The sequence below is a fragment of the Protopterus annectens genome, chromosome 4.part0 (genome assembly GCF_019279795.1).
Source record: "Protopterus annectens isolate FY-2018-M chromosome 4.part0, PAN1.0, whole genome shotgun sequence".
Lineage (NCBI taxonomy): Eukaryota > Metazoa > Chordata > Ceratodontiformes > Protopteridae > Protopterus > Protopterus annectens.
The window spans coordinates 358,249,539-358,321,627 of record NC_056733.1 but is presented as its reverse complement, the minus strand read 5'-3'; positions in this window follow the sequence as shown (position 1 = coordinate 358,321,627).

Sequence of the window (72,089 nt, the reverse complement as noted above, 5' to 3'; positions counted from 1 at the left end):
GGCTCCTGTGTTTGAATATCTAATGCACTATAGATGGATTGAGATCCCACTTGTAAGGCATCTGGATAGACCTGCTTAGCCTGTCAGCAAGGCAAATGACCTTGCCATGGATGTGCATTGTTATTAGAAAGCACTCTAAAGTAAATACCCATTGCCACACTCATGGCTTCCCAGCACAAATTATATGATCTATTTCATCAATGCTTACTGATGTACCAAACTACTGTCATGCTTTCGATTTGAATATCAATCACCACTGGAGGAAGGATATCTTGTAGTTCCTCAATGCAAGAACTGCTCATATTTCCAAAATATTAATGTGAAGGCTGATCTCTTGTGAACTCCATAATACTTGGAACATCTGCCCCCTTTAATGCACCCACTTCAAAGAGGAGGTATACATGGTTACTACTGTCATAGATGATGGTAGAATAAAGAGTCTTTTTGAGAGAATGCATGAGGAAGTTAACCATCACTATATCTGTTCCTTGCAATGGTCGGTTATAGTAATGGTGTTTGAAAGAAGCAACTGTGGTATCCTCGTATGAAATGAGAGCACTGCACCATCAGAACTGAGAAAGCCATCAGCCCCAAAGCTCAGAGGACTAGACCTTCTGGAGGATGATCGGAAAGGAGGAGAATTTGGATGGAGTCTCTTAGTGTTTGAATTCTGTCTTAAGGGAGGGACACTAGACAGTTTATTGTATCTAGATGGCATCCAATGAACTGATTGGCCTAAGTTGGTTGAAGGATAGATTTCTTGTTGTGTATGGACATGCCCAATCTTGTTTGATTTGACAGGTACAAATGTATCAGGCTACTGCCATGACCTCATGGCCATATCAATTATATGGTCCACAGCATGGACCACCCAAGACACAGAGGAGCTGAGTTTTAGGACTCAAAAAGAACCTCTTCATCTTGAGAGGGTGAATCAGTGGGCCAAGATCCCTTTGCTGCTTTTGAGAATTTCACTGAAAATGGCAACTTCTGGAGGGAACTTGGGGGACTCTCTCAATCTTCAAGTTGGTGTTTGAAGTAAACAACTCCAGTGGGGAGTTGGTGAGCATTCTCATCCATTTCCCCTTTACTGGAATGTCAAGGAGGTGGGATATAACTCCTCAGAGTACACATCCTGCAACTGAGCAGGGCTCTTGAATCCAGTCTCTTGGCTCAATCCGAAAGATGCATGATGAGACAAAGAAGAGAGGGAGTCTAGGGGTGGAGCCAACACTGTAGAACATTATGCATTCATTCTCACTAGAGAAGCAAAGATCCTCTCCATGACCTGAAAGGCTGTACCCACTTCAGCCAGATCCAAGGAGTCTGCCTTGATGTTTGGGTCCATATTTCCCAAGGGAAAAGAGGATGGCACCGAGGGGAACGTGCTTGAAATCAAGAATGCGGGAAACCTTAAAGAGAGAATTGATGCCATCTTCTGGAAGGCCAATGTATCCAACATTGACAAATGAGCTATATAAAACAGCTATAAAGAAGACACCAAACACACAGCATCAATACAGCAATCCAAAGACAAACTTATCTCTGAGACTTTCAGGGTTGAAAGCATCAGATCAAACCCCACTGGGTCCAGGCTGGAAACACCAATCACTACTGAGGGAACAGACTTCATAGACAGTGTCCCCTCTGAAAATGCTGGTGCCAAGACATATACTGTGGAAGGAGCTAAGATGGGAGATGCAGAACCAGCCCTATCCACCCTTGAAACAGAGAGGAATAGGAGGATGCCCAATTTTATCTGAATCTTCAAAACTGCCTGCATTATGTGATCCACATCAGCTTCTGAAGTACTGCTGTAGAACCTGAAGGACATAAAAGAAGAAGTAGATGGAGGCCAGGAGGGTATGCGAGACAGCTCCCTCTCTGGATACGTCCTAGTCTGCAGTCTCTTAGAAAATTTGTCAGGAATGATATGACAGAGCCAAAATCAGAGAAGATATCAGCAGTGAAGTCATCTCTGACTCAGTTTCTATGATTGTTTTTAGCCAAAGATGGCTCTGAATCTTCAGCCTTTTGTTTAAGGAGCTCAGTTTTTTTGACTGTGTTTTTCACTGTGCCCCTTTTTTCAGCAGCCTTCATGGACTTGTTGCCCTCAGGATTAGGAGATAATAGCTATCTGATGATTAGCTTATTTCTTCTGTGAAAAAGGTCACAAATCCCAGAGCCTTTACAAATGGTACATTCCACAGAAAGATGTTCCACTGCCAAGCACACCACATACAACTACTGGGTGTCTTAGAGAGAATTTCTTAGCCCTTCCTGAATTTTTCTCTTTGTCCATATCTAAGAAGAAATAACATTTACCAAGCACTAGTAGGAAAAATTCTTAAGATTACCTCTAAATATCCAACAATGAAAGTACAATGCACACAATAGCCATTATTTAACACTAAGTATTGAAAATAAAACATTTGCCTATATAATATATACCACTATTTAAAGCTCTAAGAATAACTATTAAATCCTAAGTTCAAATAACTGTAATTGTCTCTTTTTATCCTCTAGGAAAAAGACCAAGGCCTGTGCAATGCAGATAAAACAGAAGTGGAAGGAGTTGGCAAGGACCAAAAAATTAAAATTCACAAATTATCAAAGCAGGATGGAAAAATTGAGATATGCAGAGAAAAAATTCTGAGGAGACAATCCACGTCTAAATGCTATAGCATCAAATGAGATCTTAGCACGCTACATCATTATCGAAAAACAAGATTTAAGTGGACTCAAGACTGGAACACTAGTTTTGCTGGCTTGGATATGACAAGCAGCTTGAGAACCCATCAGCTGGAGTGCACAGACAGGATAAATAGTATGTAAGGCTGTGTAATAGGTTACACAAAACTGGTACCAAATAATGAACCAAGAAGGAGCGTAATGAAACAGTAGTAGTACAAAAGCTGCAATATTAAGCTAGTCATGTTCACTTTAAATTCCAATATGTTGCCATCACTTCTCATAGCAAGTGCAGGATAATGGTATGTTGTCATTGCTGTAGGCATTAATTGCACCATGTTGCATGGGTTATGCAGTATTCACCCATGGCAGCTAAAATCAGACCATAAGAGTAAAGCCTGAGTGATATCCTGAAAGCACAAGTGGGTAAGTACTGCTTATCCCACACATTCCACCATTGATCATCACTATTATACATTGTCCAGCATTTTGTTCCATTTTTTTTTTTTATTTAGAATATGTGTCATGTCTCTTATTTAGTTTGCAGAGGAATACATCTTTAAAAATAGTTTCCAGCACCAGAAAAAATCCTTAATGACTGCAAGCTGGTTGTCATCATCTGTTTCCCCACTGATATAGAAATGTTTCAGCAAGAACTAGTCTTTACAAACCAGTAGTGTACAAAAAAAGGGGCTCAGAATAAATGCAAAATAGGTGCAGTATATTCGCCTTTGAGAAACACTCATCATCTTCTCAACTTACTGCATAGCCAGTGTCCAACTTCACTAAGATATGGTAGTCAGGGATCCTGCCTGGCACTTGTGTCAACAATTCTTTCACCTTTGAACATCATGTTGCAACCATAGCTAGGAAATCCTTCTGTCTAGTGGAACAGATTTCCAGTGGTATTTTAACTGTATCAAAGGATGCTATTGTCCCTCTGTACTCTGCCCTAATTAGATCAATTACTAAGTATAGTTCCCCATTCAGCCTGTACCCCACCAGCCATATCATTGATTCATAAATTCATAGATTGTTACTAAGCTAAAGACCCGTGTGGGAGCTTTCTAAGCCTAGCCAAGTTTTACTGAAAGAATAATGTTGTCCTGCATCCAAACAGGATAGTGAGGCTCAGGAATATATACGCTACTTCTGTCCATAAGGGACATGGGTGCCAGGCCCAGTGTAAATTTTATATTCCCCATCCACTCCTCTAGGTTGCACTTAAATTGGAAAATAAACAAACTGAGCTTCACATGGATGGGAAGCCTGTTCCATAGGAAGAGCAGTCTATGGGACACATATCTGTCTCTCCAGCATGTTCTGTTTAAGTCACAAAGTTCAGATCCTTAGACCTTGTACTTCTGGTGCTGTTTGACTTATGAATATACAGGAGATTCACAACTGTAGGGTTTGCGGATACCTTTTAAGCAAAAAATACATCAGCCCTCAGCAATCTATAGAAGACTGAGTCGAGGGAAAGGGCTTTAAGGCACTCTGCATAAAGGTAGGTTTGTTACACCTTGTATTATTTTTATAAGGAACCTTGGTTGCTCTAGTTGCTGCATATGTCTGGTCAGGTACATACCAAGGGGAGCATTGTACTCTAAGATTGGGCTGAGAAGGGCAGAGTATAGTAGGATAATACCCACATACCAAGGGGAGCATTGTAGTCTATGATTGGTCTGATAAGGGCAGAGTATAGTAGGATAATACCCTCTTTGTACCCATATACTATGTACTTACTTATAAGTCACACAAACTAAAAGGATTTCATTACCACTATGGCCACATGGTGGTCAAAGGGTAAGGCTACTGTGTATGTGTGCACCTGGATTCCAGACCACTGAGTCGAATATTAGGGGTGTATGATCTATATAATAATTTGCCAGGATGGTTGACTTCCCCAAAGGGTACAATTATGCAATTCTTAGCAGTGAGTTTAAGACCATGGCTTTACAATCATTTGTTAGCCAGAGATAGGCCTTCTTGAAGAATGTTAGTATCTGCAGGGGAGCCAATGATAACACCTAGCTTGTAATCATCTGCAAACTTAATCAGTCATAACCCTTCAGTATTTGCTTTCACTTCAGAGAAATAGATGCCAAAAAGCAAAGGACACAGTACAGAGCCCTGGGGGGGATCCTCTAGTGACTATCCTCTTGGTGGAGGTGGCTCTCATCTATTGCTTCAGTGACCAATTTAATAGGCATGAGATTCCTTTAACAAAGCTGAACTGTGATGGGTCCAGCATTTGCAGGTTAGCTATGTCCTCATTTATCATGTCCATGATGATTCTTTCCATGGCCTTACATATGAGACTGGCCAGGCTTATGGGCCTGTAAGTTACCCAAATCAATGGTTGGACCTCCTTTGTGCAGGGAAATGATGGTAGCCATTTTCCATTCCTTTGTTTCAAAACTTGACTGCAAGGTCCAGTTGAATGATTCAAGTGGACCAGAGGTCATGTTTCATTCTCCTTAGTAAGCATCCTATCATGTCATCTGGGCCCATAGGTGCAGTGTTTTTGGCCTTCAAAAGTGCATTTAAAACCTGTTCCCTAGTAATGGTTGGGGGGATTGTAGTATGGGTATTTCCTTTGGACTACTAAGAGAGAGTTGGGAGAGAAATTTAAGCTGAACCTGTCAACCAAAAAGTTGGCAATGGCCTCTGGTTCAGTGTGGGTGATGCCATTTACAATAAGTTCTTTGCATTGTTGGGTATTTCCATTGAGATTATGGGCATAGTTGTAGAAAGCTTTGTGGTTGTTCTTTCCCTGAGAATCTAGTTTTTCTTCAATCTTAGCCATTAAAGTATTAAATAACTCACTTATCTGCCTATTTAGATTGGTTAGAGGGTTTTTAGCGTGTTGGGCTTTGTTCCTTCTATGTTTGGACAAGATTTTTTTTTCATTTATTGTATAGTCAGTTGATATTGTGATTCCACTAAGGTGGCTTGTTTTTTGAGTTTGTTTTATTCTTAATACAAGTGGGCACAACTCACTCTATAGAACTATCAATTTGGCTGTTATATAAATAGCCCAGCACAAGCTATGGTGTTTATTGGGTTTAGGGCTGCTTGGAATTTAGCCAAGGTGTTGCTTATTAGATAGTGATTAATTCTGGAAGAGTTCTAAAGGTTTTTGATTTTGCTGCATCCTGGATTTAATTTTTATTTCACGCAATACTGCCTTATGGTCAGATGTAATGAGCGAGGACATTGCATTGGGTGAGGGACATTGCTTCCCTGTGTTTGTGAATACAAGCTCAAGGATGTTTGTACCCCTGCTAGGAGAATTGATCAACTGTTCCAAGACGTTACATTAGAAGTGGTGTAGGATTCCCAATCTGTAGAGGGGTAGTTGAGATCTCCCATGAAGATCATAGTAGGTTGAATGATGAGGACTCTAGTACATTGAGAAAGGTAGTATGGGTTTCTTGAGACAAGGAGTCAGATCTGTAGGTTGCAAGGATATGGTACAAGACCCTGTTTATGGTGAGTTGCACATGTATGAGTTCCAGTGGGTCATACGCTTTAACTAGTCTGGATGTGGGGCTGTTTTTAATATAGACTGAGACTCTTCCACCTTTTGTTCCCTCTTGTGAAGTAGCTGGTCTAAAGGTGTGGAAGGCATTATAAGCTTATACTGCTGGGGTACTGTCAGTGACTTTAAACTACGTCTCTGTTGCCTACATAGATGTCTATACTCTCTAGAGAGAGGAAAGCTTGCAGGGAGTGGAGTTTCTTGTTAAGATGTCTAGCCTTGAGCAGTTCAATCTTCAGATAGTCCTTTTTAGGTTCAGTTAAGTTGAGAGGTCTGCTGGTTTGGCATTGCCTAAAAAAGGCAGTATGGGAGTATAAAATGTCTTTGCCAATATCCAAAAGCCGAGAGTAGATAGGTACAGACCATCCTGGCAAAGCAGTGTTGTCTGTCAAACATGTCCTCCTAGGCCATCAAATATTGTCACACCTTGGACTGACACCAGAAACTAACTTAATTGTTAAAATCAATCATTATCTGCTGGTAATGTGTCATCATCACTGGAGAAGGTAGTATGCTGCTCAGTGCTAAGATCATACATGCCAGAGACACAAATTCAGTGAGCTTAATCAAGTCTCTCTTCATACAGTCAAGAAAAGTACATTCTAGGTCATTAATACCCACATGGACTATGGCAGAATCATACTGGTACCTGTGGTTCAATGTCCTGAGTGCCTGTGTAACTTGATGGATCCTAGCCCCAGAATGGCAGCGAGCCATGACTTTTTCCTTACTTAGTCTGGTGAGGAGGGGCATCAATGTGCCTTATTAAAGAATCAGCAGTCACCAAGAAAATTGATTATGCATTGGTTTGCCTTAAGGGCTTAACAGTAGAGGTAATGGATACAGTGTTACTATATGTAGCTGTGGGTGGTGTTTTAATGGAGCATTTACATGATGGCTGAGGACCCTTTTATGCAATGTGCTGTGTAGGAGGTCTTAGTGTTTTAGGAAGGTCACCTCTAAGTGCCTCAGCATAAATAGTTTCATGTGTAGGGTCTTTACACTGCATGGTAGGCATGGTGTAACTGTCACTGACATCCTCTTTAAAATTAGTTTTCATTGTAAAAGAAAGTTTTGCCTTTAGAATTGAAGTGTATTTACATCTCTCACATAATTTATCTGTTTTATTAAGACAATGTGGGTTGTCAGTGTACATGATGCAATTGCTTCAATGCTTCAGAATGCCCATCTCAACCAGATTGGCCAAAGATAGAATCAAGAAGTGTATATACATGGCTGTTCATCTACTAGGGAGGAGTGAGGGGAAATTTAAATATTGAATAGGTCAGTAACACAAAGAACTTGATAAGCAATGCGAAGCTATGGGCAAACTAGATGCTCTAGTAGATAAAAAGTGTCTAAACAGTAAGGGTATTTTAAGAGAAACGTATACTGTGAGAGATCAGCATCTACACAGATTACAAGGTTAAATTATATTGCGAGATACTGGTGTCTAAACAGATCACTGCTAGATAATGTTACGTAAAGAGCAGCAGTTCTAACAAAAGACTGTAAGGAAGGTCAAAAAGTTCAGATTTTCAACAGAGAAACAGGTAATGAATGCAGATGTGACAAAAATAATATGAAAAACAAGTGTCATAAGAGTGGCTATGGTAATGTAAGTCTTAGCTTGCTCATAGGTTATGAGCCAAGCGTTGTGCAACTGCAACAGTTAAATAGCAAAGGAGCTTCTATAAAGAACATAAACAATGCCCTGTGGCCAATCAAAAACACTGCACTCTTCTTTCCTTCACACAATCCAAGGCCAGAAATGATTTAGGTCTGTTCTGCTCTCACTAAAGTGGAACCAAGGCAAAAGGTCAGAAAGTGCAGATATTCAACACAGAGGCACTCAATTAATGCAGCAAAAAAAAAAAAACAAGTGCTGAAACAGTGGATATGGTAATGTAAGTCTTAGCTTTTGTAGAGTTTAGCAGAAAACAACAAAACTCTTCTTCTCGGGTAGCATGGTTCCCAAACATCACCAAATGCCTCAGGCATAGAGATTAAAAATTTAAACAGGTTAGCCCTCAAGCCAATCAAATAAATGCACAATAAGACTTAAACCAGCAATTCCCACCTAAGAAGGGTGAAGGCTATCATCTCCTGCCACAAGAGTGTAGACAACAAACCTTCCTAATGTAAAACAACTGGTTTTGATCCCAAGTACTTAAACAAGGACAAAGATACTTCTAGAATAACAGACACAATAAGCATTTAACCATCAATTCTCAACTCAGAAGTAAGTAAGCTACCGCTCCTGTCATCAGAGTGTAGACCACAAACCTTCTTAATGTAAGATAACTAGTTTGGAGCCCAAGTGCTTAAATCAAAACTAAGGGGCTTAAAAGAACAGTTAAAATGTAATCAGGCTACTAACAAGTAGTAATAAATGAAGATGATTAAATGCAACTGAACACTTTAAAAATGTGCTGCAAAAAAGCTAAAGAAAGTAGTACATTAAATACAAAGTGAACTGGCACAACATCTGTGTGCCCTGTTCAATCACAGCCTTACCTCAGGCTTTGTCCCTACTGAATGCCGCACTGCTACAGTCATCCCTCTCCATAAAGGGGAATGAATACAGACCCTGGGAATTATCGCCCCATTAGCCTAATGAGTCTGACATGTAAGGCTATGGACCACATCACCGTGGACCTAATTATCAAGAATATAGGGCATCTCCAAACTCTAGATCCCATGCAATTTGGTTTTGTGAAAGGTAGATCATGCCTGCCCAACCTGGTTGACTTCTTTGAGTCAGACACCAGAGCTGTGGATGAGGTCAAGGCTGTTCATACAGCCTACCTTGATCTGGCCAAGTCCTTTGATACCATTCTCCACTCAGGAATTATTGATAAACTCATCACAGTAGGCATCAACCCCTACATCACTAGGTAGGTTGCAAATTGGCTCACAGATAGAACCCACAGTGTGAAAGTAGCAGACTCCAAGGCAGACTGCCAACCAGTCACGAGTAGAGTTCCACAGCTATTAGTCCTGGGTCCTCTCTTGTTTGGTATCTACTTCTCAGAAGTCCAGGCCAATAAGGAAGGACTCTGGCTGACCAAGTTCACAGACAACTGCAAGCTGGGAGTCATTTTTAACTTCCCAAGTGATATAGACATCTTACAGAAAGGCCTCACAGAGACCAATGACTAGTGTCGAAACCATGGCCTTAAGCTTAATGCCAAAAAAATGCATTGTCATCCCCTTTAGGAAAAACTCAGTCCCCACTAATTATCACATTGATGGGAGCCCACTGAACACTGAAAGGTTTATAAGAGATCTGGGGACACAGGTTGACAGCAACATCTCCTTCGACCACCACATTGCCACTGTGGTCAGAAAGTCCTTCTGTGTGGCACATCTCATTGCCAAGGGTTTTGTATCCAAGAAGAAAGAGGTCATCATCTCTCTCTACTCTTCCTCATTAGGCCAATCATCGAGTATAATGCCCCATTTGGCATGTACCTCACTAGACACATGCAACAGCTGGAAAGGTCACAAAAGTACCTCACAAAGTGGATCCTAGGCCATAAACACATGTCTTACATGGGCAGTCTCAAAAAACTCCAGCTATTCTCTGCCTCATATCATCTACTAAGAGGCTATCTCTACTTGACTTACAAAGCCATGTCTGACCCAGCTCTGTTAGAAATGCTACATCTAAAGAAATCCAAATCTCTCCACACCACATGCTCCAGAGACCTCACCCTCATTACCACAATCAACAGAACATGCTAGAGGGACAGGTTCATAACCCAGAGACTGCCCTTGCTCTGGAATAGACTTCCCATATATGTCAAGCAGAGCACCTCACTGGTCCTCTTTAAGAGAAATCTTGATGAGTGGATGGGAAATAGAAAGTTCACCCCAGGGATCACTCCAGTGGCTCTATTTGATAGAGGGACTGAGAACTAATGTTGGTTGGCATGATGCCAGGGCACTTCTATGGTCTAGGCTTGTAAAGGCTCCATGGCCATTAGCCTAGTACACACCTATGAACCTATGAAATACAGTAAATGCATCTGAATAAAATGCAATTATTATTATTATTATTATTATTATTATTATCAGCAGTAGTAGTAGTAAGTGGAAAGATAGAAAACAAAAGATAATTCAAGTTTAAGAGACTTAGAGGAGGTTCAACGTTGATCTCTCAGTGCTTAGTTGAATGAGCAGATTAGATAAAATTGGGAGGAGATTCCAAAGTTAGATTTATAGTAGGGGTGGGCAACTCAAAAGCCACCAAATTTAAAAGCACAACAGGATTAGGGCTAGTGAATGCGATAATCAAATGCATTAGGCAGAGAACAGCAAGTCACACAGCACTACAGCTAGAGATGCTACTAAATACTTTTAGTTAAATGAGGAATGCTATTCCTCAGCTCCTCCTACTAATTAACTGGATTTTATTACTGTCTGCAAAATAATTATTTTCTAATCATATAGCTAGAAAGACCCCACGGTTCCAGGAAAAAAATGATTGGCCTGAAAACACTTAGCTACCAAGGCAGACTAGAAGCCCTATCCTTACACTCTGTCTTTTATAGACTCCTATGTGAAGATCTATGTCTGGCATACCATGCCATCAAAACCTTAGTCGATCTCTTATACCATCATGGAATGAATAGCTAATTAAACACCTGAAGCAAAAATCTATACTTCCACTAACATAGAAATCAACACAGTGGAGTGATAGATTCATTACTCAATGGTTACCTCATCTTTGGAGCAAATTCCACCTTCATGTAAAACAAGACTAACATTGATGAAGGTATTTTTCAAGCTCATACCCTGTCTGATATGTTTGCCTTCCTGGAAGGTAGACTCTGAATGGAGAGATGAAATCTTGAAGAAAAGGAGAGTAGTATCATCATATTGCTGGAACTAATTTCATCCTCAGTACTTGGTGAGTACCTTCACATACCGGGCCCCTTTTTCACAAAAATCTCACCAAGACAACACTGATATATAGACTGTATATTATATAGCATATTTCATTGAGTGTAGTAGGCTAAAAAATAAAAAAGACAGCTAAGTGCACAGATCCCAGGATAAAAAATTATCCAATCCCAGTGTACACACTAGTACCAGGACTGGAAAAATGGCAGTGTAGAATCCTCATGATACAAAAACATTCCTACAACAAGGTTAGGCCAGGGTCATGGGGAGGATGTCCACCTTGTTGTAGAAGGAGGAAGCAGTCCACAAAGAACACCAAAACTGACAGGGTGTAAAGATCCATAAATATGACAAAGTGGACTATTGTGGACAAGGATGAAATTATGTATTACTATTATTACACAAGAAGCTCAGCATTTCCAGATAGAAGATATGCAGAAAGATTAAAAGAGAAATTAGAGAAACAATACTTGCACAAGAAAAAATATCAAATGCTTCAAATAAAAATGTATATTCATTAATACAACATATTTTTGAATAACATTACGTAAACAAGGGAACATTGAGCCATCTGAAAAAAGAAGTGACAGAGGAAGTATAAAAATATAAAGAACAAAGCCTAGGCATTTTTGAAAGGTATAAAAAAGAAACCTGGACATGGAAAAGAAAATATATTTGGTGTGGTGTAATATGTATGCAAAATAGAAAACCAAACTCATCAAGACAAAAAAGAAACTCCAAAGATATTTGAAGAGAAATACAGGCAAAGGCACCTGATATGGGACATTCCAGAATACAATAAATAAATAAATAAGAAAAACTGAGAAGTGGGGTGTAGAAAAAAGGATTAGTAAAGTAGATGTTAAACAAACAGAAACTGAAGTTGTAGATTATCTACACAGTGAAGGAGTTAGTGTGGAGAATCCAACACAGGCAGTGTTGCAGTATGACAGATTTATGGGTCCCCACATTGATGAGCAACAGATGAAGCAGGAGGAATCTGAAGAAAATTTGCAACATGATAATGGACTGGAATCTCCATAGGAGACTGATGTGAAATTTCAGTTGAAGTTGCATAGCAAGGGAAGGAACCACAAAAAGTGGCAACTCTGAAAGTGCTAATGTTATACAGTGATGGGTCAAAGGGCTCCCAGTTGAAGAAGGCAGCATCTAAAGGGATATATCACAAAAAGATTTTTAAAAAAAATTCTGTAGATTACTTGCAGAGAGCAAAGAAGAACATCAAATTCCAAAAGAAAATGAACTGACATAAATGACTGAAATAATTTACAGAAAATAAATAAGACCCAACATGTAAGAAGATGAACACAGTAATCAGGACTATTACGATATGTTCATGTGATATAGCATAAATAAATAGAATATATTATTGTGTAGCTAAACTAAAAATGTATAAAGTACTATCACAAAAATATACAGTAACACAGGAAAGGAAGGAAATAAACTCCTACCATGGGAGCACTGAACACAGAATATTATAAAGCAATTAAAACAAGCAGTATCACAGTTAGAAGAATATAGAAAATTGCTTAGAAAGATAGATGTGGTAAAAGCAATTCATGGTATCAAAACAGACCAAGATTTTTGATATACTATTGCCAATAATAAACCAAAAATATTAGCACAGGTAGAAAAACTTAGAAAGTATGCAGATAAATATAAAGGAAAATAATAAATTAAATAATGAATTGATGACTCAATAAGAAACACCACCAAAAAAATAAAATAGGCACATTTTGGAGAAGTATTCATGAAGACCCCATTGCACATAACAAAGATGGATCGAATAATTAAAAGAAACAGTAATGAACCATAATGTAGAGGATATGATATGGGATGAAGTAACATCCAGAGAAAAACTGCAACAAAATTAAGAAAAACTCCTAATTGGAAGACCCAAAGCCTAGGTGCAGTACATAATTTCTGGCTAAAACATAAACATCTTTCCACAAAGATTTAATCCTCAGTATGAATTACTTATATGCACATCCTGAACAGCCCCCTCTCTGGTTTACAACAGGAAAAATGATAGTCCTCCTTAAGAGTAAACCCACAAGCCATGCTAAGAACTATAGAGCAATAACTTGCCTTCTGACAATATACAAGCTATATACTATAATAAATTCAGACAGAGTTTATAGTCATTGGGGAAAACTCAATACTGACAATAGACCAAAAGGGTAACAAAAGAAAGTCAGATGGAGCTAATCACCATTTGTTGCTAAATAAAGCCATAACAGAGAATTGTAAGAAGGGGAAGAATTTTAGGATGGCAACAGATCACACACAAAAAAAATTGTTGGTGGCATCCCATGTTCACGGATAAAAGAATGCTTAATTATGTATAACATAAACATCCTACCTTGATCAATTACATTACACTGAACATGAAACAGTGTTCAACTACTTTGCAGTTAAGCCTTGGAAAAAGGCAAATTATTATCCCAGAGATAAAAATTCCAAAGGGGATATTCTAGGGTGATTCTTTGTCACCACTGTAGTTTTTGCCCTGCCATTAACCTGTTAAGCCATTTACTTAACAGTTTATGCTATGGTTACAATTGGCTCCCAGAAAATAATCCATGTTTAAAGATTTCACATCTACTTTTTGTGGATGACATAAAGCTGTACAGTTCATCAGATGGCGAGTTGAAAACACAACCATAAATTGGTTAAAACATTCTCAGATGATATATGAATGATAATTGGTCTTGATAAATGTGCCAAAGAAACATTTAAAACACTAAAGCTTCAACAGCAAGCAAATATCAGTCATGAACAGGATTGCGATATAAAGGAGTGTATACATATTTGTCAGTAGCTGAAGGATCAATAATAAAATATCGACATATGCAAATAAATCTCAGTACGGAATATTTCAGAAGACTAAAGCTGATATTGAAAACTGCCTTGACATCTAGAAATAAAGTCTAAAGTATAAATCAATTTTGTCTTCTTGTTTTAATTTACAACTTTCAGGTGATCACCTGGCCCCAAAAAGTATTGGATTGATTGTACTCGAAAACAAGAAAAATGTTTCATGCTTATCAGTTTATATATAAAATGTAATGTATGCCAAGATTATATATTTCACATTCAGAAAGAGGTATGGGCCTCCTCAAAACTGAATATATGTATTGATCTACAGTTGTGGCACTGCATACATATCTACTGAGCTCATCATTTACAAACATAGTGAGGAGAAGATGTGTAAGATCTAAGTTTATCAGAAGCAGTTTGGTGTCAAGTGGAATGGAAGTCAGACTAGAAAGAGACAAAAATCAGATAGCAACTGAATGTGCTAAAAAGAATATGATGAGAAGGATCATACGAGAAGAAAACAAATGCAGAAAAGCCATAAATATAATGGCAAGTACAGAGATCAGGCCAAAATGTGGTGCAGGAATAGTTAAGGAGTTTTAAACTGAAACCAAAAGATGAAAGGTTAATAATGGTGGCCCAGGATAGTGGACTGCACATTGGTTTATAAAATCCATTGAACATGTGGGAGAAGCAGACAAATATGGATTCTGTAAAAAGGGACTGCAAACACTTGCACATCTTGTTGCTGGGTGTGATGCAATCATGGTAGAGGACATGTATACTGAAAGGCACAATAATGAATCAAGACTGTTGCGATGGGGATTGCGCAAGCGCAACAATATAGATGTACCTGAGAAGCATTGGAAACATGAGCCACAAAGCATTATCCAAAATAATGAAGCTTATATCACATGGGATGACTCGTTATCAACAGTTCAAAAAATAGATGTGAGAAAACCATGTAAAAAAGACAAAAGTAGCATTAGTCATTGCAATTGCTGCACACAGCAATTACACTGGTTTATGTAGAGAGAGACACAGTCATAAAATATCAGTATTTTCAAGCAGAAATGAGAACAATCTGGAAGAAAGATACCCTTTCCAACAGTAGTAGGAGCAAAAGGTGTAATGAAAACTAATTTACAAGAGTACTTATGTACCAATACATGCAACTCCTTAAGAATTACAGAAGGAGGCAATTCTGAGAGCATTGTGGGTGCTGAAAAGATCACTTTTGCCTAACATAAAAGACAGAATCAATATGATTTCATGAATTGTAATCATACTCTAACTTAAAAATGGAGTCCGTTCCCATCATGGTATCGGAAATCAAAAAGACTTGCAGAAATTAAACTGAGATGGTTGCCCTATCTTTGAAACAATTTGCTAATTTTGGTTAAGCAGAGTAATATCCTTACCTCCTTCAAGATATACCATTTTCTGGTCCATTCTCAGTCTGCCATGTTTAGCCTTCATGGGTGTAGAAGGTACATTTTGACAGCAGTATTTGACAAGGTACATGTAATCTTCAGATTTACTTACCTTGTAGTGCCTATGATGCTTTGATCATATAATATCCGTTCAGAACAATAGATTAGCTGATTACATTGAAAAACAAAGAAAATGTAATATTTCAGTTTTCTTATTATGCCATTCTTTACCTTTTGTCAAATTTTCTAAACATGTTTACATGTATGATATTTACATGTATTACTGCCTCCCCATATAAAACACATCACTGCCAGAACCTCCGCTACCTAGGATGGCTAGAACTACCCCACCTAATTCAATACTATCAGCTTTCCATAGCCCACAAAGCCCACCACCCTGAAAAAAAATACACCTATGCTCTCCCACCCTCCTACAAACACAAAAAAAACCTACCTCTCATCTAACAAAACACTGATTCAAACTTCTCTATCAAATCAAAACAACAGGTGATTTTATTTTACTTTTTCTTTTCAGTTTATCAACTTGGAATCAACCCTCTCCCTGAAGCCCAAACAAAACTTCTAACTTCTAACTAAAACTTTAAAACTAAACTAAAACAACTATCACTGCTCAATAACAACTGCTGATCACAACAAAACTTTACTCTCCTCACACCTACCTGCTTTCTTTTTTCACTTTTTTTTTTTTTTTTTTTTTTTTTTTTTTCATTTTTTTCTTTCTACTATGCTCTCTCTCTCTTCTCTCTCAACTATACTCTCTATCTATTGCTCTATTTCTATTTTTTCTACCTACTCTACTGTTTACTACTCTATACTCTACTCTACTCTATTGCTAATTTTTAAAACTTAAAAATTCTCATTTTGTCATACTACATATACTACATTCCAATCATCATTATTATCTCCTAGTATCTATCTGTACTTCCCTCATATTGTGGTTTGTGTGCCTTTATGTATTTATGCTTTGTGTGTGTAATGTGTGCTGTATATGTTGTGTGCTTTGTGTTGATGATTTGTGTTTATTGTGTTGTATTTGTTTTTTTTTTTGTATTAGATTCTCCTTTTTCTTTTTTCTCCTCTGACATGTATGGAATAAATCTGTATCCATAATACTGAAATAAATAAATAAAAAAAATAAAAATAAATGATTCCTACATAACAACTAAAAATGCCATTGCATGGAATAAATGAAGCTTTGCATTCAGGACATATTCATCTTGCATATGAAGTTTCATACTTGTAATTCCTGATATTGTCTTTTTCTGCCAGGTTTAAGTTCCTGTTTCAGAAAATACATTATACACTAGTGTATACCCTGCAAGACAAACAAGTAATGCAATTCAGAAAACATTAAGAATTAAGAAACAGCACTTTCTGTGCTTACAGATTTAACATATAAGCAGTATTTAATCTGGATGTCACATTAGTCCTAAAGATAAGCACTAGTGGTCACATACCAGATTATTCTTTCATTTTGTATTTACTTTTTTTCTTGTCTTGGGTTTTTTATTTTTTTCAGTGGCCTGGTCTTCTTCCATAAGGGAGTATAAGAAATTTTATGAAGGTGATATTCAACCTGTAATTCGATGATTGACATGGTTTATGTTATAATGTAATATTAAAAATAGGCAAGTCTGAGATTTTAGCCTGCTACAAATCTGTGGACTATAACAGCAAATCAGATGGTGCAGAATAAGGCCAACATGGCATTATTACAGAGTATTTCCCCTACTCTGAGATGCACCAATTCAGTGTTAGTATACAAGAGTAATGGGAATATGGGGGGGGGGGGGCATGGTGCTCAAATGAGGTTATGTAAGGGGGATAGAAAAATGTTTGAAGGGTGCTACACCAAGTTTTATAATTCACTGCTTCTATGCTTGAATCACAGTTAAGTTTTTGAACTGTCAGTTCTTACAGTACTGGTTGTAATACATTACTGACAGTCAGACATTTGTCATACTTTCTAGACTAATCCCACTTTTCATGATCAAATGGATGACCTTCTATGCAGAGACTATCATGAGAATGTGCCAGTGGAACTCAAATCCACACCAGACTTACTCACTCTAAATAATTAATATCTTTAAGGTAAGATGCTGGTCGTGCAGTTCTTCCCCATGGGGACTACCTTGATAGTAAGGCTGCCATTTAAGCATGGCTCACTATCAAACATTTGGCTTTCTATCTTAGCTATGCACAAATGGGGCTGTACTGAGTAAATGATAATTTGTCAGCTGCAAATGAAATGACTGAATAACTTTGAAGAGCAGTGTGAAGCTTTTAAGGAAGAATTCATCAGTGGTATGCCTGCATCAGCTATATTATAATCCGCGGTGGTGCAGCGGTAGCGTTGTTGCCTCCCAGCAAGAGGTTCTCCCGTTCGATTCTCAGCTAGTGTGCAGGGAGTGCCTTCTGTGTGGAGCCTGCATGCCCTCCCCGTGGGTCGAGTGGAGTTCCGAAAGACATGCGTGAATGGGCATGCCTTCATTGAAGGTTAGGCGTCGAGCTGGCAACTCGGCACCGTGAAAAAAAAATCTACTGCCAATCATTAGCGGACCGGAGTTCCGCTGTGACGATCCCTAACTGGGAAAAGCCAAAAGAGAACAACAACATGCCTGCATCAGCTATATTAAACTAAGAGGCAAAACACTGTCATAAATATCAGGGAATAAATCACAAAGACCTTACAAGAAGAGCTATTTTATAATGAGAAGGCTTATGTGACAATGCAGACTCATGGCAGAAAAAGATAGGAATTCATGGCAGTGCTCTTTAATATATTAAATTAAGATTTGTTTCAGAAGACACGGTTTTAAGTGTCATGCTCAGTATTCCTTTTTAAATAGTATTTCCTCAGCATTTCAGCAAGAAAATATTAGAAACAAACACAATTATAAAAGGGTTGCCACTGCATATCTTTAGATGACATTTACAGAGCATTCAAGACATCCAGTTTAGCTGCTGCTTATCTATTAACACTAATGAAAACATCCTGCATTCTGACAAGCATATTTTGTTTCCTCAGATTAGATTAAACCTAGCCCTGAAGTGAAAACTCTGAAAAAATAATCAAAGGAATCAACATCAGAGACCTGAAAAAAGTTCATAATTCTAAGTGGCTGGTGGTTGCCATTCACTATTCATGTCAAGCCTGTTTTAGAGAATTGTTATTTGCACCCATTCACCCTGGCTTTACCCTGATTATAGGAGGCTTTGTTGGGAGTGGTTTCTAATCAGAACAGCCCCCTCTTTATATTCATCCTGCTAAAGACTGCAACTTATGATGAATGTGAAATGTTTCTGCATTAAAAATACAAAAAGCAATGACATATGCTTTAACACTTGTTGGATCACAGTATTGTTTTATTATAATGAATCCAGAAAAAAATGAATGTAGGTTTATAGGTGAATATTAAGGTAAGTGCCCCAAAGGGTCATTTTAAGCTTAACTGATAGCCTGATGTTAGACACAAGCCCTGTACTTTTTGTCTGTGAGACAAGAACCTTAACCATTATGCCAAACCCACCCACCCCCAAGCTTTCAAACCTTGCACCTTTGACACAGGAAGTAGCTCTTTAACAAGATAGAGATTTTGTCCTCTGCAATAACTCATAGATATATGCATGATTCATTAGAACTTTATTAGTTCATTAGTTATCAAAGACATCTAGAAGAATAATCATAGGTTCATAGGTTCATAGGTAAGTACTAGGCTATCTGCCCATGGGCATTTATAAGCCTAGCCACAGAGTGATGGCTTTCGCCTCCTCATTAGATTAGTAACCTGGGCCTCTGTCAACAGGGCTCCTGAAGTGATCCCAGGGTAGAACTTATGATTACCCATCCACTCATCAAGATTTCTCTTGAAGAGGGTCAGAGAGGAGCTCTGTCAAATATGGATTGGGATTCTATTCCAGAGTGAGGGGAGTCGCTGGGACAGGAATCTATCCCTCCAGCATGTCCTGTTTATTGTTGTACATAGGTTCAAGTCGCTAGAACGAGTGGTTCTGAGGGATCTTGTTTTTTTGAGGTGAAGCATGTCCATTAGTTCAGGGTTTGACATGGCCCTATAGGTCAGGCATAGGTCACCTCTGAGCAGACGGTAAGCAACTGAGAAGAGCTGGAGCTTTTTTAGTCATGCTTCATAGGGTAATTGTTTAAGGCCCTTAATCCTCTTAGTGAGGTACTTCTGTGGTCTTTCTAGTTGTTGCAGGTGTCTAGTGAGGTACATCCCAAATGGGGCATTGTACTCTATTATGGGTCTAGTGAGTGAGGAGTAAAGGGCCACAATCACCTCCTTGGATCTGGATGAGAAACACTTTGTGATCAGGTGTGACACATAGAAGGATTTTCTGCCCATTTTGGCTATGTGGTTATCAAAGGCTATCTACTTGGGTACCCAGGTCCCTAATTACTTCTTCTGTACTTAGTGAATTCCCATCTATGTGGTAGTTTGTAGGTACTTTGTTTTGCCCAAATGGGATTACTATGCATTTTTTGGCATTTAGCTTGAGGCCGTGATTTTGACACCAGGTGTTTGTCTCTGTGAGACCCTTTTGCAGGATGTCTGTGTCAGCTGGAGAGTCAATTATTGCACCCAATTTACAGTCCCTCTGCCTTTGCCTGTACTTCGGAGAAATATATACCGAACAGGAGGGGTCCCAGGACTGAGCCCTGTGGGGCTCTGCTTGTGACTGGTTTAGAGTCAGACATGGCACCTGCCACTCTTACCGTGTGGGTTTTGTCTGAGACCCAATTGGCAACCCATCTCGTGACATAGGGGTTATTTAAGCTGGTGAGTTTGCCTATGATTCCTGAGTGTGGGATGGTGTCGAACACCTTAGCGAGGTCCAGATATGCTGTGTGGACCACCTTCCCTTCATCTATGGCCTTGGTGACTGTTTCGAAGAAGTTGACCAAGTTCAGGAGGCAAGATCTGCCTTTAACAAAGCCGAACTGGGTGGGGTCCAGTGTCTGGAGGTTCCCAATGTCCCTGTTAATGAGCTCCATGATAATGCGTTCCATGGCTTTGTAGACCAAGCTAGACAAGCTTATAGGGCGATAGTTCCCAGGGTCAGTTGTGGAACCACCTTTGTGGAGTGGTACGACTGTTGCTGTACGCCATTCTTTGGGTACATAGCCTGTAGAGAGGCTGAGTTTGAATAGTGATTTCAAATGGGGGTTTAGTTCATTTTGAAGCTCATGTAAGACACAACCTGGGATAGCATCTGGTCCCATTGATGCTGTGTTTTTGGCCTTTGCAAGGGCTGTCTTTACTTGTGTGTCTGAGATATCTGGAGTGCCACATTCTTCTGGGATGGGTGCTAGCCCCTTTGGTGGAGAGGGGAGGGTGAAATTTGCACTGAACTTGTCAGCCAGGATGTTGGCAATGTCGGCTGGTTCAGTGTATTTATGGCCATTATGCACTAGCTCGGAGCATATCTGAGAGTTTGCCCCTAGACTCTTGACATAGTTAAAGAAGGCCTTGTGGTTATCCTTAGAGTCACTGGCTATTTTTCTTTCGAAGTTGGCCTTGGATGATTTAATGAGGGAGTGCAGTTTTTTACTGATGTTAATCAGAGATGCCTTCTTATTTTGGGATTTTGTTCTATCTTGCAGGAGTTTCCTCCTTCTGTTGTAAAGTTTTTTATGGCCGTGGTCCACCAGACTGGCTTCCTCTTTTTTGAGGAGTTGGTCTTGATTTTACTTGGGATGGCTCGGTCCATCCATTCTTGAAGGTGTTCTTCAAATGCACTTGCAAAAGATTCTGCCGATGGGTCATCATTTTCCATTTGATTAGGAGCTTTGAAACTTCCCACCTCGGTCTTGAGGAGTGTGAAGTTGACTTTAGAGAAGTTTTTTACCTTGATTTCCTTGACTGGGGGGGGTGGGGATTCGGGATGTGGATGTCCAGTGTGATTAGTTTGTGATCTGATCTTACCAATGACGAGTTTACCTCAGGTGTGAAACATAGGTTCCCCATGTTAGTGATGACCAGGTCCAGTATGTTGTCACCTCTTGTGGGAGTGGTGACCAGCTGTTCAAGGGTGTTTGAGTTTATAAACTCAAGGAAGTATTGGGCTAGGGCGTTTGAGCTTGAGTAGTTTTCCCAGTCAATGTTTGGATAGTTGAAGTCACCCAGTAGCATGGTGTTGGGTAGAATCTTCATACTTTCTAATGTTCTCAGGAATGCTGCGTGAGGGTCCTGAGATAAGGTGGGAGATCTGTAGCAAGCTATAAATTGAACAGTCAATTTACCCGCTGTCAATTGCACTTGGATGGTCTCAGATTCCATGTGCTGTGCTACTAACCTGGAGGTGTGGGTGTTCTTGATGAATATGGACACACCCCCTCCTTTTGTGTTCTGGTACTGGTTTTGGGACCTAAAGGTATGGTAGGAGTTATAGCCTGGTAGTGCTGGGGTGCTCCCTGGAGCCTTGAACCAGGTTTCTGTCACTGCACATATGTCGATTTCTTCCATACTAAGGAGAGTCTTGAGTGCGTGCATTTTTAGATTTAGACTTCTGGCATTGAGCAGCATTACCCTCAGTTTTTGTTTATTATTGTTGTTTATGGAGGTGGGTTTGTCTTCTGAGCCTTGCCTAAAAAAGGCAGTATTGGGGTGGCAAGAGTCTTGACCAGTATTCGAAAGCCCAGGGGCGACAGGTGCAAGCTGTCTCTGGCAAAGCAACATGGCTTGTCAAACATGTCGTCCCAGGCTGACAAGTACTGGATCCCCTTTGAATGACACCAGTAGTTTAACCAATTGTTGAAACTGATCATTTTTTCTTCATATGCTGGCATCATTTTGGGTGAGGGCAGGATGCTACTCAGAGTCAGAGTCATACCAGCCTGGGCTACATGGTCAGAGAGCTCCTCCATATCTCTTTTCATGTAGTCCAGGGAGGTACGTCTTAGGTCATTTACGCCAACATGTACAATGACAGAGTCATATTTTACTTGTTGTGGAGTGACTTGAGTGCATGTGTTATGTGGCGGATTCTGGCACCTGACAGGCAGCTTATGGTAACCTTCTCCTTGTTCAGTCTAGTGAGTGGGATGTCTGTGTGCCTGATGATAGAATCACAGATTACTAGTGTGTTAGGTGTGTTATTTAGCCTTAGGGGATGTTTTTGCTTGGCACACTGACATTGTGACATATGTGTTACCTGGTTTCTGTTGTGGGGTGGGGGTTGCTTGGGAGTATGCTTAGGAGTTCTCTGTTGTTTAGGCAGGTTCTTATTTAGAGCCTCCGAGTATGTTTTTGCGTGTTTCTGAGAGTTGTTTTCTGGTGCAGCTATGGCTGGTCTATGTGAGTCTGGTAATGTGGTGCTAGTGTTGCCCTTCTCCTTGTGATTGGTTGATCCAGTCGTGGGTTGAGAGAGCTTAGCCCCCAGTTTGGCTGTGTAGCTGCATCTCTCACATATATTTGTGTTGGTTGGGAGGAGGAGGGGGTTGTCTGTGTACATGAGGCAATTGTAACATTGCTTCAGGATGCCCAGCTTCACCAGCTGAACCAGAGAGCACACCTGAAGCTGTCCCTTGAACATGCCTGAATAGATGGTTGGGACTGTATTGCTGATTAGATGAGTAAAGAGCCTTATACTTCCTGAGTATAGGGCTGAAGTGCAAGCTGTAAGCTAGTGCTAGTTTTAGTGAGTTTTAGTAAGTGCCGGTCTTAAATTGCCTTATTTCTAGTGCTGGGTTGTAGTGTTTCACATTTCAAGGTTAAAACTGAAGTACAGACTTCGTGGAGCCTGGAATAGTTTAACCACAGCTAAACAGTGCTGTGCAGTGCGCAAATCTGCGCAAAACCGTGCTAAGCAGTTTTTATACCAGGGAGTCTGCGACTGTGTTACAGGTAACTAAAATGCAAAAACTACAAACAGCAACTTTTTTCAAGTGCAACAAAGAAATAAGTACAGTAAGCAATGCAGATATCACTAGGGATCCACAGAAGCTCTGAAATGCCGCGTTTTAGGTGGAATTAGAGCTTCAGAGAAACAACAAGCAAAAACAATACTTAATCAAGTCCAAAGTCTCTCTTTTGTCTCTCAGCCACTTGTAGAACTTTGCAGGGCACCACAAGGAGCTTGCTGAGCTGTATACAAGTGCAAAATTGCACTAAGCAGTTTTTATACCAGGGAGATCAAAAAGGATAGAAATTAGCCCAAAATGGCCAATGAGCTACAAGTTGATGGGCTGGGACCACTCTTACAGGGACAGATAGGCTGCTCAGAGTTCCCTCTCTCACAGTAAACAAGGAAGCCACCTAACTATCCAAGTATGATATGGGCAACACAGGAACCTTTACCACAGTCCCGGATTCAGCAAAGCCTGAAAACTGGACTAGACTAGTTCAGAAAGGTGGGAAACAAGGAATTTTTTTTGTGTTTTTTTTTTCAGAAACAACAGAAATGCAGAGCTTAAATTACTTTAAATACACAGAGGAGGCTAGTGCTTTTGAGTGTGTAGCCTGCGACTTTGTTACCGGTAACTTAAATGCAAAAACAACAAACAGTAACTTTTTTCAAGTGCAACAAAGAAATAAGTACAGTAAGCAATGCAGATATCACTAGGGATCCACAGAAGCACTGAAAAGCTGTGTTTTAGGTGGAATTAGCGTTTCAGGGAAACAACAAGCAAAAACAATACTTAATCAAGTCCAAAGTCTCTCTTTTGTCTCTTGGCCGCTTGTAGGACCCTTCAGGGCACCAGGAGGAGCTTGCTGAGCTGTATACAAGCGCAAAACTGCACTAAGCGGTTTTTATACCAGGGAGATCAAAAAGGATAGAAATTAGCCAAAAATGGCCAATGAGCTACAAGTTGCTGGGCTGGGACCACTCCTACAGGGACAGATAAGCTGCTCAGAGTTCCCTCTCTGACAGTGAACAAGGAAGCCACCTAACTATCCAAGTATGATATGGGCAACACAGGAACCTTTACCTCAGTCCTGGATTCAGCAAAGCCTGAAAACTGGACTAGACTAGTTCAGAAAGACGGGAAAACAAGGATTTTTTTGTGTTTTTAATTAATTTATTTATTTATTTTTATTTTTATTTTTTTATATAAAAGGAAATGCAGAGCTTAAATTACTTTAAATACACAGAGGAGGCTAGCGCACTTGAGTGTGTAGCCTGCGACTGTGTTACAGGTAACTTAAATGCAAAAATGACAAACAGTAACTCAAGTGAAACAAGGAAATAAGTACAATAAGCAATGCAGATATCACTAGGGATCCACAGAAGCGCTGAAAAGCCGCATTTTAGGTGGAATTAGCATTTCAGGGAAAAAACAAGCAAACAAGCAACAAGCATACAAACAAAGCTAGATTTAGCAGGCCTGGATCTAGTCTATGCTACAGCAAACAAGGTGTACCAATTCAGTAAGAAACAGTTGAAATATGCAGGCACTATAAGCCTTTAACCAGAAATTCCCAGCTCAGAAGGGCAGAGTCCAGCCTCTCCTCCCACAAGAGTGCAGAACACGAACCTTCTTAATGTAAAATAACTGGCCTGAAGCCCAAGTGCTTAAACCAGAACTAATACACTTTTATGTTCAAAGATGCACCCTTAATGTTTAAAATGCCGCCATATTCCATCAGAAATGGTCATATGTAGTGTCTGCCCCATATCTTACATCTTACCAACACTACAGTACCTTCTCTATTAATTTCCTCTAACCTAAAAATGGCATAGCACTATGCTTGATCCTTTATTTTTTTGCTCTTCTATTACTGGCAGTCTCTAAGCTACAAGCTCTGATCTTGCTGGTCCTGTAATACTTTTTTTCCAAAATTGTGTTTTTTGTATTTTTCACTCACTTTGCAATGAAATTGAGGTTATATTTTCATACTTAGCTGTACATTGTATACATTTTCATTATATTTGTAAGTATACTGTAAAGTTAATTGTGTTTTTATATCTCATGATTCCTGTGCAAAAGTGTGTCATATTTGCCTGGTTAATAAAACCAAATAAATACATACCTTCTTCAACATCCCATCCTAGGTACCCAAACACAAAGTCTTCTTCAAACTCAACTTATTATGCTGTTGTATTTTGAAGCAATATTCATGGAGCTGTATATGCTCACAAGGATTATATGCCTATTTTTTCATCAACAGTTCAGGAACAGAAATTACCACAAGCGATCAGGTGACATATGCTAAGTCATACAGCACATCACTACAACTAGTCTTATTTAATTCATTTGTTAATTTTCCAGTTACATGCTTAATTCAGTGCAGTGTCACAGGAAAGTCTGAAGCACATTTAGCACAAGGTATAGAAGCTAATTCTGAACAGAGTGCAGATATTACAATACAAACACACCCTCTCATATGCATGCATATCCATGGGCAATTTAGAGGATCACCAATTCACTTATAGCACACTTATGTAAAGTGGAAAGAAACAGAACCACCCAGCAAAAGCCCAAACAGACACAAGGAGAGTGTGCAGACTCCATGAGGAAGGTACCCCACTGGAAAATGAATTGCCAAACCAAGCAATGTGCAACAACACTGCTAACTCCCTTACATAACTCTCAATCTCTTGATCAAAGAAATCTGGACAAAGCCTAACATACTGGGGGGACAAAAGCCCACAAAAAGGGACAGATTTTAAATATTTCTCTTATAAATTTAGAAGTTGCTAAAATAACAGAATTTGTGTTAGCATATATTTTCTGAAGGAAATGAAGTCTGAAACTCAAATATATGTCATTATTTAGTGACTACACTGCTCATTATTTTGCCAGAAAACCATACATTTTTATGAAGTACAGACACAATAATGAGGTAAAAATCTGGACAGTTGAGAAGTATGCTCCCTTATCAGTCATATTTAAAAACTTTTACCATGCCATCAGTTTCTGCAAAGTCAAAACATTAGTATATGCCATATTATCCATACCCAGAGCTATTTGGGTTATATCCTGAATATCTCTCATACAGATTTGAATGTACTTCAGTCATGCATCCTCACAGCACAACAACTTTGCAACACTCACTTCTGCCCTATTAGTTGCTTAGATATCATTTACTTAAATGTATACCATGATTTTTTCAATGTGTTTTCTTGTGTGCGATTGAATCACAGTAACTTAAGATGTAAAAATTAAAAGTGTATCCTCTTCAGGTGGTATACCATTATTTTATATGGTAGCCCATTTTGGACTCTGTCTCTTTGTACTCTGTTCAAGGAGTTATTCAGGGCACTAGCACCTCAAGAAGAAGAAGAAAGAGGTGGAGTTGAAGAAGAATGGCAGTGCCTCAAAACAGTATGTGTGAGGACTATAGAACAGATATGTGGCCAAGCCAAGTATGGAAATAAGGTACATATGGAAATCTGGTGGTGGAATGCAGAAGTCCAGGAAATCATCAAAAGAAAGGAGGAGTGCAGGAAAAAGTGGAAGATAGAAAAGGTGGACCAAGCTATGAAGTAATACTGGTGGGCTACCAAAGCGGCTAAGAAAGGAGTTACAATAGCAAAGAACAAGGCATCAGAGGTACTCTACCACCTTCTGGAAAGTAAGTCAGTAGATCACACAAAGAAACTATATCAGGTTGCAAAGCAAAGGCAGAAAGATAAAGAAGAGAGTCAGACACCCTTCATAAGGGATGACAGCAACAACCTGCTCACCATTCCACAGGACATCAAAGGCAGATGGAAGGAGTACTTCTAGCAGCTTCTGAATAAAGAAAACCCACAGAACCTGTACTGCCCCAGATACAGCCTATGATAAGAGAAGAAGTGGAGCTCACTCTAGAAAAAGTAAGAACAGCACTAAGGAAAATGAAGTCAGGGAAGGCAACAGGTTCAGATGATGTTACTACAGATATGATATAGATGCTGAGTGAGACAGGGGAGAAATGGCTCCTGAGGGTACCAATAGCAGTGTGGAAAGAAAGGTGTATCCCAGATAATGGGAGAATAAGCATACTCATCCCAGTGCACAAGAATAAAGGGGACATACACAACTGTGGGCAGTACAGAGGTATCAAACTCCTGTCACACTGCATGAACATTCTGTAGAGATTGATATGGATATGCAGACTAGTGGAAAGTAAGATAAGAGACAAGCAGTCTGGATTCAGATCAGGATGCAGCGCAACTGATCCAATGTTTGCAGTGAAACAAATAGTTGAGACAAAGCTAGAGATGAGGAAAGAATCCAACTAAGCATTCACAGAGTTAGAGAAAGCATATGAGAAAGTCCCAAGAAATCTGATTTGTGCAGTCTTGTGGTGGTTCAAAGTCTCAGAAACATTGGTAGAATTAGTGGAAACAATGTACAAAGACCCAATGACTCAAGTACGAACAGTGTTTGGTCTCACAGAGGGGTTCCCAGTGGAAGTGGGTGTGTATCATTATTCAGCTCTGGACCTACTACTGTTTATACTGGTGATGGACTGCATTAGCAAACAGGTCAGAGTGGAGAGAGCAACAAAGCTGATATATGCAGATGTTGTGGCATTACAGGCAGACTGTGAGCAAGAACTTCAATAAAGGGTAGGGGAATGGAAAGCAAAACTGAAGGTGCATATGATGAAACTGAGTACAGACAAGGTAGTTATAATGGCAGCAAATGGGAAAAATCAGAAGAAATTAAGATTTGAAATAGAAGGGAAAATAGTGGAAAAGGTTAAAAGCTTCAAGTATCTGGTAGGGGTGGCTGAGGAGAAGGGAAGTCTGAATGAGAAGGTCAAATCTAGAATCAGAGGTGCTGCAGCCAACTGACATAGAGTGCCAGGTGTAGTATATGATAGAAGAATGCCAAAAAGCTGAAAAGTAAGATGCACAAAATACTGGTGCGACCAGTACTATTGTATGGTACAGACCTGGGCAGTAAAGGCAGAGCAGTTGAAGAAGCTAGAGATGATGAAGATTAAGTGCCTGAGACAGGTGGCAGAATGCACACTTTTGGACAGATGAAGAAATAAGGACAAAAGAATAGAAGCCAAAGTAGTTCCAGTTGCAGAATAGGTCAAAGAAAGAAGATTACGGTGGTTTGGAAACATGTGCAGAAAAGCAGAATAAAATCTGATAAAGAATATTTGGGACAGACAGGAAAAGGTAAGAGGAAATGAGGGCATCCAGCAAAGAGGTTGATTGATTGTTTGAGAGAAGACCTGCAACAGTCAGGAATTGGTGTCAAAGCAGGAGAGTGGCACTGAATAGAGAGAGACACTGAATCCACCAAGAAAATAGGAAAAAGGGGGTTGATGATGATGATGATGATAATTTGTACTCTGACCAATTTTTCTGTTGAAAAGTCAGTTCTGCACTTGTTAGTTATATAAAGGCTCGCATAGTCAGAAGGACAGCATTCAGTAGGGCATCATTTTAAAACGGACAGCCACACTGGTCTACCTGATATATGCATAGCAGATTTAAGGTTACTACATTTTTTTTTCTAATCTGTTAAATCAGCCGCACTGGGTCAACAGCACCAAATCTCTCAGCCCTTAAATAACAATCTACTCATAAGTCCCTCTAAATTGAACATTGAAACTTGCTTTCTGAATTTTTAAAAGCAGTACTTAGACAAAATTTGCAAAGCAAGGCAAAGGCAAGAAAAAGTCTCTTACTTTTTTCACAGCCTCTGGGGAATCCTGTGGTGTGGTTACTTTACACCCTAACTCTACTAATCACCCTTTACTCTGTCACCATCTATGAAAACCAATGCAATATAGGATTTAACTATCCCAAATGCCTTGCCACCATGCCTATCTTCTCAAACTTCCCTGTCTAGTCTTCTATGTCCATTAACGTCGCCTCTTATAGCCCCTCAAATATTCACCCTGTCATACAAAGATATGTCAACACAAAAACTAAATTCTACCAAAAACTGATAAATACATTTTTAAAGCTCATAGCTTGTTTTCCCAAGACCCTCACTATTGATGAGGATATCCATCCTAGCAATGGCCCACTATCCCTAAACAACACTTACTCTAATGTTAACAGCACAAACATAAAACAAAGCCTAAATAGACCCCCCCAACTCACTACTGGTCTCCCACTTGAACATTAGAAGCATTAACAAGGTCCACGATCTCCATGCCCTCCTTACAGCCTATTCTCCCAATATACTTTGTCTCACCGATACTTGGCTAAAACCAACTACGCCAGATAATGAAATTTTACCACCAGGATATAATATACTGAGACTAGGCCCTACTACCAGGAAAGGGGGAGGGGTAGCTGTTCCCTACGGAAACACCCTAAATTTTACTCTAGACAACCAACAACCACACATGTTCAACAAAGCAGAAATTTTGATCTCCAAATTACTAATAAATAAAAACAAGTGTATAAACATAGTATCTGTTTATATTCCCCCAGGCAATAACTCAGGAACCCTTGAAGACATACTCCACTGGCTAACTAATACCTATCCCCAAGGAACGATTGTTCTTGGGGACCTCAATATAGACTGGAACAACTGTAAAACAGAGGCCCCAACCACCCACGTAAACTGACATGGGTTTACACAAACTATATCCACTCCTACTAGCATCACTAAGCCCAGTAATAAACAAAGTATCCTAGACTGGTTACTAATTAACAGCCCCCACCACAATACAAATCAGGTACTCTCCCTGAAGATCTAAGTGATTATTTCTTAACATACATTATTAGGCATAAAGGAGAATGTCCACATCTACCCACCTACAAAACAATAAGAAATAACAAAACTTTCAACCTTAATAAATTTTAGAATAAGCTGCGGTGGTACAGCAGAAGCATTGTTGCCTCATAGCAAGAGGTTCTCCTGTTTGATTCTCAGGTGCAGTGCCTTCTGTGTGGAGTCTGCATGTCCTCCCCGTGGTCGAGTGACCTCCGAAAGACATGCCTGAATGGGCATGCCTTTGCTGAAGGTTGGGTGTCGGGATGACAACTCGGCACCATAAAAATCTACTGCCAATCATTACCAGACCGGAATTTCACTGTGGCGACCCCTAACTGGGAAAAGCCAAAAAGACAAACAATAAATTCTTAGAAAAACTAAAATTATGCAATTGGTCAATCCTAAAGCAACTACTGCTAGATGAAGCAGTTACACACTTTAATAATACATTCCTAGCCATACTTGACAACCATGCACCTGCACGCACTATCAGAATTAAAACAAAAGTAGACCCCTGGGTCACCAAGGATACCAAAGTAAAGATTATCCAAAGAAATAATGCCTGGAACACCTGGTGCACCTCTAAAACCTCACAAGATCAACTCAAATTTCGACAGTATCGGAATGATACAAAAAAAAATCCATATTACTAGACAAAAAAAATATTTCTGCCAGTTACAGCAGAAACACCATAACAAGCCTCAGATGTTCTGGCCAGATATTAACAAACTCCTCCACCCAGGACAATCCACAACCCCAACCCCCTCAGCCCAAACCCAAAAAACAGCAGAGTCCATTGCCAAGACATTCAACACTTTTTTTACAGAAACCATCCAAGCCCTTGCTAGCAAACTTAAATCCAATTGTCCTAATGCTGATACGCCTAAAACCAATGATAAACTCTCCTTTAGCTTCCAAAATGTTCCTACCTCACTCATTAAAGCCCTCGTTAAAAAACTTAAACCAACCACCCTATCTGCTGACCTCCTCCCCACAGACTATCTGCAAAACGCTTCTGACGTCATAGCTTACCCTGTCTCTATTTTGATAAATAGAACCATATCTGAAGCCTCTGTTCCCATTATCTGGAAAATATCACATGTCATTCCACTCCACAAAGGAGGCAGCTCCATTGAGCTGTCATATTATAGACCGGTAGTTATCCTCTCCCCTCTAGCAAAAATTATGGAAAAGTGTATCCATAAACAACTCTTACATTACCTTATTCAGCATAATCTCCTTTCCAACACCCAGCATGGATTTAGACCCATCACAGCACCGCCACAGCTCCCCTCTCCTTTTCTAATGTCATAAATTCTAACCGTAACAACAACAAACTATCCTCTGGCCTATTTCTTGACCTTTCCAAGGCCTTTGACATGGTCAACCAGAACTTACTCTTACTCACCCTAAATAAAATATCCCTAGGCAATCATGCAATAGAATGGTTTCAATCTTATAACAGTGGAAGACAGCAGGCTGTCTTATGGCAAAACAAATTCCCCACCCTTCTCCCCGTTGCCCTTGCTGTCCCTCAAGGCTCCATATTAGGTCATCTTCTTTTCTCCCTCTTTATCAATGACCTCCACTCTGTAATCCCAGAAGCAACTTGTATACAATATGCTGACAGTTCCACCCTGTTCAGCCACTAACCCCTCAGACCTCCTCAAGTTAACCCAGAAAACCTTTAACACAGTGGAAAATTGGCTCACTAATCAACAGCTGATATTAAACCCCAATAAAACAAAGCTATTACTCTTCTCCCTTCTCACAAATCTCTGCTGTTCTCCTTTACTATAACTTCTAACAATGGGACTAAAATCTCACCAGATAGGTTTACCAAACTCCTAGGTGTTATAATTGATAACAACCTTAAATATGACATGCATATCAACCAAACTATTAAAACCATTAATAAAAAACTATGTTCCCTCTACAAAAATAAACCTTTCCTCACCCCTCTAGCCTGTACCCATCTGCTCTATGCCTCACCTATTCTTACCAATTTGAATAAATCTGAGCTCAGTAAACTCTCTAGCTGCTACAACCAAATTACCAGGTTTGCCACAGGAACCCCCTACAGGATACAAATCTAAACATTTTAGGATGGCTACAACTCCCCAGGCTAATTCAATATAATCAACTCACTATAGCATTTAAGGTTATTAACCACTGAGAAAAAAATGCCCTCCCTGAAAAGCATTATCCATCTCTTCAAAAATGCAAGGCCACTTCGTTCCACCACAAAACTTTTAGTTCAGTCTGTTAAAGCTAACAACCTATCTGGAGAATCTCTGTTTGCAAATCTGGTAAAATCTGGAATTCCCTCCCATCTGACCTTACTCTGAACCCCTCAATTAATCATTTCAAAAAAAAACCTGACCCAGTATTTCAAAAATCACTGGTTATATCCCTGCTCTAACCCTGACTAAAACGTCATCTACCATCCTATCCCTGCAATTATTAAACACAGCTACGTACCTCTTCATTAAAGCTTTGAAAAAGAAACTGTATCTTGTGTGTAGATACTTTGTAGATAGCTGCACATTTAGGTCTGACAAAAGACACTGTAACATGTATGTATATATTTTTGCTTTTAAACTGTATTCTTCATCGTCTTGAAATACTAGACTGTAACTTGTATCTTGATACTATATGCTTAGACATATACTGGAACTTGTTTGTCTTTATCTGTTTGTAAGTCTGGAGCTTTTCACCCCGGGCCTCCACTGAAAATGGACATGTATCCAGTTGGACTATCCCGGTCAGCAAATGTAAAATAAATAAATAAAATAAGCTAAGTGAAACAATGGATATGCTGTCTGTGACACTAATTACTCTTGTAAAACAAACAATAATATTACAAATACTTTTATTTCTTGGGTTTAATATTACTAAGGGGTAATTACATTTCAAATTTTCATGTTTCCAGTTAGCTATGCTAGGAGTTAATAGGATTAGATGGTGGCTGGGTGAGGCTAGTTGTCCTTTGTTCAGTTTTCACACTGCTGTAAGGAGATACTTCTTACTACCATCCAGGAGTTTTATTAGTTTACTCTTTAACTGGTACTGGAGTCATGTTGTACTGCTGTTATGCTGTTTATTCTCCATGTAAATAGGAAGTCAGTTCGGCAGGTAGGAAAATATCATTCTGTTTATGTATGAATGTATGCATGTGAGATGAGTGAATAAAAGATTACCTCTTGCGATCAAAAGATTACCTCCTGTAATGTGCATGCCATACAACTGTTAGCTAAAGGGAAACTTTTTGGGCAGGTGTTCAACAGTATAAATTAAAATGTTTTATACAAGAAATCCATATGCAGGAACCCCAGTCTGAGGAATATAAGAAGTGGATAGCACATATATTGCCCTCAGGTAATTCAAACAATGGTTGAAGAGTTGCAATTCTGGTTAAAAGGGGCTTCCAATTTAACATGTTACAAGTTAAGAATGGCATTCAGGAGAGACTGTTAAAAAGGAAGATGTCAGATCATTCTGTCATGGCACAGCCATCTTCTTTCATCTTTATTAGGTCTTATCTGACTCTAACAAGCATGGTTTTGCTCTGGACAGGGATGTAACTTTAGGTTCTCAGAAAGACAGATGGATTGTTTTTACCTCATAGCAATAGAGTTGTACAACTGTGATCAGATTTTACTGCTGCATATGTCCTCTTGGATCCTCATCATGTTTTACACCCAATGGGGAAATAGTTTAATTTTGCCAATTTTTGCACCAGCTGTGATCAAGAACTGACATTTTTGTCATCAAGGAGTTTCTGAAGATGTAACTTAGATCATTCTCAGATCATCTGATAACTCACTTAAAAATTATTACATAGCCTAATAGCAGAACTCGAGACAGCTGATGGTTAAATGTGATATTACTGAAGAATGCTGAGGTCAAAGACCATATCAAAGTATTAATTAATTCAGCATTTGCATTGCACCAAGGTAAAGACACCTTGCTGGATAATAGATAGACTGCCATGAAATCCAGAGCCAGTGGCTTCTTTATAATTAAAGCAACATATATAAACAATGTCGAATAGTTCAAAACTCTACTCTCCAAAATCACAACTTGCAATTAGACAATGAACTCCAATAGAATATTAACTCAGCTAAATTCATAGCATTGGCTGGTGTAAAGCATGAACATAAATCACTGTACATTTCTAGTCTCTCACTTTTTGAGTTGAAAATTCATTCAGGATATGCTGAATGAATAACTACTTTCTCAAATCTTTTAGCCAGTTTACTATCAGCTAAAAAGAAACCACAGTTCAGGAAATACATCATCAGTAATAAATGACATTTACCTTTCTAAACAACTAGAATATATTTTCAACATACAGTAACCTTTCCAGACAACCAGAATATATTCTCAATGTACTTTGCATAGCATAAAATGTGATATTTGCTTCTAAAAAACTCATATATAGAAAAATATGATATTGCTGAATTATTAAGTGGTTCTCCCAAATGTATTTCCACTAAACTGCTTTTTGAAAATTAGACTTGGTTGTAATATTGGAAAATGCTGCATCAGCTATCTCATATGCTAAAGTAAGCAAAATTCCAGTACCTAATGTTATTGAGTAATCATTTTAACGTTCGGATGACAGGCACTTCCAATTTTGTTCAGTGTATATAAGTGTATCAAAATGGCATAAAACATAAATACGTACATGAGTCAGTCAAGAACCCCTTTTATTCTTAAATCAAATACAGATTTATTATCATGTATAACTAATTAATCTAGATATTAAGAGTTATTAAACTATGTTCAGCAGAAGGTTTCATCTTATGGCTAACTAGATCATCTCAAAATTCCAGTCAGGTTTAATGGAACTGTGGGAGACCCAGAAAATCAACATTATGTTACAACTAATTCTATAGAATAATAAGAATTGCAGCATCTATCATGGAGTGATGCATTTAATTCATGTAAAACAATCACCTATGTGCATTTTCCTTTTCTGTTTGAAAGCTTATTCCCTTTCCCATATAGTGATATCCACAAGCATGGAGATTTTATGAGATGGTTTCCACTTGTTCAACAATTAAGAAGTATTCCACAAGGATTTTTATGGAAACTAGAAAAGGGTGTTTTCTGTCACCCTGTCTTTCCATATTATATCTGGAACCCTTGTTCTTCTCAGTCAGAGCCCAAAATGATTAAGAATCAACTTTTTCAGTACAAGCATCTTCAGTACAAACACCAGCATTACCAGGAGGTAGGAATGCCTAGAGCTGTTCAGACTGGAATAGGGGGTACTAAATCTTAGTATAAAGGTCTTTAATTCTGCTATGAAATAGAAACTCAGCTTTATCTAATAGCGGCATTGTTATACTCAGTTGGTAGCTGAAGAACTAATTTTATTCATGTGTCCATAAACCTTTTCTGGTTGATGGGGACAGTCCATGCATAAGCTTGTTGTGGTTGAAGAAAGTCTAACCTTAGTTGCAGTTTAAATCAAGTTGAGTATTTCTCTACAGTGCGGCTGTCAGTAGAGTTGCTAGTGTAACATGGTCATCAGGAGTTAGCCTGTGTGCATTGTAATTCTTATTTTCTTGATTTAGATTTAAAGGAAAGGGAAGCTTGCATATGTTTTGTAAATCTGATCTCTTGCATGCATTGGTAGAGAAATTTGTCTACACTTGCATGAAATGTAGACTTAAGTGTCTTGTGCTTATTTATGGTATGTGAATTAATGTTACAATTAGTGGTTATAGTTTAGTGTTTTACATTATCCCAAATCAAGGGGGTGGCAACACAACTGATGTATGGAAAGCAATCCTTAGTGTATGTAATACATCTAAGTGGCCTTTTTGCAGTGTTTTTTAGCCTTGCAATATAGAGAATTATTGATTTGCTGTGCATGGGGAATTGTGCTTTAGATGAAGTTTTAGCATGATAGTGTAATACATCAAAGTGTAGCAATATAACTTCAGAAGTGGGGAATGTGGTGTTTGAAGATGTTTTCTGTACAAAGACAAACAGAGAGAGGAGTCAGTCAGACAGAGAAAAGAAGGAGCTCCAATATGTCCTAACTTTAGTTTGTGATGTAGACGGACACAGTCATTCTTTTTTTAACACTTCTTAAACTGAGGTAGGTATCCGACTCCTAATACCTGTGAAGTAATCCTTTAAGCAATTTATCTTGAGCATGTTTCTTGTTTGCTGTTCATTTTTTTTACTTTGATCATGTTTTCCCCATAAAACAACTAGATAGTTGTTGTCAGGCAGTAGGTCTTGTTTGGATACGAAACATTTTTACAAGTGGGGTTTTGTATGACCGTGCCCTGGCCCAGCAATCAAGGAGCCTCAATCCTCACCACTAACACCAGGGAGGTTGTCTCCTAGAAGAGAGGAAAGGATAAACAATACACACAGTAAAGTACAATTACCCTTAAGTGCACACAGAGATCACAGTTAGTCTGGGGCTGGTTGCTCCCTTGCTCACCAGGTCCCCAATAAGACTCCCCACTGGCACAGCTATAGGGTCCAGGTCTCAGCCTAGCTGGGCAAGCTAAAACCTCCAGTACCCTCTCTGTCCAACCAGTGCTTCGTGTCCCTGCCCAAGTAGCTGACACAGCACACACACACTTTGAGATAAGTACTTGTACAACTTCACAGGCACTCCTGGGAAAGGCCGACACAGATTTTCCAGCTGTGCCCCTTTACCCAGACCATATGGTAGTAATCTCTACCACCACCCAGCTAATAATATCAGCTACTAAAAGACCCTTAAAAGGGTGTCCAATTATTACTGTGCAATATTAATATCCAATGGTAATGTGACTATTGAGTCTAGGCTTATTGGAAGGACTTAGACAGTAAACTCTATAAATATATAATGTACTCTAAAGCATAATTTATCTCTACATAAACCAGCCACAGGTAGAAAGTTTTAAAAATATTAAATAATAAATAATTAAAACACAAGACAATACTACTACACCACAGAGATATCTAAGAGTTCAGAGATCACACAGAAAGTTAAAATAACACAGTAGGACAGGTCTGATTTCAAAGAAAAATATCTAATTAATCTTTACTAGCTTTAACTATTCCTACAAGAAATCACAGTGCTAAAACGTACATGTGAGCATAAGGCAGAGTGCTGAGTTAGATGTCCAAAGTCAAAATGCTTCTAGTCTCTTATGAGAAATAGTATTTAAACATTACTAACAAACATGTCTAAGGCCCTCCCAAATTACATAATTTTTGACACTTAGGTTTTCCCAGGCAAACAAACTGCATTATTTAGCAATCTAACACCTGCCCAGAAACTTACAACAATAGAAGACATTTCACATGCATATTCTAACAGAAACCAGAGCAATAAAGCACATTCCACATCTACATTCTGGCCATAAACTTTAGCCTTAAAACAATGGGCATGAAACCTTCATCCAGATGCACTGGAGTCGAATTCTAACATGAAAGGGTCACAACATGCTTCATACATACAAATGCCAGAATTATACATCAAATTCTATTTGACTAGGCTGGCAAACTTTGCCCATCTCTCCCCAATCGCCGCAGGGGTATCACAGAGATTACTACTTACAGCATGTTACCTGGTACTTTTATAAAGCTGAATATTAATAATAATTAGAAATGCAGGACAAGGAGAAGTGGTTTGAGTTGAGTGCTGCTTGTTTTTTTATACTTGATTTTGACTGGCATTCCAGTAATGTATTTAAAAAGTAATTTAATTTTTCATGCATCACAACCTTTTTATTTCCATCTAAATATTAAGTAAGGTGTCATGTAGTCAATGCATCGAAATATTTTTTTTTCTTCTACAATTCATTTTGCTTGATTGGACTCTCATAATTATGGTTTGGTACCCAAGGTAGCGTATTTAATTAAAGTCCCAGTTTTTGCATTTTGTAGCATAGCCCCACCCTCTTCTAGTTGACCACACCCCTTCCAATTGGCCCCACCCATTTAGCTGCCTCCTGTAGCCCCCCTTTGATTTGAAGTCACCAGCTGCCACTGTCTCATAGTCAGAAGCTTTCTTTCTTATTATAGTAACAAATATAAACAAAGTTGACTAAGACAAATCTGTGCTCTCCAAAATCATAATTTACAATCAGACAATGAACTCCAGCAGGATATTAACTAATCCAAAATGCAATATTTGCTGAGGTAATTCTATTATAGGTTCATAGGTTCATATGTTGATACTAGGCTATCTGCCCTAGGGCATTTACAAGCCTAGCCAGAGTGTGTTTGGCTTTCACCACCCTTCTTAGATTAGTTGACTGTGCCTCTGTGTAGTAGGTCACAGAAGATAGCCCATTTAAGGTTAGTTTACAGTGCCTCTGTCTAGCAGTGACACAGAAGAAATCCCAGGGGTAAATTTACGATCTCCCATCCAAACGTCAAGATTCTTCTTGAAGAGGGTCATTGAGGAGCTCTGTCTGACATGGATTGGGATTTTGTTCCAGAGTGAGGGGAGCCTCTGGGATATGAATTTGCCCCTCCAGCATGTTCTATTTATTTCTGTGCTGAGGTTTAAGTCACTGGAGCATGTAGTTCTGATGGATTTGGATTTCTTGAGGTGGAGCATGTCCATTAATTCTGGGTTGGACATGGCTTTATATGTCAGGCACAGATCGCCTCTGAGTAGGCAGTAAGCAACTGAGTAGAGCTGGAGTTTCTTTAGCCTAACTGCGTAGGGCATCTGTTTGAGTCCCTTGATCCTCTTGGTGAGGTACTTTTGGGGTCTTTCTAGTTGTAGCAGGTGTCGGGTAGGGTACATCCCAAATGGGGCATTGTATTCAATTATGGGCCTGATGAGTGATGAGTAGAGGGGCACAATGACCTCTCTTGATCTAGATGTGAACCCCTTCGTGATAAGGTGGGCTGTATAGAATGTCTTTCTAACCACTTTGGCAATATGATTGTCAAAGGAGAGATTGCAATCTACTTGGGTCCCCAAATCCCTAATTACTTCTTCTGTACTTAATGGATTACCACCTATGTAGTAATTTGTGGGCACTTTGTTTTTCCCAAAGGGGATGACTATGCACTTTTTGGCATTTAGCTTTAGTCCATGACTCTGGCACCAGTTATCCATCTCTGTGAGACCTTTTTGGAGGATGCTTGAGTCAGCTGGTGAGTCGATTATGGCCCCCAGTTTGCAGTCATCTGCAAACTTTGTCAGCCATAGTCCTCCTGTGTTAGCCTGTACCTCAGAGAAATATATACCGAACAAGAGAGGTCACAGAACTGAGCCTTGTGGGATGCCACTTGTAACTGGTTTAGAGTCTGACATGGCACCTGCAGTTCTGACCATGTGGGTTCTATCCCTAAGCCAGTTTGCAACCCATCTTGTGACATTGGGGTTGATATTTAAGCTGGTGAGCTTATTTATGATAACTGAGTGGGGTATTGTGTCAAAGGCTTTTGCAAGGTCAAGGTAGGCTGTGTGAACTGCCTTCCCTTCGTCTATGGCCTTGGTGACTGTTTCAAAGAAATTGACCAGGTTCAAGAGGCAAGATCTGCCCTTAACAATGCTGAATTGGGTAGGATCCAGTGTTTGGAGGTTCCCAATGTCTTTGTTTATGAGTTCCATGATGATACGCTCCATAGCTTTGCAGACCAAGCTAGTTAGGCTTATAGGGTGATAGTTTCTGGGGTCCGTTGTGGCACCACCTTTATGGAGTGGGACCACTGTTGCTGTACACCATTCTTTGGGTACATATCCTGTTGTAAGGCTGAGACTGAACAGTGATTTTAAGTAAGGGTTTAGTTCTTCTTGGAGCTCATGTAAAATGCAGCCCGGGACACCATCCGGTCCCATTGATGCTGTGTTTTTTGCTTTGGAGAGGGCAGCTCTCACCTGTGCATCTGTGATGTCAGGGAGGCTACACTCTGTTGGGATAGTCATTTGCTCATTTGGGGGGGAGAAGTTTGCACTGAACCTGTCTGCCAGGATGTTGGCAATGTCTGTGGGTTCAGTGTATTTTTTGTCATTTTGGACTAACTCAGAGCATATCTGGGAGTTTCCACCCAGGTTTCTGAAATAACTAAAGAAATCCTTGTAATTATCTTTAGCGTCTTGTGCAATTTTTCTTTTGAAGCTAGCCTTAGATGATTTTATGAGGGATTGTAGTTTCTTGCTAGTACTGATCAGAGTTGCCTTCGCTTTCAGGGATTTTGCTCTATCATGTAGTAGCTTCCTCCTTCTGTTGTACAGCTTATTTATGGCTGGGGTCCACCAGACAGGTCTCTTGCCTTTGTAGGAGTGTGTCTTGGTTTTATTTGGGATAGCACGATCCATGTATTCCTGTAGGTATCCATAGAATGCGTTTGTAAAGGATTCTGCGGTTTGGGCCGTATTTTCCACTGGCCCTGGGGTTTTGATGGATTCCACCTTGGTTTTGAGAAGTGGTAAGTTTGCTTTTGAGAAGTTCTTGACCGTGGTTTCCTTTGCTGGGGGTGGGGATGGGATATGAATGTCCATAATGATTAATTTATGGTCAGATCTTACCAATGAGGGGTATACCTCTGGTTTGGAACATAGAGTCCCCATGTTGGTGATTATCAGGTCCAATATGTTTTCCCCTCTTGTGGGAGTGGTGACCAGTTGTTCCATAGCATTTGAGTTTATAAATTCTAGGAACCATTGGGCTAGGGTGTTGGGGCTTGAGTAGTGCTCCCAGTCTATGTTTGGGTAGTTAAAGTCACCCAATATAATGGTGTTTGGAGTGACCTTCATATTCTCCAGTGTCTTCAGGAAAGCCAAGAGGGGTTCCTGAGTTTGGGACGGTGGCCTGTAGCAGGCTACAAACTGGAAGGCAGTTTTGCCCACTGTTAGTTGCAAATGGATGGTCTCAGATGCTTCGTGCAGTGCCACTAGCCTGGAGGTATGGGTATCTTTGATGAATATGGATATTCCCCCTCCTCTTGTGGTTCAGTCCGAGTTTTGGGGCCGAAAAGCATGGTATGAGGTATAGCCTGGTAGTTCTGGGGTGCTCTCGGGAGCCTTGAACCAGGTTTCTGTTACTGCATAGATATCGATATTCTCCATACTGAGGAGAGCCTCGAATGTGTGCATATTGAGGTTTAGACTTCTGGCGTTGAGCAGCATTACCCTTAGTTTTTTTTTCCTTGTGTTGTCTAAGGAGGTGGGTTTGTCTTTTGAGCCTTGCCTAAAAAAGGCACTATGGGGGTGGCAAGAGCCTTGACCAGTATTCGAAAATCCAGCAGTGACAGGTGCAAGCCGTCCCTAGCGAAGCAACGTGGCTTGTCAAGCATGTCATCCCAGGCTGACAGACACTGGATCCCCTTTGAGCGACACCAATACTTTAGCCAGTTGTTGAAATTGATCATTTTGTCTTTATACTGTGGTATCATTCTTGGTGAGGGTAAGATGCTACTCAAGGTCAGGGTCATACCGGCCTGGGCCACATGATCAGAGAGCTCCTCTATGTCTCTTTTCATGTAATCCAGGGAGGTACGTCTCTGGTCATTCACACCAGCATGGACAATGACGGAGTCATATTTGTACTTGCTTTGGAGTGACCTGAGTGCTTGTGTTATGTGGCAGATCCTGGCACCCGAGAGGCAACTTACAGTGACTTTCTCCTTGTTCAGCCTGGTGAGAGGGACGTCAGTGTGTCTGACAATAGAGTCACCTATTACAAGTGTATTAGGTGTGTTGTTTAGCCTTAAGAGCTGTGACTGTGTGGCACACTGACTTTGTGAACTATGTGATACGTGGGTATTGTTGTGGAGTAGCAGTTGCTTGGATGTCTGCTTTGGAGGTCTCTGTTGCTTGGGCAGATTTTTATTTAGAGCCTCCGAGTATGTTTTTGTGTGTTTATGTGTTTGGTTTGCTGTTGCGATAGGTCTATGTGAGACTGGATTTGTGGTGTGTGTGATTACCTTCTCCTCCAGACTGACCATGCCAGTACTATGTTGAGGGAGCTCAGCCTCCAGTTTGGCTATATAGTTGCATCTCTCACATATATTTGAGCTTGTTGGGAAGAGGAGAGGGTGGTCTGTGTACATAAGGCAGTTGTAAAATTGCCTCAAGATTCCCATATTCACCAGCTGGACTGGAGAGTAAACCTGAAACTGACTTTTGGACATGCCAGAATAGTATAAGGAATTACTTTTTGACTTGATCAAAAAGGACCACGTCGATATATTTTAATCTATATGGTTCTGTCACTTAATAGAAGAGGGAATTCATAAACTCCTAGGATTCATAAACTCAAATGCAATGGAACAATTAGTCACCATTCCCACAAGAGGAGACAATATACTAGACCTGATCATCACAAACATGGGGACAAAATGCTCCACACTGGAAGTACATCCCTCTTTGGTAAGATCAGACCACAAATTAATCTCACTGGAAATCCATATCCCGCCCCCACCCCCTGCACAAAAGACCACAGTGAAGAACTTCTCAAAAGCAAACTTCACACTTCTTAAGACTGAAGTGGTATCTTTCAAGGCCCCTGGGCCAGTGGAAACCACAACCCACACTGCTAAATCTTTTGCAAATGCCTTCTATGGGCACCTTCAAGAATGCATGGATCATGCAATCCCAAATAAAACCAAGACCCATTCCCCCAAAGGCAGGCACCTGGTCTGGTGGACCCCAGCCATAAACAAACTTTACAACAGGAGGAGGAAGCTACTACATGACAGAGCAAAATCCCTAAAAGGGAAGGCATCTTTGATCAGTACTAGCAAAAAACTACGGTCACTCATAAAATCATCCAAGGCCAACTTTGAGAGAAAAATCGCAAAAGACACAAAAGACAATCACAAGGCCTTCTTTAGTTATGTTAGAAACCTGGGTGGAAACTCCCAGATATGCTCAGAGTTAGTCCAAAATGACACAAAATACACTGAACCCACTGACATTGCCAACATTCTGGCAGACAGGTTCAGTGCAAATTTCTCCTCCTCCCCAAAGGAGAAATAACTATCCCAGCAGAGTGTAGCCTCCTAACATCTCAGATGCCCAGGTGAGAGCCACCTCTCTAAAGCTAAAACACAGCATCAATGGGACCGGATGGTGTCCCGGGCTGTGTGCTACATGAACTCCAAGAGGAACTAAACCCACACATAAGGCTGCTGTTTAATCTTAGCCTTACTACAGGATCGTGCCAAAGAGTGGCGACGGCAACAGTGGTCCCACTTCACAAAGGCGGTGCTTCTACGGACCCTGGAAATTACCGCCCCATAAGCTTGATGAGCCTGGTCTGCAAAGCTATGGAGAAGATCATTATGGAACTCATAAACAAAGACATTGGGGACCTACAGACATTGGGGACCTACAGACATTGGATCCTACCCAATTTGTCTTTGTCAAGGGCAGATCCTGCCTTTTGAACTTGGTTTTGAAACAGTCACTAAGGCCATTGATGAGGGCAAGGCAGTTCACACAGCCTACCTTGACCTTGCAAAAGCCTTTGACACAATACCCCACTCGGGCATCATAGACAAACTCACCAGCTTAAATATAAACCCATATGTCACAAGATGGGTTGCAAACTGGCTCAAGGACGGAACTCACAAGGTCAGAGTTGCTGGAGCTATGTCAGACTCTAAGCCATTCACAAGCGGTGTCCCACAGGGCTCAGTCCTGGGACCCCTCTTGTTCGGCATTTATTTTTCCGAGGTACAGGCAAACATAGGAGGATTGTGGCTGACAAAGTTCGCAGATGACTGCAAACTGGGCACCATAATTGATACTCCAGCAGACACAAACATCCTTCAGAGAGGCCTCATAGAAACGGATAATTGGTGCCAGAGCCATGGCCTTAAGCTGAACGCCAAAAAATGTATAGTCATACCCTTTGGGAAAAACAAGGTACCGACAAATTACCACATAGGTGGTAATCCATTAAGAGGAAATCAGGGACCTAGGGACCCAGGTTGACAGTAACCTCTCATTTGACACTCACATTGCCAAAGTGGTTAGGAAGACCTTCTATATTGCCCACCTTATCATGAAGGGTTTCACATCTAGATCAAGAGAGGTCATTGTGCCCCTGTACTCTTCTCTTATCAGGCCAATGATTCAGTACAATGCCCCATTTGGGATGTATCTAACCCGACACCTGCAGCAGTTGGAAAGACCCCAAAAGTTCCTCACCAAGAGGATAAAGGGTCTTAAACATATGTCATATGCTGCCCGACTGAAAAAACTCCAGCTCTATTCAGTCGCATACCGCCTACTCAGAGGTGATCTGTGCCTGACGTACAAGGCCATGTCCAATCCTGAATTAATGGATATGCTCCACCTCAGAAAATCCAAATCCATCAGAGCCACGAGATCAAGTGACCTAAACCTCAACACAGAAATAAATAGAACATGCTGGAGGGACAGAGTCATAACCCAGAGGCTCCCTACACTCTGGAACAGAATCCCAGTCCATGTTAGGCAGAGCTCCTCACTGACTCTATTCAAGAGAAATCTCGACGAGTGGATGGGAGTTCGTAGGTCTACCCCGGGGGTCATCTCTGTGTCACTACTAGACAGAGGCATAGTAAACTAAACCCTAAAAGGGCGTAGTATTCTCATCCTAAGGGGTGGTGTAAGCCACATACACTCTGGCTAGGCTTATAAATGCCCTAGGGCAGATAGCCTAGTACGAACCTATGAACCTATGAATACAATTTTGCTTTGTATACCCAATTGTTATCATGTAATAGAAAATCATTACATAGTCTGTACAACATCAGCCTGGGCTATTTTTTAAATAAGTTTTCTCTTTGTGGAAGTACACATGTAAGTTTCTTCAAGCATCTATCAGTTTCCCTGGTGTACTGGGCAACTTGAACACAATCTGAAAGTTGTGCTACCTTTTGTTAGAGAATGGGCAAACTGTGCATTAAACCCTGATTGGAGAACAAATTTTCTTCACCAGAGTGTTAATGTACAGGTAATCCCTCACTGAAAAATGAGTCCACAGATTTACAGCAGCATATAGACATTTGAATTGCACTCACTAAGCAGTACTTTGCTGTTTACCAACCATAAAATTAAAATAAAAGCTAAGTAAAAAACAAAAAAGAAACACCTGTGTGTAAGTGTATGGGTATGTGCATGTGTGTACGTTTGCAAGTGTGCTTGTGTGCATCTTTGTGTGCACATTCACAAGTGTGCTTGTGTCCATGTGTGATAGTATAATATATATATTTTATATATATTATTTATATATATTTCTTTTGTAAAATAGTTCCTCCACCTAAAGTATCAAACTTGCTTTAGTATTTTTATTAGTGGAAGAATTTTATATAAAAAATATAAGAGATGTAAGTCTTTAATGCTTATTAATGCTTAGACACACACACACACACACACACACACACACACACACACACACACACACACACACACACACACACACACACACACATCAGTAGTACAAACACACAGACATATAGAGAGACATAGAAAAAAACATACACATTCAAAAACACACATACACACACACACACACACATATATATATATATATATATATATATATATATATATATATATATACATATATATATATATATATATATATATATATATATATATATATATATATATATACATATAGACAGAAACACATATACATAGATGTAAACACAGGCACACAGAAACAGACAACACAGACTGCAACAGGCAGTCTATCAACATAGATTTATTAAGCATTAAGAATAATACTTATTATTTTTTTTAAATTTAATCAATAGAAGCTTAACCAAAAAGACAATTGAATGCAGAACCATGGACTGTAAATGGGTGGAGGTGGGGGGCCTAGAGTGGTAATACTTTATTTATTTTTATTGCTTTTTGTTCATAGGTTCATAGGTAGGTACTAGGCTATTGGCCCTAGGGCCTATACAAGCCTAGCCAAACGGTACCCTGGATTTTGCCACCCAAGAAAATTATTTCCTGTGCCTCTGTCAAGCAAAGCCACAGACGTGATCCCCGGGGTGAATTTCCTATCTCCCATCCAATCATCAAGATTTTTCTTGAAGAGTGCTAATGAGGAGCTTTGTTTGATACAGATATGTAGTTTGTTCTAGAGTATGGGAAGTCTCTGGGACAGGAATCTATCCCTCTAGCATGTTCTGTTTATTGTGGTGACAAGGTTTAGGTCCCTAGAGCATGTAGCAACTGCCAGGGCCCTCCCCTTATGTCATTTTTATCTGATACACTACACTAAATACAAAGCAGTGGTCAGGGAACTCTAAAATATGCCTGGCAAGTGCATTTGTGAGGTCCTTCCTACCTATGGCATACAGGTGTTCGTAAATTCTTTTTTTTATTTTTCTCTCAGTTTTGCCTGTATAGAAGGAAGGACATTTCTCACATACAGCCACGTATATAACTCCCTTGGTATCACAATTGTAGTTTCCCTTGATAAGATAATTTTTCTTGTTGATATACACTTAAACATTAGCTGAAAGCGCTTACGTAAATAAAATAGTCTGTGCCGTTTTTTTGTCCAGCTTGTTTCTGCTTACCTCTAGGTTTGACATAGCTTTGTATGTTAGGCAGAGATTGCCTCTGAGTAAGCGATATGCGACAGAGTAAAGCTGGAGTTTTTTGAGACAGTCTGCGAAGGGCATCTATTTGAGGCCAGTAATCCTCTTTGTGAGGTATTTCTGCAGCCTTTCCAGTGTTATAGATGTCTTGTGAGGTACATACCAAAAGGGGCGGTGTACTCTATAATGGGTCTAATGAGTGATGAGTAGAGGGAAACAACGACCTCTTTTTTCCTGGATGAGAAACCTTTTGTGATGAGATGTTCCACACAGAACGATTTCCTGACTACTGTGGCAATGTGATTATTAAAGGAGAGACTACTGTCCACCTGTGTCCCAAGGTCTCTTATCACACTTTCGGTGTTAAGTAGACTACCGTCTGTGTGGTAGTTCATGGGTAAATATTAATTGGTCAGAATGGGACTTCTGTAGTTGAATTCATGCACAACAAAGTATCTAAGTGGTGTGTGTGTGTGTGTGTGTGTGTGTGTGTGTGTGTGTGTGTGTGTGTGTGTGTGTGTGTGTGTGTGCTCATGTGCATGTGTGTGTATATGTGTCTTTGAATGTGTATTTTTCTATGAATTTTTGTATATCTATATGTTTGTGCAACTGAATGTGCATATGTTTCTGTGTGTCTGAACATTAATGAGCATTAAATACTTAATATTTCTTATATATTTGATGTAAAATACTTCCTCCAGCAAAAATACATATATTAAAGCAAGTTTGATTTTTAGGTGGAGAAACTATTTACATAAGAAATATATATAAATAATATAGTATTTAAAAAAACACAAAACAATTTTCAAGCTATTCCATTTTCTAGGTGCAATAATGCCCTCCAGGGTGTGGGTTATTGTGGAAATAATGCCCTTCCAAGGGTATAGAGGCACCTGGCTATTTGTTATTGCTTGCATAATGGACCTAGGTGTTGTCACCTGCAGGACCAATCCTTATCTTCTCATTTGTTGAATTGTGATTTCATGTGCTTGCATTAAACTAAAACAAAAGTTTTGGAATGGCCATTGGCCAGGAATCCAGGATTATAGGTTATAATGTATTATACCATGACCCCCCCAAAACGTGCACGCTGATTGGCCAGCGTGCCCGTTGTAAATCGAGTTATATTAATGGAAAAAGGTCCGTCGCCCGGACTTTTTCCATTAGTATAACTAATGGGTTTAACATAGCGGTTTAAAATAAGCAAGCGGAGATCTCCGTTGCTTATTTTAAAGCTGTCTATGTTAAACCCATTTAACATAGCGAGACAGTGTTTTTAAGAAAGCAAGATCTCCGTTGCTTTTTATCGCTATGTTAAATGAGTTTAACATAGCGAGACAGTTAAAATAAGCAACGGACATCTCTGTTGCTTATTTTAAAACTGTCTCGCTATGTTAAACTCATTTAACATAGCGAAAAAAAAGCAACGGAGATCTTGCTTTCTCACAGCTCTGATGTACCGCGAGGCACGCAGTACATCAGAACTGCGGATGCCAGACATCTGCGGAAGGGCAGCAAACAGGCATTATACTATGCCATTATTTAAGAAAAGTAATAGTTTCTTTTCTTAAATAATGTCATGATATAATAGCAATAACCCACTTCTGGTGGTAATGCTAAATTTACCCACGGTTGGCTTTGTTTGGTCCGACCAAACCACGCCAACCGGCTATAATATTCTATATTACAAACATTAGCCTGTGTTTATTGTTTTTATGACAGCAGTTTTCTTTATTTACCTTATATGTTAATAATAAAGGTTTCAGTCTTCTTTCATGTGCTTGCTATACTAATTGATGTTTAACATAAAATAATAATTATTAACAAAAACAGGCAACATAAGTGTATGGGCAGAAGAAACTGTCATTCAGTCTTGATCCAATTTCATCACCGTGCTACTGGTGAACTTGAAAGGGAAGTACTGGTAAATGTGGTCTAACTGGGCATCAGTAAGGGCTACATGGGCAACTAATCAGTGACTAGAAGGCGTGATGAATGATAAAAACTGAGGTGCAAGATTGCTACACGGTTGAAAGGTAAGATACAGAGAGCTGTTGAGAGAAGGATGATATAAGCGGAGTACTTTAGGGGCCAAAATTCAAAAGAGTTGTTCTCGGTATAAGTGACTCACTTTGGCGTAAGGAAGCCTATCTATGAACAGTCTTACTACAGGGACGAGATTCCAAAACATCTGCTCTCAGACTGTTCTCAGTGTGAGTGGTCACTTACACTAAGAACAAGTCTTTTGGAATCAGGGCCTAGTTGTCAGCCCTAGGTCCCCTACTCCTCAGTATAATTGTTTCAAGTCAATTTGACAGGAATGAGTCATGCTTAATCTCTTCTCTGATGGTATAAATATAGATATAACTGTGGAAAATTAGTAAAGGGGTTTAAGAAAGTATTTAGAAATCCCGACTGAGTTGGGAGAAAAGTGCCATTTCAGGTTCTGTATAGACAAATGCAAAGAACTACATTTAGTTCACAGCACCCCTTGTGTGAAGTGTTGGATAGGAGAGTAAAACTGATGACAAAAGAGCAGGAAAAGGATATTAGGGTGCTGATCCCATCTGGACTGCAGAACCAGGATCTGAATAGTAAAACAGAGTAACAAAATGTTTGGTTGTTTCCTCAGAAAGAGAGTTTTCAAAAGCAAAAAAAAATCCTATTTAGATTACACCCTGAGAATGGCATACAGTTGCGCATATTATGTAACAAAATTACATCAAGCTGCCGACAGACAAATAAAGAAAAGCCACCAAAAAGGTGCACATGGTGAAGGAGAATGAATATGGCCAGAGACTAGAATAGCTGCAACACTTCTCATAAGTGAGCAGAAAAGATGGGAGGGGTATTATATTAGTGAAAAAGATCACATCAGTAAGACCTGAAGTGGTCATTTTGAGTAGAAAGGATAGGGGACTGGAGAAGAGACACATGTAACAGACTGTAGGGCTGATCTACTGTCTGGCTGTCTGAAAGCATTTCTTCAAGGGAAAGGTAGTGGATTCATGAAATGGACCAACACATACATAAAAAAGAAAGCCTGGGACAGGTAGATAAAGGATGACAGCAGACACACATAAACAAACACACACACACACACACACACACACACACACACACACACACACACACATACACACACACACACGCACACACACACACACACACACACACACACACACACACACACACACACACACACACACACACACACACACACACCATTCTAAATTAGAACTCAGCTAGGCTGCAGTTGTGTTGCAAGGTATACAGTCCTTAATCAATAGTCTTTGGTTTCTGCTTCAGAGGCATAAGGCGGGGGGAGAAACCAGAAGTTGATCTTATGGTATGGATAACTCCCCCACACTGAGGAGAACCTTAACAATAAAAGACAACATGAAACTTTAAAAATGTGAAGCCATGTACATTAAAAGAAAATGAATGTAGTGAACTGAACCATAGCGCACTTTGCAAATTATAACAAATGAAACTTTCTTATAGTACAGCTGTATTACAGAGTTTTACAATTTATAACAAATGAAAGCTTCTAACAGAATAGCTGTATTATACTAGTGCAGTAAAGTAAAATGTCTGATACTGTTCAGTAACAGAAATTTATGGATATTAGTGAGAAACTGAATAAGAATTATATGACAGAATATTTATTTAAGTCTCACAGCCGTTATTAAACATAAAACAAATATGGCCTCACATTGCTACCTTAAAAAATCTGGTGTCAATTTCTCTTTACTAATTAGCTAAAATAAATATTTCCATGTTCACTTTTACATTTTTAACATGTGCATTTTACACAGGTAAGTCTATCAGCAGCACACATGCTGCACAGCACCTCCTAACAGAACGTCTTTTCTATTGCTGACTTACAACTCCCCTCTCATGATAAAATAATAAAGCAATGTCAGGCACTCACAGCATTCACAGTAACTAGCAGAGAAGCCTTACATCAGCATTCAGTATATCTCTGCTGTGCTACACTATGCTTCATCAGCAAGGCTTTCTAATCCTTCTTCTCCCTAGCCTGACCACTTCCAGGCATTCATACTACCCAGCTAGGCAGATGTAACCCACTGATAACATCATTCCTGTCAGTGAGTGTCTATAACTTTGTTTTTTTCTAATATCCCCCATTTCATACTCAATGTGTACCACATTACAGAACCACTTCTTTTAAAGCACTGCATACTCTTTTACATTATAACCCAAGTGCCTGTCAATTTCTAACTCATTTTCCTCTGCTCTGCTTCTTCAAAACTAATGACTCCTTTCGTCACTCGCTCTATCCCTCTGTACTACACCTTTAAGAATTCTCATGCTTTTTATTGTAAATACTGGAAATGTATTTTATATGTACGTATCTTATGTTCTCTTGCTAATTATTAATACAGTTTTCATATTTTTGTAACCTAATTTAGGCAGCTTATTGCCTGGTTATGTACTGTAAATACCTAACACATGATTGTGGCTTAACTGTCTAGTTAATTATAGATTCTTACTGTCTTCTCAATATAGATAATTGTGTATTCTACTTGTTATATGATTTTGTTACTTTATTTGTTTCTTGAACACCCCAGACAGACCCTGAAAATACCCATTGGATTAGTGTTCTTCTCCAGTCAGCAAATACATAAGTAACTAAAAATTCAAAAACCTTGCCTAATATTGATTTTATCAAATGTCTCTGCAGTCAGTGTACTTGCCTTTAATGACAGAAAGTTGAGAAGACTGTGGGTTCTATTCCTAGATCAAGTACTGGGATTTGTATTTGAATGTTGTTTGTACAGTGAATCATAAGTAGAGTGCTGCACCTAAACTCCTCAGGTGCTTGTCCTTTAGACAAGATATTATATAGTATTTGCATCAGTCCAAGGTGGTGGCAGTTCAGACGCATGTTAATGATCTCATAACACTTATCAGAAGAAGAAGAACAGAGAGTTTACCCTAGGGTCCTGGACAGATTTCTTCCAGTCAGTAGAACTACTAATGTAGGTCTCCCCTGACTAAAGATAACTCGCTCAGTTAGATGGGTCGAGCTTATCAACAAATGAGAATACATTTAAATAATATGTTAGATTCTCTCTCTCACTTCCACATACTGCTTGAAATAGAAAAAGATGGAGATACAGTAATAAAATTGACCTAACTGTAGCCGGAACCCTTTTTTTTCTAAGTACTATTAAACAGGACTGCAGATTGCATTTTATGATAACTAAATATGATGACGTGCAGTTTTCTAGTTATTAAATGCTGTTACTAACATAACATTAAGTAAACAATCATTTGTGTGTGGGGGGCATATAGGGACAAAGGGAACTACTTGATCATCAAATTAAATTAATTAATAAGCTAATAACTTTTAGACAATCCCTCATATATTCATATATAGTTCTGCAACCGAGAAATATTAAAAGAGGCTGCACATTTAGCAATATGAAATTACTTTGATTTCAGCAGGAATGTTTATCTTGCTATTGACTTGAAGAACTCAAGACATCATGATAGTTGGAGAAAGTACAGTTGTGTATACTTACCATAAATGTAGATGTTCGAGTGTATTGACTGTTGCAGTCATCACCTGTGGGTTATTCCTGCTATGGTATCCCTCATCTGGCCCAAATATCAGAGTCAATGTTTTTCTGTGTCAGCTGTTGTAATTTGCTGGCTGATGTCAGGTCATCAGTGCTATAAAGGAAGGCATCCGACATCACTACATCAGTTTTTCTTGGCCTAACCAGTCAGAGGCACAAGTAAATATGGTGAAGTGGTCCAGGTGGCTAAAAGCCACCATTAGAAACTTATGTCCCCCTAAAAAAAAGAAGATATAGGGGGGAAGGAGGGTGGGAAACCAGGACTGCAACAGTGAATACACTTGAACATCTACATTTATGGTAAGTGTACACAACTGTACTATGTTTTTCATGTTTCACTGTTGCAATCATCACCTGTGGAAGGATTCCCAAAGTTGAGGAGAGGGTTGGTAGGATTAGGAAGAGACCTAGGAATGGGTCAGCATGTCCTGCAGAAGTGAAGAGGCAGACCCTGCCCTAGCCTTAGAAAATAGAGGTAGGTGGTAATGCTTGGTAAAGGTATGGACAGAAGTCCAGGTGGCAGCTTCCAGGATGTCCCTGGTGAGAACTCCTCTGAGGAATGTTGTGGAAGTGAAGGCTGCCCTAGTGGACTGGGTTCGAATAGACCTGGGGGGGGGGTTCCCATGCAAACTGTAGCAGAAATGGATACAGTGTCATATCCATTTGGAAATGGTCAGTTTGGAAATGGGCTTCCCCTCCACCCCTGGGGCAAATCTGACAAGTAGTTGGTCAGTTTTTCTGAATTGTTTAGTATGGTCCAGATAGTATCTGAGCTGTCTGTGCATGTCTAATGAGTGTAGAATTATTTCTCCTTGTTTTGAGGATTAGGAAAGAAGGTGGGCAGATGTATGGCCTGGATGAGAGTTACATCAGATACCACCTTGGGCATAAAAGAGGGATTGGTCCTCAAGGAGACCTTGTCTGCATGGAAGATGATGAAAGGCTCAATGGCCATCAGTGCCTGTAGCTCTGCAACCCTTCTGGCTGAGGTGATAGCTAGAAGAAAAGCAGTCTTCCAGGAGAGGTACATTAGTTCTGCTGAAGTGGGTGGACTTCTGGGAGGTCTGATATTAGAAGCCCCTCTGAGGAATTATTTAATCAAAGGATGGGAAAACAGGGGCTGTTCTGTATCAAAAGGAGCTGAAATTGCTGTGGCATGGATTTTAATAGAGGAGAAGGAGAGGCCACTATTAAGTAGCTCTGCTAGGTAGTCCAGGATAAGAGGGATGGAAGGTTGTGAGGTATTGCCCCCTTTGCACTGGCTCCAGGATCAGAATCTTTTCCTTTTTCCTGCATAAGATTTTCTGGTGCTGGGCCTTCTGGCCTCTGTGATAATGTCTAGGACTTTATGTCTACAATCAATTTTTATTTTAAAGTTTAATACACTGGTTCCTAATGGAATGAACAAAGAATGCAATTGGAAATGTTTTTATAAAAAGTTTTGGTATAAGCTGTTTTTTATCAGCTGTTTTTTTAAGAAAAAGGGTATAATTGATATGTTAATGAAATGTTAATTAGGCTATGATGTATAAATATAGGAAGTTGTTGAAGGTTTAGTATACTCTGTTAAAGGCTTTTTGTAAGCTGAGGTGCTAGAGGAAGAAGTTGGTGTGAGTTTTGTGCAATAAAAAAAGTTCTTAGAACGTTGGCTTCTTTGTGTTGTTGCCCTGGATTGATTTTTCCTTTTGTAGTGGTTTACAATATCTAGGACATGTTGGCTTAACAGGGGACCCTTGTTTGCCTTTAGAGTATTAGACATGCTGACAGTTTGAGAGTCTGCAAGTCTGGGTGCAGCATCCCCCCCCCCCCCGGGTTAAGAGGTCTAAGATCAGGGGAAGCTGCCTGGGAGGCTGTAAGGTCAGGCTTCGCAGTAAGGGGTACCAATGTTGTCAGGGACAATCTGGAGCCATGAGGATGGCCTTTGGTCTCTCCTCCCTTTTTCTGATCAGTACCTTGGGGATAAGAGGTAGAGGAGGGAATGCGTACACAAAGAGGGTGTTCCAGGGGAAGGTCAAGGCATCCACCTTCCATGCTAGGTGGTGATACTCTCTGGTACAGAATTTTTTGAGCTAATGGCTGGGATGCAAAGCAAAGAGATCCACCTTCGGAGTCCCCCATGCCTGAGTGATTTGCAAAAAGATTTTTCTGTGGAGCTGCCATTCATGGGGGTCCAGTGGGTTTCTGCTTATGTGATCTGCGAAGCAAAGAGATCCACCTTCGGAGTCCCCCATGCCTGAATGATTTGCAAAAAGATTTTTCTGTGGAGCTGCCATTCATGGGGGTCCAGTAGGTTTCTGTGGTCTGCCAGGGTGTTGTTGATCCCTGGTAGGTATTGTGCTATCAGGTGTAGTCCCATGGAAGAATCTGTCAACTAGAGGTTCATGGCTATCCTGCACAGAGGTAAGACTGGGTCCCTCCTTGTTTGTTGATGTACCACATTACTGTGGTGTTGTCTGTTTTGATAAGGAGAACCCCTGACTTGAGATGGGATTTGAAGGATGTCAGAGCTTTTTGTACTGCCATAATTTCCTTCTGGTTGATGTGTAAGGGAAGATACTGGGCATCCCAAAGACTTTGGATGCACCTGCCTTCTAGGTGAGCACCCCACGCTATGTCTGAGGTATCGGTGGTAATGGTCTGCCTGGTTGGGTGGAGGGTGAAGGGAAGACCCTTGTTCTTGGCACAGGCCCCTGCCTACCAGAGAAACTTGGCCCTTATACAGGGGATCAGAGGTAGAGAGGTCTCTAGAGGTTGAGAGTGCTGACACCAAAGGTTCTTTAGGCAACACTGAAGTTTTCTCATGTGAAGCCTGGCCAAAGGAATAAGAAGGATGCAAGATGCCATGTACCCCAAGGCTTGCAGGAACATCCTCGCAGTAAGGTGACATTTGGAAGCCGGCTGTGTAAAATAGAGAGGCAGGAAGCTCTAATTCTCTGGGGATAGGAAGGCCATTTAGGATGCTGTGTTCAGCAGTGCCCCAAAGAAAATGATCTCTCTGAAGGGCGTTTGCCTTGATTTCTTCTCATTGATGGTGTACCCTAAGGAGGTTTGGCGGGTTTTGACAAAGAGGAGGTCCTTGAGGAGCTTTTCTTTGGAATCTGCCTGAATGAGGCAGTCGTCCAGATAAGGATAAATTTGTATATTTATCTGTCTGCAAAAGGCTATGGCAGAGGATAAGCATCTGGTGAATACCCTGGGAGCAGTAGATAAGCCAAAGGGTAGCACAGAGAACTGAAAGTGCTGTGAGCCTGCTCTGAAATGAAGAAATTTCCTGCAGGATTCATTACGGGAATGTGGAGGTAGGCATCTTTTAGATCTAGGGTAACTAACCAAGCATTTTTTATCAGCATAGGCAGCAGCTACTACAAAGTTAGCATTTTAAATTTGGGGACTACCAGGAAGGTGTTCAGAATGGATAGATCCAGGATGGGGCACCAAGTGCCCTCTTTTCTGGGAACAAGGAAAAGTCTGGAATAAATGACTTTGCCTGTTTGATCTGCGGGGACAGGTTCTACTGCCCCTTGGGATATGAGAGTTTGGACTTGTTTCAGTGCCTCTGCCCACTAATTTGGAGATAGGTGTGGGTACCTTCATGGAATTGTGAGTTCATTGAAGGAGAATTTGTATCCCTGAGAAATGAACTTTAAGACCCATTGGTTCTTTGTTACAGAGAGGTGCCTCCTTTTGCAGAGGGAGAGTCTTTCTCTGAATTTTTGGTGAGCGAAAAGAGGGCAGAGAGGGGAGAGGGAGTTATTGTGAGTTTTTGCCATAAAGAGATGGCTTAGAACTCCCTGTCTCTGGAGTGGAGGTGGTCCACTACTTGGTTCTCTGATGTCCCTGGGATAGGAGTCTGGGTGGCCTGTCCTTGCAGGGCTTACCTTGCCCTTGTCTGCTAGATGCAGGAAAGGATCAGTGTTTTGAGGGAAAATTCCTGCTGAACCTAGGAGGTTGTACCTGAAGGAAATCTTTTACTGTTTGCATAGATTTTGCTTTGTCCTCCATCTTTTTAAGCACCTCTTCTGTGTTTTCTCCAAACAAGCAGTCCTTATCTAATGGTGCATCAAGTAATTTAGATTTGACATGATCAGGAAGAGGTTGTTCCTTTAACCATGCATGTCTCCTAATGACAGATCCAGACACTGCTGCCCTGCTTGAGGCTTCTATTGCATCATATCCACAGTGTAAAGAGTGTTTGGCTACTTGGCATGTAGAGTGCAGTAAATCTGCTAGCTATTTCAAATTGGCACAGTCAGGAAAGGTAGAAATATTTTGTTTTAAAAGTTCCAAAGTGTGTTGTTGATATTTTAACATGTGGAACTGACATTTGAGTGTTCTGATAGTTAAGGTTACAGAGGTGTATACTTTTTTACTCCATCTGTCCAGAGCTCGGGAGTCCTTGTCAGAAGGAGTAGGATTCTTTGCAGAACTAGCCTTAGCTCCTTTTGGTCCCTGTGTAATGTCCTCTGGGTCTGCAGCCGGATTTCTGTACAGGTATTTGTGATAATCCAGTACTCTGTAATACCTGTCAGGTTTTCTGGGAGCAGGTGGGAGGGCATCAGGAGTTAAGATGGATTCATGGAAGACATCATCAACCACCTCTAAGATGGGGGGTGGCCAAGGGTCTGTGCTGGGGCAGGTCGAGAAACTCTTAGTCTTTTCTTAGACTGAGGGAAGTCCTGGGATTCCCAGTGGAAATGTTCCCTGAGGGTGTGAAGGATTTCCCCAAAGGAAAGATCTTCTGGTGGGAAGGCAGAAGGAATGGATTCCTCAGCATCTGAATCCTCATAAGCAGTAAGAGATTGTTGTTCTTCTTCAAAATCTGAATAATCAGACTCCTCAGAATCCTGTTATGTCAGTATTTCAGGGAAAGGGTGTCTTTTCCTTTTAGTAGGTGTGGCCTGACTACCCCTGTTAAGGATGATAAGATCCTCCCCCATTTTAAGCATTTGAGCTTGGGGTGGTGGAGCAGGGGCAAAATGGTGGCTAGAGGTAGTTTTCTTAGGAGTGGCCTTGCCTCTAGGCCTAAGAGTATCCATCGGTCTGAGAGAAATGGTAGATGGAGGAAAAGACGTCTGTTTTTGTCTAGATTCAGTAGTGCGAAAGACCTCCTTGGAAGCCGGAGTCTGCGTCGCAGCTCCGGACCCAACCGAGGCAGAGACAACCAAAGGCTCAGAAGACAAAGAAGATTTCTGTGGCATACCGGACTCTGAAAGGTTCTCAGTAGAGGCCTGTGAAGATATCAAATTGGGAATCAGGAGCTGCGAAGGCACCTTAATGAATTCTGGAGAATTGATGACCTGCTTAGCGGTAGAGTCGTCAGAAGGCTTAGCTTTGTGTGGTCTGTCTCTATCTTTATCCTTACATTTTTTGGAATGTCTATGGATTTTTGGCTGAAGGACGCCATTTCAGAAAGCGAAGTTGGAAGATGAAAATACCTGGATACAAAAAGAGCTCTACGACGAATGGTTCTTGCGTTAAAGAGGGCACAGAACCGGCAACGGGGAACATCATGGTCTGAGCCTAAGCAAGTGATGCACTATGTATGGAAGTCTCGGTGTGGTATTTGCTTTCCTCAGGTGAAATAATTGCTAACTTTTTTGACATCAGTTAGTGCAAGAAAAAAGGATCCCCAATGGGATACTTAGCTTTAGATGCTTTCAGCAGTAATTCAAACTCTGGTAGCGACCAACCGGCACACGTGTGAACTGTTTCTGCTATGGACTCCACGGCAAGAAAGACTGATGTAATGATGTCGGCTGCCTTCCTTTATAGCACTGATGACCTGATGTTCATAGGTTCATAGGTTCATAGGTTGGTACTAGGCTATCGGCCCTAGGGCCTATACAAACCAAGCCATAACAATTCCCTGGCCATTTCTTCCCACACTATTTGTTTGTCTAGATTCGGTAGTGGGAAAGACCTCCTTGGAAACTGATGTCTGCGTCGCAACTTGCATTAACTGATGTCAGCCAGCAAGTGATCGCAGCTGATGCAGAAAAACATTGATTCTGGTATTCAAGCCAGCCGAGGGCTACCACAGCAGAGATAAACCACAGGTGATGACTGCAACAGTGAAACATGAAGAACATGTTTCATGCAGTTCTGCAAGGTAAGACATTGCTACTGCCTGCCTTTAAAAAATAATGTTTTGGGGATAAGTGTTTGCGTTTGTGTATGTGTGTGGGGGGGGACAAGTGACACAAACTTACAGAAGCAGTCTAATTAGAGGGATTTTTTTGGTATAATGACCTCTGTTGTTAACAGTCTGCATTGACGTTTATTCATTTATTTATTTTGTTTTACAGGTTTTATAAATGGAATGGGATACTCTGAAGTATGGTTTATTGCATGATGAGATTATAACCCTTGTGTTAAAGCCACTTGGCTCAAGTGTCTCATGCCTTATTATGCACCAGTGTGGTGCTCTTAACAGACAATCCTCAGATGTGCAAATAGTTGTTGTCCCTAGCTAGACTGCATTATTTTGATATTAACTTGTTGGACTCAGCCTCTACCACATCAGAGCTAAAAGACTTGGAGAACAGAAAAAGCCTGATCTACTTTTGATTCCAAAAAGGAACCGTTTCCTTGAACTCTATTTACTAGACAGAAAGTAAGTTGCAGTGTAAATACTGACTTATTCTGGATTGTGCTGATGGATTGCATTTCTGAAGAAAGCTCAAACTGGGTATCATTTGTCTATGGAATTATCTGACTACTTTTTAGTCTTAGTCATAGGTAGGTATAAATTCATTATATCTTTTCAGCTACTGGTAGAGACAGGTCTAGATAAGCTGTTAGCAAGAATACTTATTTATGTCATCTGTCTGTTTAAACACATTTATTTGGTGTTTTCCTTGTGTACATATAAAGCTATTTATATTTATTTCAAATAGAGTTTTTATATTCAGTTGTACATGCTTGTGGCTGGTGATTTATTTTTTTATTTGTTTAAGAGTAAATGAACAGGAATGGTGAACTAATATGTTTCCTTTCAAAGAATTATTGCTCCATTTTCTGCTACCATACAAATATTTAATCATTAGTTTATTGTTAGGCTAATCAGTAATTGTATTTTTGATATACTAGTATATTCAAATGCTAGAATTACCATAAAGACAAGAAAAGGGATGCCAGCACTGGTGAGATATCATTAACCTCTCCTAGAAAAATATTATACATGTTTTCAAAATAATCTTGGTTAAGTCCAATTACATTTGGTAAGGATGCAATGAAAGGTCCTGACAGCCATCTGTGTTGCTGTATGTTATATGCCTTCTGACTCCATACTTCTGTTTGTTGGTGGCTATAAGTAGGCAATTATCCAGACAGCTGTAGTTTGTAGCACAGTATTCCCTGAGGATGATGACACAATACATGTCATTTTTGACTGATGCAGTGTTGAGTATCTGTCAATTCATCTTACCAATTCCTGCTTTAACTGCAGTACTAATAGATATTTGACTCTGTATTCTTGTTATGGTGTGGCATTACATATGCTACTCACAATGATTCCTGTTACCTGTTTCACAGGGTGCATCTTTTTTGTAAATATATTTGCTGCAGCTAAGGTGATGTGCGGCATTCATTTACTTATTTTATATGCCTGTGCATTTGCATGGCACCCATCTTATATTCAGTGCTTCTAATGTAACATTTACTTTTGTAGGTATATGCCTATGTCATAATTCCTGGTATACCTCCATGTCACAAAAAAGTGAACTAAATGTAATTGTAGATGTGCAACTGTGTGCTTTATTGATTTGTTTATTTATGGAGTTTATTGATTGCTTGCTTGTTTCCTTTAATCTAGTATAAATATTTCCAGGCAGTGTATGCATTGTTGCTTTATACTATCATTTTATTTATCATTTGTTTATTATTTGTTAACTGGGCTAGAACACTGATCCTACTGGAATGTTCTGAGACTCAGCTCAGGATAAAAACAAAAAATGTACAAAGACAGTGACAAGTCATAAGTGTTTTATATCTCTCTCTCTATATATATATATATATATATACACACACATATATATATCTATATACACACACACACACACACACACACACACACACACACACACACACACACACACACACACATATATATATACATACACACACACACACACACACACATATATATATATATATATATATATATATATATATATATGTGTGTGTGTGTGTGTGTATATATCGATGGCAGTTGAATGTAGTATGTGGAACATTGCAGTTAAGAAATAAACAAATGAAATGAAGTCAGGACTGTAGACATAATCTCAAAGATATGAGTTGTTCAGTGGCCAGAGATATCGTTGCAGTGTAGTTCAAAAGTAGTGCAGAGAATGGGAGGAGCTAGAGGTTAGGATAGTGGTAGACTAGCGTGAGACTGATTGTAGAGGCAAACAATTGTAGTACGGAGTAGGTAGATATGAATATGCAGTATCAGAGTGTGTCCTTGTCACCTGAGCAGTAAAAGAGAGGATGATGTATCTGTTATGTACTGTATTATTTTGGAAGGACTTGCAGTGTGGATGCATAAAATGAGGGTTCTTAGGTCATATCTAAATGATATTTTGTGAAACTAAGGATCAGCTTGTGGTTGTGGAACCAGATGAATAGGATGGAAAGGTCGTGATGTATGTTACAGGGTCGGGGATAGAGCCATAGATTTTGGAGGTAAGAAGAAACAGAAGGCATATTTTGTGCTGGAAAAGCTAAGATGTGGAGCTTGTAGGCTAGGTGTGGATGTTGACAGGGATCATAACCCATAAAAGGGGATTGGCTTTTGATAGAGTACCCTTGCAAAGTAAAGGAAGGTTTCTTTTATTAGCAGTTTAAAGACCAATGAGTATAGGATGACTGTTACTCTTTCTGTGATGAGTAGTCACTTATCTTTTTAAACAATACTATGATGATCTTGTTTGGGTTTACGGTCAAAAAACTTACAGATGCTGCTTGCTGTAGTATGAAGAGTATTAAGTTTTTACTAGGAGGCTGATGCAACTATAGGTAGACTATATTCAAGCTGAGGAAGTATTTTTATTTTCCTGTGGTTGTTGTGGCTGCTGTGGATATAACAGGAGAAATTTCTCTAGCACAGAATATCAGTTTGCTGATTTTTGGTTGCACACTTTAGATATAGTGTTGGAAACTGAGCACAGGGTCCAGCCAAAGTCCAAGATACCTGTAGGACTATAATGTTTCTACAGCTTGTTCTGTGCGGTGGTAAACAGACCAGCCTAATGAGACTGTATGAAATTTTGATGGAGTTCCATATAACATGGTGGGATTTTTTTTGTGATACTAAAGGTCAACTTCTGGTAGTGGAATCAGATGAACAGGATGGAAAGGTTGTGATAACGCTAGTTTTTAATTTGTAATGGTGATGTGCCAGGTCTGTAGATGATTATATCATCAGCATAGAGAATGACTGGTATTTTGGAAATATGAAGTGTTAGAACAGAATAGAATTGATGATCCTTGGATGATTCCTTTGGCTGTATAGATAGTGGGTGAGGCTGTATCTGTATTTGAAAGTGTCTGTTGGATAGGAATTATTGTGGCCAGTCTATTGCTTGTGGACTAGCAGTGGCCTCAAACAGGGAGCTGTGGGCAAATATGTGGTTGGTTTAACCAAATGCTTTAGATAGGTCAACAAAGACAGTTTTGTCATCATGCCCTTGTCTCTGTTTATGAGAATGTCATCTGTAAAGATATATAGGCCGAACATTGTGTTCCAGCCTAACCAGTAAGTATGCTGGAATTGTGAAAAAATTTGCAGTTCTGTAGGTGATGAGATACTTGGTTGTAGATTAATTACTCAGTTATTTTGCCTTAGGTAGGTAGGATGGAAATGGGTATGAAGTTATTACCTGAATGTAGATTGAGAGATTTAGGAATTAGTGTGACTTTTGCTGTTTTCAGTTGCTTAAGAATGACATTACTGGTGATGCATAATTTATAAAGGGTCTTAAGGGGGTAGAAGAATATAGTCTTTGCACAAAAGATGAACCAGGGATGAAGACAGTCTGTTTCTGGAGGAGTGTGAATTGGGACTTTGTATTATTCCTTAAGTATTTCCATAGTTAGAATGCAAAACTGGACCAATCATAATGATAGTCTGTATGACGTTATAATGTGGGATGCATGTTGATTATGATTGTGAAGGCTGCCAGCCTAGCTAGATAGAATTTTGTAGATAATTCTATGTCATTGTAAGTATTAATATAATCCACAGGCTTGTTTTTAGAAATGTAAGGAAACTAAATGTAAGAAAATGTGTTATATGCTGAACTTCAAAAATGTAACCACTGTGCACCCTGCTGGAAGTAAAGTATTACAACTGTGCTTGATCTCAAGCTCAGAGACAGGATGTCTGGGCTAGCAAATTCTTTCTATCATTATTAAGACAGAGATAATTACTGGATTTTACATGTAAAGGTGTCTTTTATTGCTGTGGCTTCCTGGCCATGTGCAGCTTATAAAGAAATGTAAATTTTGAGTTTCTGTTAGCCTGGGAACTAAAGGAGAAGTGATAAAAATGATGTAATGTGAAATGACTTAGCAGCACTGGGTGTTATCAATGTAAGACTTTCTCAGAGAGAAAGACTGAGCATTTTGTATCGTGTCTGGGATCTAGTAAGAACATCCACTCACCAGCACTTGCTTGCTCTCTATGTAAGTAGTATTTAGAACAGTGATTTCTCTTAGAGTTAGATAGCGATTTAACCAAATTAGTCTAGCTTTCTATATTTATGTCAGACTATCCTGCAATATTGTTTTAAAGTTTCCTGTGATTTATGAACTCTTGATTAGCACTGTGTTGAATTGATGAGATTTGTATTGGGTTTTTATTATTCATTAGTAAATATTTTTAAACCTTTCAACTGTGGCTGTTTTGTGTAGAGATAATTTAAGCTCTAGAGTACTTGCATGTATTTGGTGTTACTGTCCAAGACACTCCAATAGTATTGTTGTTCATCACACTTACTATTTGAATAACAGTAATATTACACAGTGAAATTGGTTACCTTTTGGGAAGGGCTTTATAATAGCTGATATTAGTGGTTGATGGCAGTCAGTACTACCTTATAGTCTGGACAGAAAGGGAGCACAGCTGGATAACCTGTGCCAGCCTTCCCCTGGAGTGTCTGTGTGTTTGTATATAAATCAGATCTTAAAGTGTGTGTGTGTGTCAGCTACTTGGGCAGGGACAGGAAGCACTTGTTGGACATTGGGGATCTGTAGAGAAAGGGAGAAACCAGCCCCAGACTGACTGTAATCTCTATGTGCTCTTAAGGGAAATTGTACATTAGATTTTCAACAGGGTAGGTTTCCCAAAAAAATACTGACTGACAGAGGTGCCAATTTCATGTCAGACATGCTGACTTGTCTGTGGAAGTACTGTGGAGTGAAGGACCTGAAGACCACCCCATACCATCCCCAGACTAATGGTCTTGTTGAGAGCTTAAACTCTACACTCAAGTCCATGCTACAAGCATTTGCAAACCAGTTTTAGAGGGAGTGGGACAAATATTTGCCATATCTTTTATTTGCTTACAGAGAGGTTCCCCAAGAATCCAAAGGTTTTTCACCCTTTGAGTTGTTGTATGGGCATAGAGGGCCTCTAGAGTTCATTTGTAATGAGTGGGAAGGTGAGTGTGAATCTCACAATGAGTCTGTTGTGGCATATGACCTAAAGCTCAGGACAAGGCTCACAGAAGTCATGGGCTTGGCCCAAGAGAACCTGGCAGAAGCCCAACAGCAGAAAAAGATCTGGAATGACAGGAGTGCTCAAGCTAGAGAGTATGCTGTAGGGCAGTAGGTAATGGTTCTCATTCCTGTCAGACACAATAAGCTGCAGGCAGCCTAGGAGGGACACTACAAGGTGGTAAGGAAGGTCAGTGATTTTAACTACATGTTGGAACTACTAGGCAGGATGCAGGAGCACAAATTGTACCATGCTAACATGATGAAACCTTACCATGATAGGGAGGCCCTTGTGCTGAACATTTGCAATGGATTGCAGGAGGAGTCTGAGGGAAATCTGGTGACTGATCTCCTCAGTGAGGCTCAGACTGACACCTCAGTGGAAGGGGTAGCAATGTCCCAGCAGCTATCTCCTACCCAGGTTTGAGAAATCTGAGCCGTGTTACAGGAGTTTGGGGCATGTGCACTGGGAAGCCAGGATGCATCCACCTGCTGCAGCAGCAGGTGTATACAGAACTCCTAAAATATTGTTTTAAAGTTCCCTGCGATTTCTGAACTCTTGATTAGCACTGTTTTGAATTGATGAGATTTGCCTTGCATTTTTATTATTTATTAGTAAATATTTTTAAACCTTTCAACTGTGGCTGTTTTGTGTAGAGATAATTTAAGCTCTAGAGTACTTGCATGTATTTGGTGATACTGTTCAATAGTCTAGTAGTCTTGTTGTTCGTCACACTTACTATTTGAATAACAGTAATAATACACAGTGAAATTGGTCACCCTTTGGGAAGGGCTTTATAGTAGCTGATATTAGTGGTTGGTGGCAGTTGATACTACCTTATAGTCTGGGCAGAAAGGGGGCACAGCTGGAGAACCTGGCCCAGCCTTCCCCAGGAGTGTCTGTGTGTTTGAATATAAATCAAAACTTAAAGTGTGTGTGTGTGTGTGTGTGTGTGTGTGTGTGTGTGTGTGTGTGTGTGTGTGTGTGTGTGTGTGTGTGTGTGTGTGTGTGTGTGTGTGTGTGTATCAGCTACTTGGGCAGGGAAACGAAACACTGGTTGGACAGAGAAGGTGGAGTTTTGGGCAGCAGTAAGGGAACTAGCTTTTGCCACCCATTGACTTTTTTGCTAGCTTTCTTGGGGAAGGATAAAAAGGACATTTCATAAAAAAGTGAATTGCTGCTGGAACTGCAAAAGAAGAAGTGTGGACAGCAATATCCTATCATCACTAAATATTAAAATCTACATTATATTTGTTTTATTAAAGCATAAGGTAATGAGTTTATCTAGTCTTCCCTTTAAATGCACTTAAAATTCTACTGGCTGTTCCACCATACCCTCTACTTCATCCTTTCTCTGCCCCAGGCCATGTCATGGGTCCACAACCAACTTCTTGATGGAATACCTTCAGACATCCAGGGGAATAGTTAGTCCTAACAATCATCTCCCTGTGTCCACTCCTTCCCCCTCAGTCTTTCCTGTTCAAGATAACCCTTTGATATTCCCTGAGTATGTTTTTTGCCCTTATATCATGCCACCCACCAGCCTCCTCCATCTTTTCTGGTCTTTAATGAGAAGAGCCTCCAGCCCATCTACTTCTACTTGCATTACTTCCACTCAATGCCATTCATCCTTCTGGATCTCTTTTTGGAGTGATATACCTCTGTCTTTATATGGCTTTCATTACTGTGCAAATTATTCAACATGTTGCTTGGCAAAGATTTTGTAGAGTCGAAGCATTACCACCTTACTTCTGCATTCTGTCCCTTGAGTATGCACCCCCTTTTCCATCCCTTTACCCTTACCCTCTGTCTACTACTTACCATTTAGTCATGTTGCAATTTACTTCTTCATTCTTAAATCCACCTTAAATTCTTCTAATTTCTTATCAGCTTCTTGTGCAGGACTGAGTCAAAGGCCTTGGTGAAATCTGCGTAAGCCACATATATGTGTATTGCTCTGTTAAACTGATCTGTAACCCAGTTATAAAACTCAGTCTGTCTTGACTGACAGCTATTTCTGTCTGTGAACTTGTTCTGCTATGGTTCACTGACTAACAACTTGACAAAGCTAGAATTAGATGAATACAACTGAGTTTTGATTTGAAAAAAAAAAACTACTAAAGCTTTTTTTCCAGCTGGGCACTCCTTCCTTCCTTCCTATATTTTTTTTGTAGAAAATTGAACTTAATGTTATATTTTCAGAATAATAATTCTCTGAATAAAACATAGTTTACATTTAGACCATCTACCTTTCACCCACCAATGAATAAATATGTCTGTCTTTCAACAAAAGGTTTTAAAAGATTTACATTTTAATTTTGATTATAAGTTGGTTTTGAGGAGAAATTTGACCCCTGAACAATATCAGGCATTAACATCTTTACAAAATAACCACAATGTGGTTATAAATAGAGCTGATAAGGGGGGAGCAATAGTCCTATGGGACTGAGAACAATATGTACAGGAGGCTATTAATCAATTATCAGATGAACAGTTTTATCAAAAGATGGTATTAGACCCTACTTTACATTTTAAGGAGATAGATTATTTTTTGTCATTAGCCTTTGAAGAGGGTATTATTATTAAGAGTATAGTACATCACTTGACTGTTGTCGATCCTCAGCCACAACAGTTTTACATGCTTCCCAGAATTCATAAACATCTTACAAACCCTCCAGGTAGGCCAATTGCATTGGGTCATGGTTCTTTAACAGAACCATTATCTGCATTTTTAACTAAGTATCTTAAACCTTTATTGGTAGGCGTTCGTGCCAGACTACAAGATACTGCTGAATTTTTGAATATATTGGCCAATACATAATTGGATTTCTCCTGGTATATGTGTATCCTGGATATCAGGGCATTATATGCAAATATACCTCACTGGGCAGGCTTACAAGCTATTGATTTTTGGCTAAATCGTATGTGTATTTATGAACCTGGATTTAACAACTTTTTGTTATGTTTAACAGAAAAAGTTTTGACAAAAAAATGTCTTTTATTTTAATGGGGATTGTTATCTCTAACTCAAAGGGAGGGCTATGAGGGGCATCTTTTGCCCCCATTTATGCTGATCTGTTTATGGGGTTCATAGAGGAACAACTGATATATAATGTAACACATAACATTTTTTTGATAGAAATGGACATATGGAGGAGTTATTTGGATGACTGTTGGGTAGAAATCTGACGTGGTATATTTGAAAAAAATTGTTCAGTATTTAAATGAAAATAAATGGGGTCTATTCTTTTCTATTTCTTTTGATATTCAACAAATTTCCTTTCTTGATGTGGTGGTTAGTAAATAACCTGATGGGACTTTGAATATTATTTTATTTAGAAAGGCTACATAATGTAATAGTTTACTGGCGCTAGATAGCTGCCATCCATCTTACATTGTTAACAATATTCCCAAGTCCCAATTTCTTAGAGTTAAAAGAATATGTTCATCTTTGGATGAGCTGAATAAAAATAATCAGTTGACTGATAGATTTCGGGCTAGGGCATACAAGGATACTTTTATACATCAGGCCCAATGTTTTGTGTGTGTGGATAGATCGGCTTTGTTGAAATATAAAACACGTTCTAAGGAGAATCACCAGACATGTTTTATTACACCTTTTGGTGCTAATTCTAGACAGTTTTGCCAGCTGATTAATAGACATTGGGATATTCTTTTGACAGATAAGAATTTAAGTCAAATGTTACCACTACAATGTCAATTTACATATACAAAAGGAAAAGGTATAAAAACATGTTTGAATCATTTTAAAAAGTCTGTGCCTATTGGTAACAAAATACAAAAGTCTATGGATGAAATATCTTTAACTGGATGTTTCCCATGTGGACATTGCTCTTCTTGCCAATGTGTTATGAAAATTAAACAATTTTCTTCTGCTGACACATCTATTGTATTTAATATTAAGTGTTTTGTCAACTGTATTTCAGAATGGGTGATTTATTTGGTTGAATGTCAGTGTTCTGAATTTTATTTAGGACAAACTTCAAGATAATTTAAGATTCGCATTTTTGAAAATTTTAGTGACATTCGTTGTCAAAGAATGTCTAATGCTTTATATAGGCATGTTTTTCTACATTCTACTACTAAGTTTAGATTTACAGCTATTGATCGTATTATGGTTAGGGGAAGCAATAAACTAGGTTGGCACAATATATTGAACAACAAAGAAAAGTTTTGGATAATTAAATTAGGGGTTTTCTTCCCTCCAAGTTTAAATGATGTGTTATAATTGGTGAAAGGTGGGGAGGGCATTGTGTCTTGTTTGGTGTTACTTTGTATGGGATTTTCATCTCTGCTTGTGCTTACACTGAAGCATTTCTCTATTTATTGTTGCTACAATAAATAGTTATTGGTGGCTCATCTCATTTGTGCTGGCACTCCTTCCTGAACCCAACTTTTGTGGGATTTCTCCTCTCTTATCCACATCCTTACATATACCAACACTGTAATTGCATAGTCATGGAGAAAAAAGACACGTCAAGAACAGTGAATCATTGCTGACAGTACAATAGAAAGAGTACTGGGAATGCTTTCCTATGACAGGCACCATTTGTGAAGTTACAACTTGTCCATTTCTTAACAACAAGTCATAAAAGAGCGCACTAACAACTTGACCATTAGTAGAATAACCCTAGAAAACCGAACACCTTTTGCAGTGCTTTTTTTACTTTGGAAAAAGCAGTTTGAATTTTCCTCATTTTTTTAGCTTTGACTTTCCCTGTCACTGCTGTTAAGCTAGTAGTCCTATGCTTTCCTGGAGTTGTCCTGCTTCCTCCATACATGGGTACCCACTCGGTGTCTTATATTCTTCTTGCATTTCTACAGTGACCAGTGAGTACACAGATTCCCAAGTCCACTGAAAGGCAGCCCATATGCTCCTTCTTTCCTGACCTTCCTAACAGCACACAGTGAACTGTCCACCCTTACCCTCTGTACTACTCTTTCTACTCTGTTTTCCCAGTTCTGCCTTACCTCAGTCCTAGCATAGCACTCTTCTTTGCTTTCATTCTTGAAGACTGAAGTAAAGTATTCATTCAGCACCTTTGGCTTTTACCACTTTTTAGACCCCCCCCCTCACTTCTTTGCCTAGCGGTTGGGCCTGTCCCTCACTTCCTTGTTGCATATACACATATTAATACATACACATACACACACACACACACACACACACACACACACACACACACACACACACACACACACACACGCTCCCACACAGACACACACACATATATATATATATCTTCTTCTTCTTCTTCTTTCTGCTTTTCCTGGTAAGGGGTCACCACAGCGGATCACCTGTATGCTCATGACTGGCAGTGGAGTTTGACAGTGTCGAGTTGCCAGCACGGCACCCAACCTTCCACAGAAGGTACACACACGCACACACTCACACCTAGGGCCAATTTAGAGTGTCCAATCCATCTACAGCATGTCTTTGAGATGTGGGAGGAAACCTACGCGACCACAGGGAGGACATGCAGACTCTTCACAGAAGGCACCCCAGTATATATATATATATATATATATATATATATATATATATATAATAGGTCTATCAGATGATCGAGTTTTCAGAAACTCGAAAACTCGGACATCAAAAAAAAAAAAACACAAAAAAACTCAAAAATCTACCTTTTTTTACATTTTTGCACGCCCCCACACACCCTGCAAATTATATATATACTAACTCCAAGATTGCACTACAATGAGGAAAAGAGTAAATTTCCCAATACTCTGTGTATCGCAATCTCAATTCAAAAGCTTCGGGTTTTCAAAAACTCTATTGTAGATCCAACCACAAACTAATCACCTTGAAAATTCACATCCCCCCCCCGCAAAGGTAACTACCATGAAAACTTCCCCAAAGCTAACTTTGGGCTCCTAAAAACAAAGTTGGCTAACTTCATGGCACCCATGCAAATGGAGAATAGTTGCATGACTGCCAAATCATATACCAATGCACTGTACGAACATGTACACAAATGCATGGGTCTCGCCATACCTAATAGAACCAAGATGCTCTCCTCCAAAAACAGGAAGCCAATCTGGCGGTCCCCTGCCATAAACACACTCTACAACAGAAGGAGGAAACTCATGGGAAAAAAAGGTGGAGTCCCAAGAATGGAAAAACTCCTTTATCAGCCTCAACAAAAAGCTGAGATCCCTCATCAAATCCTCTAAAGCTAGCTAAGAAAACAGAATTGCAGCAGATAGTAAAGACAACCACAAGGCCTTCTATACTTATGTAAAGACTCTCCATGGCAATACGCAGATTTGCTCTGAGCTACTGCACAATGGTACCTCCTATAATGAGCCAACGGGTATTGCCAATATACTGGCCGACAGATTCAGTGCCAACTTTACCCCTCTCTCCCCCTCCCAAAGGACCTATCACATTAACAGTAGATTGCCAGGCACCCAGCATTACTGCTGCACAGGTTAAAACAGCAGTGTCCAAGGCCAAGAATACAGCTTCTGTGGGACCTTACAATATTCCTGGCTCTGTTACACATGAACTACAGAGTGAACCGTCACCTCACCTGTGTGCCCTGTTCAATCACAGCCTCTCCTCAGGCTTTGTCCCTATCGAAAGGCACACTGCTACAGTCATCCATCTCCACAAAGGAGGAGTGACTACAGACCCTTTGGAACTATCAGCCCATTAGCCTAACGAGTCTGATATGCAACGCTATGGAACATATCATCATGGACCTAATAAACAAGGATAAAGGGACTCTCCAAACTCTGGATCCCACACAGTTTGGTTTTGTAAAGGATAGATCATGCCTGCTCAATTTGGTCGACTTCTTTGAGTCAGTCTCCAGAGCTGTGGATGAAGGCAAGATGGTTCACACAGCCTACCTTGATCTGGCCAAGGCCTTTGATACCATTCCCCACTCAGGAATCATAGAAAAGCTCAGTAAGCTAGGCATCACCCTCTATATCACTAGGTGGGTTGCAAACTGGCTCACAGATAGAACCCACAGTATGAAAGTAGCTGTCTCCAAGTCTGACTGCTGACCAGTCACGAGTGGAGTCCCACTGGGTTCAGTCCTAGGTCCTCTCCTGTTTGGTATATAATTCTCTGAAGTCCAGCCAACACGAAGGGACTCTGGCTGACAAAGTTCAAAGACGATTGCAAGTTGGGAGCTATTATTAACTCCCCAAGTGATGTTGATATCCTACAGAAAGGCCTCACTGAGACCAACGACTGGTGTCAGAATCATGGCCTTAAGCTCAATGCCCAAAAATTTGTCATCGTCCCCTTTGGAAAAAACCTAATTCGCATGAATTACCACATCAATGGTAGGCCACTGAACACAGAAGGTGGTTTAAGAGATCTGGGAACACAGGTTGACGGCAACCTCTCTTTCGACCACCACATTGCCACTGTTGTCAGAAAGTCCTTCTATGTGGCACATCTCATTACTAAGGGTTTTGCATCCAGGAAGAAAGAGGTCATTGTCTTCCTCTACTCTTCCCTCATTAGGCCAATCATTGAGTACAACGCCCCATTTGGCATGTACCTCAATAGACACCTGCACCAACTGGAGAGGCTGCAAAAGTACCTCACAAAGAGGATTCTGGGCCTTAAACACTTGTCCTGTATGGACGGACTCAAAAAACTGCAACTATTCTCTGTCTCATATTGCCTACTTAGAGGTGATCTGTGCTTGACTTGCAAAGCCATGTCTGACCCAGCTCTGTTAGAAATGCTACATCTAAAGAAATCCCATTCCCTCCATACCACACGCTCCAGAGACATCAACCTCATTACCACAATCAACAGAATGTGCTGGAGGGGCAGGTTCATAACTCAGAGACTGCCCATGCTATGGAATAGACTTCCCATACATGTCAAACAGAGCACCTCACTGGTCTTTTTCAAGAGAAATCTTGATGAGTGGATGGGAAATAGAAAATTCACCCCAAGTATCACTCCAGTGGCTGTACTTGGCAGAGGCACTGGGAACTAAGGTCGGGTGGCACAATGCCAGGGTAATCCTATGGGGTAGGCTTGTAAAGGCTCCAGGACCATTAGTCAAGTACTCATCTATGAACCTATGAACCTATGAACAATTCGAGTTTCTGAAAACTCATTCAACTGATAGGGACACATATATCTAAG